This window comes from Phyllobates terribilis, unplaced genomic scaffold, assembly GCF_046119375.1.
Source record: "Phyllobates terribilis strain yellow unplaced genomic scaffold, ASM4611937v1 Scaffold_7__3_contigs__length_470593459, whole genome shotgun sequence".
NCBI classification, from domain to species: Eukaryota; Metazoa; Chordata; class Amphibia; order Anura; family Dendrobatidae; genus Phyllobates; species Phyllobates terribilis.
Window position 1 is genome coordinate 22,163,778 of NW_027362767.1, and position 72,089 is coordinate 22,235,866.

Below are 72,089 nucleotides of genomic sequence, written 5' to 3' on the forward strand. Positions count from 1 at the left end.
TGCACTCACTATTCTGCTGGTGCAGTCACTGTGTACATACATTACTGATCCTGAGTTACATCCTGTATTATACTCCAGAGCTGCACTCACTATTCTGCTGGTGCAGTCACTGTGTACATACATTACTGATCCTGAGTTACATCCTGTATTATACTCCAGAGCTGCACTCACTATTCTGCTGGTGCAGTCACTGTGTACATACATTACATTACTGATCCTGAGTTACATCCTGTATTATACTCCAGAGCTGCACTCACTATTCTGCTGGTGCAGTCACTGTGTACATACATTACATTACTGATCCTGAGTTACATCCTGTATTATACTCCAGAGCAGCACACACTATTCTGCTGGTGCAATCACTGTGTACATACATTACTGATCCTGTACTGATCCTGAGTTACATCCTGTATTACACTCCAGAGCTGCACTCACTATTCTGCTGGTGCAGTCACTGGGTACATTACATTACTGATCCTGAGTTACATCCTGTATTACACTCCGGAGCTGCACTCACTATTCTGCTGGTGCAGTCACTGTGTACATACATTACATTACTGATCCTGAGTTACATCCTGTATTATACTCCAGAGCTGCACTCACTATTCTGCTGGTGCAGTCACTGTGTACATACATTACTGATCCTGAGTTACATCATGTATTATACTGCAGAGCTGCAGTCACTATTCTGCTGGTGCAGTCACTGTGTACATACATTACTGATCCTGAGTTACATCCTGTATTATACTCCAGAGCTGCACTCACTATTCTGCTGGTGCAGTCACTGTGTACATACATTACTGATCCTGAGTTACATCCTGTATTATACTCCAGAGCTGTACTCACTATTCTGCTGGTGCAGTCACTGTGTACATACATTACATTACTGATCCTGAGTTACATCCTGTATTATACTCCAGAGCTGCATTCACTATTATGCTGGTGCAGTCACTGTGTACATACATTACATTACTGATCCTGAGTTACATCCTGTATTATACTCCAGAGCAGCACTCACTATTCTGCTGGTGCAGTCACTGTGTACATACATTACATCACTGATCCTGAGTTACATCCTGTATTATACTCCAGAGCAGCACTCACTATTCTGCTGGTGCAGTTGCTGTGTACATACATTACATTACTGATCCTGAGTTACATCCTGTATTATAGTCCAGAGCTGCACTCACTATTCTGCTGGTGCAGTCACTGTGTACATACATTACATTACTGATCCTGAGTTACATCCTGTATTATAGTCCAGAGCTGCACTCACTATTCTGCTGGTGCAGTCACTGTGTACATACATTACATTACTGATCCTGAGTTACATCCTGTATTATACTCCAGAGCTGCACTCACTATTCTGCTGGTGCAGTTGCTGTGTACATTCATTACATTACTGATCCTGAGTTACATCCTGTATTATACTCCAGAGCAGCACTCACTATTCTGCTGGTGCAGTCACTGTGTACATACATTACATCACTGAGTCTGAGTTACATCCTGTATTATACTCCAGAGCTGCACTCACTATTCTGCTGGTGCAGTCACTGTGTACATACATTACATTACTGATCCTGAGTTACATCCTGTATTATACCCCAGATCTGCACTCACTATTCTGCTGGTGCAGTCACTGTGTACATACATTACATCACTGATCCTGAGTGCTATCCTGTATTATACCCCAGAGCTGCACTCACTATTCTGCTGGTGCAGTCACTGTGTACATACATTACATTACTGATCCTGAGTTACATCCTGTATTATACTCCAGAGCTGCACTCACTATTCTGCTGGTGCAGTCACTGTGTACATACATTACATTACTGATCCTGAGTTACATCCTGTATTATACTCCAGAGCAGCACTCACTATTCTGCTGGTGCAGTCACTGTGTACATACATTACATCACTGATCCTGAGTTACATCCTGTATTATACTCCAGAGCTGCAGTCACTATTCTGCTGGTGCAGTCACTGTGTACATACATTACATTACTGATCCCGAGTTACATCCTGTATTATACTCCAGAGCTGCACTCACTATTCTGCTGGTGCAGTCACTGTGTACATACATTACATTACGGATCCTGAGTTACATCCTGTATTATACTCCAGAGCTGCAGTCACTATTCTGCTGGTGCAGTTGCTGTGTACATTCATTACATTACTGATCCTGAGTTACATCCTGTATTATACTCCAGAGCTGCACTCACTATTCTGCTTGTGCAGTCACTGTGTACATACAATACATGACTGATCCTGAGTTACATCCTGTATTATACTCCAGAGCTGCACTCACTATTCTGCTGGTGCAGTCACTGTGTACATACATTACATTACTGATCCTGAGTTACATCCTGTATTATAGTCCAGAGCTGCACTCACTATTCTGCTGGTGCAGTCACTGTGTACATACATTACATTACTGATCCTGAGTTACATCCTGTATTATACTCCAGAGCTGCACTCACTATTCTGCTGGTGCAGTCGCTGTGTACATACATTACTGATCCTGAGTTACATCCTGTATTATACTCCAGAGCTGCACTCACTATTCTGCTGGTGCAGTCACTGTGTACATACATTACTGATCCTGAGTTACATCCTGTATTATACTCCAAAGCTGCACTCACTATTCTGCTGGTGCAGTCACTGGGTACATTACATTACTGATCCTGAGTTACATCCTGTATTACACTCCAGAGCTGCACTCACTATTCTGCTGGTGCAGTCACTGGGTACATTACTGATCCTGTACTGATCCTGAGTTACATCCTGTATTACACTCCAGAGCTGCACTCACTATTCTACTGGTGCAGTCACTGTGTACATACATTACTGATCCTGAGTTACATCCTGTATTATACTCCAGAGCTGCACTCACTACTCTGCTGGTGCAGTCACTGTGTACATACATTACTGATCCTGAGTTACCTCCTGTATTACACTCCAGAGCTGCACTCACTATTCTGCTGGTGCAGTCACTGTGTAAATACATTACATTACTGATCCTGAGTTACATCCTGTATTATACTCCAGAGCTGCACTCACTATTCTGCTGGTGCAGTCAGTGTACATACATTACATTAATGATCCCGAGTTACATCCTGTATTATACTCCAGAGCTGCACTCACTATTCTGCTGGTGCAGTCAGTGTACATACATTACATTACTGATCCTGAGTTACCTCCTGTATTACACTCCAGAGCTGCACTCACTATTCTGCTGGTGCAGTCACTGTGTAAATACATTACATTACTGATCCTGAGTTACATCCTGTATTATACTCCAGAGCTGCACTCACTATTCTGCTGGTGCAGTCACTGTGTACATACATTACATTAATGATCCTGAGTTACATCCTGTATTATACTCCAGAGCTGCACTCACTATTCTGCTGGTGCAGTCACTGTGTACATACATTACATTACTCATCCTGAGTTACATCCTGTATTATACTCCAGAGCTGCACTCACTATTCTGCTGGTGCAGTCACTGTGTACATACATTACATTACTGATCCTGAGTTACCTCCTGTATTACACTCCAGAGCTGCAGTCACTATTCTGCTGGTGCAGTCACTGTGTACATACATTACATTACTGATCCTGAGTTAAATCCTGTATTATACTCCAGAGCTGCACTCACTATTCTGCTGGTGCAGTCACTGTGTACATACATTACATTACTGATCCTGAGTTACATCCTGTATTATAGTCCAGAGCTGCACTCACTATTCTGCTGGTGCAGTCACTGTGTACATACATTACATTACTGATCCTGAGTTACATCCTGCATTATACTCCAGAGCTGCGCTCACTATTCTGCTGGTGCAGTCACTGGGTACATACATTACATTACTGATCCTGAGTTACATCCTGTATTACACTCCAGAGCTGCACTCACTATTCTGCTGGTGCAGTCACTGTGTACATACATTACATTACTGATCCTGAGTTACATCCTGTATTACACTCCGGAGCTGCACTCACTATTCTGCTGGTGCAGTCACTGTGTACATACATTACATTACTGATCCTGAGTTACATCCTGTATTACACTCCAGAGCTGCACTCACTATTCTGCTGGTGCAGTCACTGTGTACATACATTACATTACTGATCCTGAGTTACATCCTGCATTATACTCCAAAGCTGCACTCACTATTCTGCTGGTGCAGTCACTGTGTACATACATTACATTACTGATCCTGAGTTACATCCTGTATTACACTCCGGAGCTGCACTCACTATTCTGCTGGTGCAGTCACTGGGTACATTACTGATCCTGTACTGATCCTGAGTTACATCCTGTATTACACTCCAGAGCTGCACTCACTATTCTGCTGGTGCAGTCACTGTGTACATACATTACATTACTGATCCTGAGTTACATCCTGTATTATACTCCAGAGCTGCACTCACTATTCTGCTGGTGCAGTCACTGTGTACATACATTACATTACTGATCCTTAGTTACATCCTGTATTATACTCCAGAGCTGCACTCACTATTCTGCTGGTGCAGTCACTGTGTACATACATTACATTACTGATCCTTAGTTACATCCTGTATTATACTCCAGAGCTGCACTCACTATTCTGCTGGTGCAGTCAATGTGTACATACATTACATTACTGATCCTGAGTTACCTCCTGTATTATACTCCAGAGCTGCACTCACTATTCTGCTGGTGGAGTCACTGTGTACATACATTACATTACTGATCCTGAGTTACCTCCTGTATTATACTCCAGAGCTGCACTCACTATTCTGCTGGTGCAGTCACTGTGTACATACATTACTGATCCCGAGTTACATCCTGTATTATACTCCAGAGCTGCACTCACTATTCTGCTGGTGCAGTCACTGTGTACATACATTACATTACTGATCCTGAGTTACCTCCTGTATTATACTCCAGAGCTGCACTCACTATTCTGCTGGTGCAGTCACTGTGTACATACATTACTGATCCCGAGTTACATCCTGTATTATACTCCAGAGCTGCACTCACTATTCTGCTGGTGCAGTCACTGGGTACATTACATTACTGATCCTGAGTTACATCCTGTATTACACTCCGGAGCTGCACTCACTATTCTGCTGGTGCAGTCACTGGGTACATTACTGTTCCTGAGTTACATCCTGTATTACACTCCAGAGCTGCACTCACTATTCTGCTGGTGCAGTCACTGTGTACATACATTACATTACTGATCCTGAGTTACCTCCTGTATTATACTCCAGAGCTGCGCTCACTATTCTGCTGGTGCAGTCACTGTGTACATACATTACTAATCCCGAGTTACATGCTGTATTTTACTCCAGAGCTGCGCTCACTATTCTGCTGGTGCAGTTACTATATCCCTCAATATGAAGCTGTCAGGAGGGAGACATCTGCACAGCACTCGTGGGGCACCGGCAGTATCAGGAATCCTCCGCCTGTTCCTCTGCCTCCGGTTCTTACGCACCTGCTCACAGTATACAGCAGGCACGCCTTTGTGGGAGGGGGCACAATAATAAGGGGCTCCGGGGAATTCCTCACATACCTGACGCTTATGACGTGAGCAGCTCGGGGTGGGCGGAGCTGCAGGGAGATTGACAGCTTTGCTCACAGCTGCCCTTGTAGCCATCATGATGACTTTCTGTGAAGGTTTTCAGTCACTTTAACCCTTGATGCGGCTTCCATCTTGATGGTGGAAAAAAAAAAAAGTACATTTAAATCATTAAACGTAGAAAACGGGTCTAAGGATGCGACTATGACATGATGGCGGCCGCTGTGGGAGGAGAGTCGCTGCGCACATCTCATGGGGAGACACCGCCGGCAGGACTCCGCTCCGATGTGCTCTTCCTCCGGGTCTTACGCGCCAGCTCACAGTGGTCTGCAGGCACGCCTTTGTGGGAGGATGGACCCTGAGACCACCCATAACACAATATGCAGGGGGTCCACAGTAAATCATCAGACAGGAGAACCCCCCCCCCATAACCACTACTCCCAGCAGTGCAGTTCCCCCCTCATGATAACTACTCCCGGCAGTGCAGGCCCCCCCCTCATAACTACTCCCGGCAGTGCAGGCCCCCCCCCTCATGATAACTACTCCCGGCAGTGCAGCCCCTCCCATACTGGACTACTAGACCCCCATGATGGCCATGATCCCCACTGTAATAGTAGACGCCATGTAGTTGCTGCGGCCACAAAATTTAATTTAAACGTTTTTAAGTAACGTCGACCCCCAAGGTGGAGAACACGAGCAGACAGGCTCTGGTACATTCACCATCTCCGGACTAATGCGGCATTACCACATTATTCCACCAGTTTTGGGTTCACACAGCCAGATACATTACAATGATGATCCAAACAAGAAGCTTTATGGGGCCAGGAGACGCTCGGGCGGGGAGCTGTGCCCATCGTCAGGAGAAGAGATGTTACCTGGATATCAGCTTTACTCCACTGTTATCTGTGCAGAGGTGACAACCCAGACAAGACCTTCACTTCTCAGCCGCTCAGAGACAGAATTCTGTAACCTGGGAGGAGCGGAAGGAATGAAGAGTCCAGGACTTCCATCACTGACACAATGTGACGACTGTCATCTGGACGTCATTTATAGAAGAACCTGAAAAGGAAATTAATCAGCATTTACTTCACAAGGAAAATAAGCTTCATAGTGGAGTCAGTCACTGATAAATCCTGCATTATACTCCAGAGCTGCACTCACTATTCTGCTGGTGGAGTCACTGTGTACATACATTACTGATCCTGAGTTACTTCCTGTATTATACTCCAGAGCTGCACTCACTATTCTGCTGGTGCAGTCACGGTGTACATGTATTACTAATCCTGAGTTACATGCTGTATTATACTCCAGAGCTGCGCTCACTATTCTGCTGGTGCAGTTACTATATCCCTCAATATGAAGCTGTCAGGAGGGAGACATCTGCACAGCACTCGTGGGGCACCGGCAGTATCAGGAATCCTCCGCCTGTTCCTCTGCCTCCGGTTCTTACGCACCTGCTCACAGTATACAGCAGGCACGCCTTTGTGGGAGGGGGCACAATACTAAGGGGCTCCGGGGAATTCCTCACATACCTGACGCTTATGACGTGAGCAGCTCGGGGTGGGCGGAGCTGCAGGGAGATTGACAGCTTCGCTCACAGCTGCCCTTGTAGCCATCATGATGACTTTCTGTGAAGGTTTTCAGTCACTTTAACCCTTGATGCGGCTTCCATCTTGATGGTGGAGACCTGCATGGAAAAAAATACATTTAAATCATTAAATGTAGAAAACGGGTCTAAGGATTCGACTATGACATGATGGCGGCCGCTGTGGGAGGAGAGTCGCTGCGCACATCTCATGGAGAGACACCGCCGGCAGGACTCCGCTCCGATGTGCTCTTCCTCCGGGTCTTAAGCGACGGATCACAGCGGTCTGCAGGCACGCCTTTGTGGGAGGATGGACCCTGAGACCCCCCATAACAATATGCAGGGGGTCCACAGTAAATCATCAGACAGGAGCACCCCCCCCCCCCCATAACCACTACTCCCGGCAGTGGAGGTCCAACACCACCCCCCCCTCACGACCACTACTCCCGGCAGTGGAGGTCCAACTCCGCCCCCCCCCTCACGACCACTACTCCCGGCAGTGGAGGTCCAACACCCCCCCCCCTCACGACCCCTACTCCCGGCAGTGCGGGTCCCCCATGACCCCTACTCCCGGCAATGCGGGTCCCCCATCACCCCCTCATGACCCCTACTCCCGGCAGTGCGGGTCCCCCATGACCCCTAGACCCGGCAGTGCGGGTCCCCCATGACCCCTAGACCCGGCAGTGCGGGTCCCCCATGACCCCCTCATGACCCCTACTCCCGGCAGTGCGGGTCCCCCATGACCCCTACTTCCGGCAGTGCAGGTCCCCCATGACCCCTACTCCCGGCAGTGCGGGTCCCCCATGACCTCTATTCTAGGCAGTTAAGCCCCCCCATGACCCCTACTCCCGGCAGTGCAGCCCCCCATCACCCCCTCATGAACCCTACTTCCGGCAGTGCAGTTCCCTCATCACCCCCTCATGACCCCTACTCCCGGCAGTGCGGGTCCCCCATGACCCACTCATGACCCCTACTCCCGGCAGTGCAGCCCCCCATCACCCCCTCATGACCCCTACTCCCGGCAGTGAAGCCCCCCCCCCCCCCATGACCCCTACTCCCGGCAGTGCAGCTCCCCTTCCCCCCCCCATGGCCCCTACTCTCGGCAGTGCAGCCCCCCATCCACTGCTCCCAGCAGTGTACCCACCATGACCGAGCAGATGGCGGAGGATTGCGCCACAGACCCATCAATGTCACGCGCTGCTGAGCCTGAGAGAGCAAAGAGAGAAATATTTGTCACTTCCTGTCTTATATTCAGTCACTTCCGGTAGACGCTTCAGCAGTAAAGTGTCTCCAGACCCCCAGTAATGCGCCTGCGCTGTACTTACAATCAGTCTTCTTCAATATGGCCGCCGCACTGCGGCCTCTAGTGACGGGCAGCAGACACCGCCTCCAGATGATCACGTGACTGTGTCAGCCTATGATTGACAGCTGCCCCATTCTAATAGGTGATTATTATTGGCGGAGTACTGAGCTTGTGAGGCGGCAGCCACGTGTGCTGGCTGATAACAGAGAGCAGCAGCTTGTCCTTAGATAACATTTTAACTAAATATCTAGTTCTAGCATTGAATGAACATTATACTCCTTCTTCCCTGTATAGGCAGCAATGGGAGAGGTAAAGAAAATGTGAGAGATTTGCAACTACAAGTCCCAGCATGTTGGTGCGTAGTGGATGCAGAGCACATGGTTAAAGGGACCTGTCAGGAGCATTAACATAACCCTGATCCCTGCCCTGTAGTGAGCGAGCATGCAAAGTGATCTGAAAGTGCACGGGGGCGTGTCATGCACTCCATCATTTGACCACACCCCAGTGCACTTCTAGGCTAATTTGCATGTCATTGTAATGCTGGATTTCTCAGCACTGGCCAATCCGATAACTGCACGGCCGCCAACAGCTGCAGCATTACACCCAATGAGGGCGGACTTGTTAATTAGACACAATATTTTTCAAGGTCAGTTTAGAATTAATAAGTTCTGGGAAGTCACCAACTCCGGGGCGAGCGCGTGGTCACACGGCCAGAATCTGGGCTCGTTCCCTGATCACGTGGTGCCACTGCCCTCATCCCGCAGGCCGTTCATTGGGCATTTTATTAAAAAAGGATTATGTGTAGAAGTGACTGATACATAAATCATAGAAGTCAACGGGAAAAATAGCAATAGGCAACTTAAACCGCGTCTGTCATGGCCCAAACGCGTATAACCCGACTGCAAAGTCCTGTAGGGGATGAGCCCCGTCCGTGCAGTGCGGCCCTTAGCTGCTCAGTCTTTCATTAAAAGGGTTTTATTTTTTTATGCAAATTAGAGTCCTCGGTGCATCCGTAACGTGACCAAGGGCGCAGTACAACGAGTGGTGTAAGGTGAATCCTGTGGGCCCCAATGCAAAAGCTCCAACGGGGCCCCTAATTATTACACATTTAATATTAACAGTCTTTTCAAAAGGGTTAAAGGGGCCTTGTGGGTCTCCCAGGCTCCAGGAGTGGTAGCAACCTCTGCACCTATTCTAGTTAGGCCCTTGAGTGCACCAGTCCGCCCCCTCGGTCACCAGGCTGTGCATATCTCATGCTGATTGACAGCGCTCGCTTGCCCATAGTGAGCACTGCCAGAAATTAATCCCAAGCTCCAAGTGCGCGCTCTCATTCTTGACTTTAGCAGTCACGGACCCTGCGTGCGCACCCTCGTGGACCCTGCGTGCGCACCCTCGCTGGGCTCCTGCAGTGTCAGGAATTTACTTTGGGCAAGTGACTGCTGTCAAAATCAACATAAGAGGTGCGCAGTATGACGACTGAGGGGGACCGGCGCACTGAGACCTTGGTCATGTCAAGGATCAACCGAACCTCCTGAATTTGCTAAAGCAATAAAACCCACAGAGGGGGGCAGGCGAGGAGCCTCACACAGAGGGGGGGGCAGGCGAGGAGCCTCACACAGAGGGGGGGGCAGGCGAGGAGCCTCACACAGAGGGGGGGGCAGGCGAGGAGCCTCACACAGAGGGGGGGGCAGGCGAGGAGCCTCACACAGAGGGGGGGGCAGGCGAGGAGCCTCACACAGAGGGGGGGGCAGGCGAGGAGCCTCACACAGAGGGGGGGGCAGGCGAGGAGCCTCACACAGAGGGGGGGGCAGGCGAGGAGCCTCACACAGAGGGGGGGGCAGGCGAGGAGCCTCACACAGAGGGGGGGGGCAGGCGAGGAGCCTCACACAGAGGGGGGGGGCAGGCGAGGAGCCTCACACAGAGGGGGGGGGCAGGCGAGGAGCCTCACACAGAGGGGGGGGCAGGCGAGGAGCCTCACACAGAGGGGGGGGCAGGCGAGGAGCCTCACACAGAGGGGGGGGGCAGGCGAGGAGCCTCACACAGAGGGGGGGGCAGGCGAGGAGCCTCACACAGAGGGGGGGGCAGGCGAGGAGCCTCACACAGAGGGGGGGGCAGGCGAGGAGCCTCACACAGAGGGGGGGGCAGGCGAGGAGCCTCACACAGAGGGGGGGCAGGCGAGGAGCCTCACACAGAGGGGGGGCAGGCGAGGAGCCTCACACAGAGGGGGGGCAGGCGAGGAGCCTCACACAGAGGGGGGGCAGGGGAGGAGCCTCACACAGAGGGGGGGCAGGGGAGGAGCCTCACACAGAGGGGGGGCAGGGGAGGAGCCTCACACAGAGGGGGGGGCAGGGGAGGAGCCTCACACAGAGGGGGGGCAGGGGAGGAGCCTCACACAGAGGGGGGGCAGGGGAGGATTCTGGTGCTGGTCTGGAATGAAGCACGGAGACAGTATTTTCTATACAAGCCATTTATTTCTGAAATGCCAATTATAATGTAGGATAAAGTCCGTCGTTACATGCTTGTCAGTAACTGTAGAAAAATAGAACAAGTGAGAAAACCTTTGTACAACAGCAATGAAAGAGAAGAGGCGTCATACTACTTATCATCGTCGTCACACGAGACACGGATTCAAGTCTGGAGGTACCTAAATAAAAATACTATTCGTTAAAAACCCCGCTATGTACAAGAGTCATAAACAAAGCGTACAAAGTTACGGGTTATGCAGGTCGTAGAAAACACTTGCATAGGACGTGGAGTCTGACGTTCGCTGCGCGGTAGATTGCAGTTTCTGAGCCTTTAGCGGTGAAGGCACTTAACTTTTAGTTTTTTTCTTCGTTAATGAGATTTACAAAAACTGCGGATCGTCACAGACATTCACAACGGAGACACGCAGCGACATCCCGCAGAGACAGGGAGTGGCAGATAACAGAGAATGTAGACAGATCCGTCCCCCGCCCGGGAGACTGCGCAGAGGCGGACGGACGCCGTACGCTGGTGTAACGCACCACATACTACGAAGAGGTGAAGAAAAAGCAGGAGCCGCACAATTAAAGGGACGGTGCCCAATCATAGCTGGGCCATCACAACTGTAAATGTGCCCAAAAAGGAGCAAAAATATCCCCCAACTGCTTAGATACAGGACTTGTATCATCTATAGAGATGCAGGTACGGTTATCATCTGATCGATTTTCAATCTCCTAAATGGCTGACAGTCACAGAAAGAAGAGGTAAAAAATGGGACAAATTAACTTCCAAGCTGCCGCCATGTGTAATATTGGCAGACCATGTAATCTATGACATGGGTATAGAGGTTGCCTTAAGCTAAATGCGTTGTTCCCCTTTAAAATGTGCTGCAACATCAGAACGATGACATCCAAAAATCTTCAGAACTGAACCATTCATTCATTTTAAATGTAGTTTGTTTAAAACCCTCCCGTTTTGTGTCTACAGCTGCGGTGCAGACCTATGTGTCACCATGGTAACAGACCGCAAACGCACCCTGTATAGTCTGACTTCCTTTTGTCCATTCCTTACTCCTTACCAATATATCCATGCATTTTAGGAATAAGTAGAGGTTAAAAAAATGGGAAGTTAAATGTTACTGCACCAGGCGTGCTTGTTGTCTGTTGCCATGGAGATGCATAAGTCTGCACAGCTGCTGTAGACAAAAAAAAAAAAGCTGGGAAATATTTCCCATTAAAACTACGTACACAGTAGATGTAGGGGCAAAAAGTTATTTCCTAAATCGTTTCCCATGGTTGCAAAGGTGTAAACTTTTACATGAAAGGCCCCTTTAAGAAACTGGACATGAAGGGTTAAAACGTGCAGTAATAGGAACAATTAAACTCCAAGATCTACATGATTTTATTTAAAAATAAATAAATACATTTTGCTTAGATGTTAAAAATTCTGCAACTTTATAGTAAACTTTTTAAAGATCTCTGATTGCTTTCAGAAGATTGAAACGTCCTTGTTCACATCCATTAAGGCCAAATCCTGCCCCACAGATGACGGTCCAGAAACCGGGTCCCCCAGTGTAGATCTAACACTTCAGGAGCAGAAATCTCTTTTTTTAACCCTCTGAAGTGAGACATGAATTTTCTAATTCACTGACAGCAATCAGAAGTACTGACGACAGGAAGAATTGATGCGCAAAGGACCCAATTCATCGTTGCATTTATTGGTCTCATTTTTGTGATTTTAAATCCATATTTTATTTTTATTTTTTATTTTTTTCAGCAAATTCTTTAATTTCCCCCTTTTTTTTTAATGTTCGTTGTGGTTTTAGTTTTGCAGCCAATTCATCGATTACATTTTTTTTTTTTTTGCACAAAAAAAAAAAAAAATGAAGGGATTTTTAAAGACTTTCCCGCGGTGATTTTTTTTCTATGCCAAAAATATTTGCACAAATGTTAAGAGTTGTGAGCGACTTTAGCGCCTATTTAGAGAAATGTTGTGAGGCCCGCTAAAGGTACAAAACAAAAGCATTTAGCATTTTTTGCAAAATTCGTGTATTTGGTACAAAAAAAAAAAAAAAAAAAAAAAAATCAAATCACATGATGAATCGGGGCCAGTGTTAATAATAAGTTGCAGAACTTTTTTTTTCTCTTAATTTACGAAGGACTGGACAATCACATTGATGAGATCTGAATTCTGCAGGGTAAAATAATCCAGGACGGGGCCCTTATACAGCCCCGAGACGTGTCCTACAGGGGCAAATCTTATGTCCACATTTGCAACCAAGTTTTTAAAATTGTTTCAATGCAAGGAAACTGAAAAAAAAGAAGAAATTTTACAAATAGTCTTAAAAAATTTGCTATCATTTTGTGCCTACGGGTTCCGTGCGGACTTGTGTTTCCATGGTAACAGACAACAAACCCGTTTGTAGTCAGATTCTGCAGCCAAGTTCCCGTCAATCAGTGTTCAACACAAATATGGTAAATTAATTTTATTTGTTGCCCGTTATCATAGTAACTGTATTCCTAAAAATAAAAAAACTTTAGGAATTTTTTTTTTTGGGGGGGGGGGGGGGGGGAGTCGTAGACTATCATCTTCTAGGACGCGTCCAGCTGCCCCCCCCCCCCCCCCAAAAACAAAAAAAAAATTGCGCAAATTCCCCATCCGTTCATTGGAATGTTTTTTTTTTTTATAGTGCACGAGTTTGCGCTGAAGTGCAAAAAAATGTAAAAAAAAAAACCGTAATAAACGGAGAATTAATGCGGCGGAATGAAAAGACGTCCTCGTGTCCATCGACAAGCATTAGTAAACTTCAAACACCATACCACGTGCATTACATCACAACCTAATACCGGGGGGAGGAGAAAATGTACAGAATAATTTAAGCTTTTTGTCCCTCCATGTTTCCGTAGGGAAATTTACATCATCACATCTCTAAACACGCACAATCCTATCAACGAGATCACCACAGTCCGAAACGGCCTACGATTGTCGGCGAGGACCTGATTGTCATGGGGAGAGTCCGTACTGCCCCCTCTTGGACGGAGGGGACATTGCAAAAGCAAAAAAAAAAAAAAAAGCCGCCGGGGTTTGTGTTTTTTTTTTTGTTTTTAAAGGGACAGGCACAAAAAAAATCCATATAAAATCACTGTTCACGTACAGCACCAGGTCACAAGACACACACACGACAAACGCCACAAATGGATCAATACTAGATAAAGCAGACATAAAAGCTAGAAAAAAAAAAAAAAGTTACGTAATTCATCATGTTACTGTACCGGAACTGAACAGGGACGGATGGAGAAGCCGCCATTTTGCTGGAGCCCAATAGAGATTAAGCTCTTTATGGGGGTCTCTCAGGGTGACAAATATACAATAAAAGGAGAGTCATCAAAATAGGTGAGCGGACAGACACTTTACATGGGGGGGGACGACGACGACACAGGAGCCCTATTAACCCCTCCAGCAGCAGGAATAGTGAAGGCAATGCAGGAATGTTAGCACCTCGGATGAAAATGCTCTGATCTGGTATGAAGCACAGCAGATTTGTCGTGACAGTGTCACAGAGAAGATCTACAGTTCTGCTGCAAGAGGAGACCCGCACGGCGCGGACACAGGACGGGCGTACATCCAGTTCTTGCGGCACGGACAGGAGCTAATGCAGCCGCCTGGCTCGGCAGGGTGGGTTGCATCCGCTCTGGATGCCGGATTTGGTCCATACAGGGGGGATAACGTACAGCAAGTGTGTGTGAACGAGGCCTAACTGATTATACAATACTTTGCTCGGATGCAACAAATCCTGGGACACTTCGAAACGTCGGTTATTCCTCGAATTAAAATCCTCATGAAATATGAATGCTGGAGCTGTTCCTCTGTTATTCCTCCTGGAAAAGTAGAAGCTGGGTGTTACCAGTTAGAGGCATCTCTCCATAGCCTGACGCAGTACAATCGGTGCAAAGACGCGCCCCTGTAACAAGGGCTGCCAATTCATTCACACATTTCCAGGAGGAATAACAAGGGGACGACACGATGCATAGTTCTAAGAAAACACAAATTGTGATTTCATGCGAGTATCCGCGGCCATGGCCTTCCTGGCAGAGCAGAGGCGAAGCAGCTGTCCCTTAAAACGGCATGCAAGGAAATAAGACGTCCATAGATCCTGCTCCATGACTCGATAACTCATAGAAGACCCCGTCAGGAGGCTGAATACATGCACTGGTGCTGACAGGCGGGCACAGTGGGAATATCAGCAGGCTGAATACACACACACGGTGGCCATCGCCCCAGGAATATGGTCACCGTATCCCCTGGACAGAGCCCCCTGATGTTATCAGGTCGCAGGAGCCGACATTGAGGTATATCTTGATGAGTACGCAGGCAGCGATGGGCACGTCGGAGCCGTGGGACAGGACTACACACAGACAGAGGCTGCTACCGTCCCGAAACGCATTGCTATGGGACCCGAGGCTAAAGAGGGGTCTCCCCTGCCCCCCCAGCTTGTACTTGGATAACACTGAATATACAGAAAACAGACTGTGCCCTTACAGCTCATTGGAGGTAGGAAATGCGGCTGCTGCCAGTATGGGGGATGCCATGTGATGTAGAGGTTTAACAGATGGCAGATCAGGAGGGGTACGGTGATGGCCACTGTGCTACTATAAGAGCCATCAGCCCCTGAGCCAGGAGCGATATCGCGGCACGGCCGCCCGGGTCCTGCACCGTTATCACGGACCACATGTATTCAGCACTTTACAACAAGGTTTTACTGCTTCACCAGTCTAAAAAAAAAAAAAAAGTGGACATGGATTATCGGGGAAGAGGAGCAGCCGGCAAAATGCAGATTGTAATTAAAAAAACTTTACGGCAAAAAATATTAAAACTTTTAGAAGGAAGAAGCGCAGATTGCATATTCTGACTTTATCAATACAATTACAAATTGTAGAAAACTCCAAGTTACGGTATTAAATCTGTCCCTGGTGTTTGGATTCGCTCCTCACCCAGATCTCCGCTCGCCGACAGTGACTGCAATTCTTATAGACGTAATTCTTTTCACAGCGGAAGTTTTTCCGCAATTGCGTCCAGTCTCAGTAGAAGGGAAAACAAAAGTCGGGGCTTGTACATTGCATCTGGAGTAAAACGAGGAGAGATTTGTGCTGCCGGTGGCTTCGGCTCGCAGAGGATTGTCTGGACCCAATACACACACACTGGATTTTCATTGCAGTTTTGGTGCCTCTGGACGAGACAAAAATACAAAATTTGCTGACAGCAAGCAAAGATCTTGAAAAAGGAGAGTAGGTGTCTTAGAAAGCTGCAGAAGACTGAACGATCCCTTTAAAGCATCTACAGCTGGGCCGATCCGGTACGTCTGCACCAATCCTGCCCAAGAAGAATCTTGTGGTCTCAGCCCACCTCTAAGGAACAGAATATCCCACGAGTACAGAGACCCCGGCATACGGCACAAATCGCTGCTGTAAGAAGTCACCAGAACTTCAGCTGTACCAGTGACGAGTACGATCCACCACGTTCTTCTGACCATTGGGTTAACAATATCTGACCATCATGGCTTGTTCGACCAATAAGCTGACAGCCCCTTCCAGTAGCCCCGCCCTCGAGGAGCCACATGACATAAGCCTGCAACAAAGAAATCAAACCGGTAAATCCTGGACGTCCATCCACGCTATCAAAGAGCCCGGCAGCACCTTGTATGACAGCAATCGACCACGATGGCACAGTGGCGCCATAAGCCTTGTAATACATTGATAATGCTTAAAATTTACAGTCAATACTGTTAAAAAAAAAAAATGCATCTTATATGCGGACACTAAACTCCTCTACAAACCCTATATCCTATCGGTTAGGACAAAGCGCAGTGCAGACGTAGCAGAGTCAACATTGTCATTGCACGCTGGGATTTTAGGACGCTGAATTGCTAATGCATCATAGCAAGTATCAAGAGTTTGGGGGATTATAATCTACAAAAAGGACAGTCCAACCGGCCAAGATAAAGCCTGTTTGTATCGTGAGGTCAAGAACTGTCCATCTCATACAGAAAACCCCAATATCAGAGAAGCGAATGACAACCTCAGCTCGGCTACTCCATGTGTGCCGGCAGGAATGGCCTCCTGCTCAGACATGACAAAAGATGAGGACGCGAGCGAAGGGACGAAACGCGATTCTAACGCCAAGAAGGAAGACATCAGAACGTGTCTCGCCCTCGGCATGAAGACACAGAACCCTACGTGTGCTTCTTTGGATCGTTTCATTATTACAAAATAAACGCTTTTCTGTCTCGTATTAAAATATTGTTAGTGAAATCCACTGAACCCAAGACAAGAAATAAAAAAAATTATACAAAACTCGTTGTTCCCATAAGTAACCGGCGCACTGAAAATCAGGGGAGGCGAAGAACGTATTCAGGTGCAAAAAGACTGCAAATAAAAGCAAGGTGCCAACGAAAGAGAAAGGTCCATTGTATATAAAGGAAGCCGCCATGGAGCATGCAGCCGCCGTGACGCAGCGCAGAAAACAGCGCGAGCCGGGTTACGTCCCCAGTAAAGCATAGATTCACACGGCTCAGAAAAGTGTTGTACTCCACTAGTTTTAGGCACAGAGATTATGTCGAGAGGTGATTTTCTTTCTTTCTTTGTGTTTCCTCAGAGAGCGGATTTCTTGTAGAGAAAGTCCGGCTTATTGGGGGACCGTCGCTCCCTGCCCACGGTGTCCTCTCGCTCCAGGTCGCCGCCCCTCTGGTCGCTGTCTGCGATCCTCCTGAACACGCGCTCGTCCTGGCGGTCGGAGCTGTAGGCAGAGTGCGAGGGTCTGCTAGAGGTCAGGCCGTAGGTCAGGTCCGCTTCCATTTTCGTACGCCCCCGGTTGTGGTGAGAACCGTGGTTGGCGCCCTCCTGGGCGGCGAGGGCAAGGTCAAGTCTTTGAGGAGGCTGTTCTAAGACATCGAGGTGTAAGGGTTCATTCTTTTGCCTGTGCGGGTGACTGTCCTGGGAGAACAGATAATCTCTCCTGGGGTCGTCTTGCTTTGTTGGAGACATCTGGTTGGAGAGATAGGAGGGTTTTAATCCACTTGGAGGTGGTTTGCTGTGACTGTACAAATCCGGGCCGAAATAAACGCCCTGCGTGGCCAAAGGGGAGTGTCTGCTGGGGACCGGCGTGGACGGCCGGCAGGCGGAGTTGGAGAAGTCGTAGAAGTCGGGGTACTCCGGCTGACTGTCGCGGGAATCTATTTTCTGTTCTGCAGTCTGTTTCTTGCGTGACGTGTGCATGTGTCGGCTGGGCATGCAGGCGTGGTGCTGCGGGTGCAGCGGCATCATGTCCGTCACTTGATGGGTGTCCATGGTGAGCTCCGGCAGCCTCCGCTCCTTCAGTGACATGGAGGAGACACCCATTGCTATATCTGGCATGAATTCGTTTAGGACCGGTTCACCACACTGCTAAAGAGAAGAAACAAGGCCGATTACAAGTAGAATTAATAAGACTGGGCGGTTTGCAAGACGACTTCAGTTGCAATCCCTCAAACGCACGCTGTGACTGATGCAACGTTGGGGTCAGCCTCAGGCTCTAGGGACTGCAAATTTAGGTCTACCAACATAGTAACGTAGTATGAATAGGTCCATCAAGTTCAACCTTTCTTGCAAAAAAGTAAAAGGTTACTATAAGATCCAGCCGGTCCACGGCACCGCTGCCCGGGTCTGCAATGATGGCAGCAGGAGTCATGGGTTATTCCCACACTAGAAGGAAAGCAGGACATTCGTGGGGGACACGGGCAGCGGTGCTGAGAGACAGCAGGGGTCCGAGAAGTATAAAAATATAATAAAATACACTCTTTATTAATAATTAAAAGAACAAAAAGAACTACCAACCAAAACAAAGGAAATAGTGGTAAATGGCCCCAGGGCCACAATCGATTCCCACTATTTTTGTATGGGGTAACAAAAGAAGGAGGAGAAGGGGAGGACATGATGCACCCTAAGCAATCACCCTACCTCACAACGGAGGTTGGCACCCTAGAAAGTACGCAAGATTGGCGCCCCCGCTCAACGTAGTCTTACCCTAGGAGACCCTATACCATAATATCTACCCCTAATAGTAAAGGTTCCCCTGAATTGGGGAAGACGGAGTTAATATCCATATGGGAATATCACATAAATCAAATAAAGCATACTATAGCTGCCTACCACATATAGTGATGGATAACAATAAAGTGCCACAGTGCTTAAAAGGAAAAATTGTCAAAAACCCTAATCTGGGAAGAAGTGTTAGAAATTAAGTCAAATCCCACATTTCTACAAAATCCACTCAAAAAAATGAACAAATGAAATAAGTGCAAAAAAACCCCACATAGCTATCATATCACCAGGTCCTAAAGGGGAACCCTTACTATTAGGGGTAGATATTATGGTATAGGGTCTCTGTAGGGTTCACAGGGTGAGATGATGTTGAGTGGGGACGCCAATCTTGTGTACTTTCTAGAGTGCCAACCTCTGCAGTATATAAAAGTATATTTTATTAGGGCGTTTGTTTATGTTTGATATTCTGAAATCCTCCAGTTGTATATATCTTAGTCAATCATTTTTGGACCATTTGTAAAAAAAAAAATCCAATAAAAGACTATGTATGAGGGGCTTTCTGATATATGACGGTGGGCATCCGTACACAGGACAGGTGTGGTCCTCGCCACGGGTACCGACTAATCACTAAAATTGGTGTTTTCAGTCCACCGTTCCCCCTCATCTGCACAACCTGCAGCGACTGCCTGTTTCCAAGACCCCCATAAGAGTGGTGGTGCTCACGCTCGACTGTCCTGTCACTCTATTAAAACTCCTCACTGCAATTGCATCGATGGGAGTCTCCAAAAAAAGTATTAAAATAAAAGTATATAGAGAAACAATAAAACACACCCAATGGCACACGAGGGAGGAAGCACTGGATATTGCCCATATGACACGGACTCACCGCTTGCTGTTCCGCTGCCATGGCGGCTGCTGCGGCCGCTGCTACCGTCTGTCTTCCAAAGCCGGTATTGTTAGTGCAATCAGGGGGAACAGTTTTGACGCCAGGTAGGTAGGAAGGTGGCGTGGCTTTAGGGATGGTCCTGGAGTGGAACACTGTGTGGTTGCAGGGGTAGGAGAAGGAGCGGGCGGGGTGTTGGCTAGGCACTCGGTGCTTCCAGCCCACCTTGAACTGATTGTGAATGGGTGTAGCTGGCGGATGATAAGGGGGCGGCGGAGGGGGCAACGGAGGATGGAAGGCCACATAAGAGTCTATGTCTGTAAACATGGTTTCCGTAGCGGGGGTGCTGTTAATCCTACATCTCCCAGACTGGCGCAGGGTCAGAAGTGGGCTTTCATCACCAAACCTGTCATCTGGAAAGAACTTGTGAGGATTCTGCAAAGGAAAATATGGACTGTAAATATACAGATGCCAAGGACAGAGGAAACGCTCGTACGGTGTAACACACAAATGCCATCCAAGGTCACTTACTTGTAACAGCTCGGCCGCAGAATCAGACAACCCGAACTCCCTCAAGACTCGAATCTGGATCTCGTAGCTGACAGTAGCACCTTCTCCGCAGTTTAAGGCGTACGCGCGCTGGACTTGCTCCGTGTGGCGAAGTTCCTGCAGCCGTCGGATCATCTCCTTCACCACCAGGAGAGGAGGAACTAGAGACAAATCAAGCAGAATCTGTCAGTCGTGAATATTGTGACTTTCTTCTATCTTAAAAGCCTATTTATGGGTTACTCTCTCATCCAAAAAACTAAAGTTTTTCACTATAAACAGGTCAGAGGATAACTGATCGCGGGGGGCCCGACAGCTGGGACCCCAGTCTGCATAAAGCCGGGGCACATGCGTGGCTCCACGCCATTCATAGTCTATGGGACTGATGGAAATAGCGGAGCGCTGTGCTCAGCAGCCCCATAGACAATGAAGGAATCGGAGGCCGCACATGTGCCCCGGCTCTATTCAGTATGGGGCTGCAGAGGACCCCGATCTGGAGATCGCTGTGTCCCAGGTGTTGGACCCTCAGCAATCTGTCCCCAATTCTATGGACAGGAGATAGTTTGATTTTTTATTTTAGAAGTAACCCTTTACATATATTTATACCACTAGTGCACACTAACTTCATTAGAAACCAATTAATCCACAACTTTGTTTATGGGAACAAGAAAACATAAGGAGAACATATAGACGTCCAAAAACCCAGAGATCACTGAGCCGCCACCGTACTTTATGCACTAGGCAGAATATTTTTATTGTCACGGGCCCATTATACGAGCATCAATCACCTGGAATCTCATTTGCTACGACGGTGGGAGGACTTGCTTGGCTGCTGCTTATCTGCTGGTGGTTGATTATGTGACAGCACTGCGGCACGGCGTTATTCACCATGTACAATGTGTCAGGAACGTTGGACATTCGCACCATCCTTAAACGAACCAGATCCGTCTGCTCTACCATCATTTCATCCAGCACGGACTGCAAAAGTAGAAAAAAAATTGAGTAAAGATTTTTTTTTTTTCTGCACCGATTAATTAAAGACATTTTCCCTATCAAAAGGGTTCTTCACAACGAATGGCTTATCCCTTGGGGGGGGCTGACGGGCAATAAATGAGGGTCAGGGCTGTGTGAGCCCAAGCGTTACCTTCGCTTCCTCCACGTACGGCGAGAACAGTCTGGGCCGGACGTAAATGCCGGCATTCTTTTGCCGTAACCAGGAGTTTGACTTGCCGCTCTCAGACGTTGGCAACATATCTGCGGGAGGAGTGCTGATCAGACCCCGCTTCATCTACAAAACAAAAGAAAAATAATAATGATGGTATATAAAAGTCACCAGACAAAGCCTCAAGTTACAAATTCACATATAATGTGACCCCTAAAATAAAGCCTCGAGCCGCCCTCAGTGGTGACAACAAATAAAGCTCTCACTAAGGTGGTCTCTAATGCAAGATGTAAGGGGTGTACTTATTTCTGCATATGACATGTCCTTTGGTGGGTAAGACACGCAGTTCTGAGTAATTTGCTTAGAAATGCTGCAAACAACAGAACTACTAAAACTAAGCTCAGGTAAGATACTTACAGGGTCGCTCAAGACGTCGCTGTTCATGGGCAAGATGTGCTCGATGCGGACGAAAGGCAGCAGAGGAGACAGGATCTCCCTCAGCTCCTCCACATCCAGGTCCCTGCGCTTCACTCCTCGCTTGTTCACACTGTGCGCCGTGCCGCTCAGCAGATTCGGCTCTGAAATACAAGGAACAACGTTTTTCTTACTGCAAGAAGTCAGGCTTTAAAATTCTAAAAATACCTGAAAAAAAATAAAAAATACATATAATCTGTATAAAAAGCGGAGTCGAAACTAAATGGTTAACCCCTTCGCTCCCGGAAAATTTGTCCTTTTTTGCACTTTCATCAGTCGGCATCTGTCATGTTTGGAGAGAACGCAGCTCCTGAGCCCCCTCCACACTTGCGGACCCCAGCATGGATGTACTGATATGTTTCGGGTTACCCGACATTGCAAGTTATCACCAATTCACAAGATGATTGAGGACTTGCTGATCGCTGTGGGGGTCCCACTGAACGCAGCTCCTGGGGTAGCCGATAACCCTATAAAATCAAATCTATCGCACTGTAAAATGTCTCCGCATAGCGAGGACTGAATGAAGCGCTTGTGTTTTCTTTGTGGGCTTCCCATGAAGGATCTTACCTCGGTCAGCTATCCTCTTCATTAGCTGGTATTCTCCCCACTTGATGAGATATTTCAGAATATCTTGCTCACTTGACTTCAAAAGGAAAGAAAAAAAAAAAATTAAACTGTGGCATGAGGGTCACAGTAATATGCGACTTTCAATGAACTCTGCGCAGCAATTTATTAGCAGAAACCCAGCAGAACATCCTGCAGGACTGGTGATGACGGGCCGACTGCTGGAGATCCTGTCCTCCGGGTCCAGCAGGTCATCATCTCCCTATAACCCAGTGCTCACTGGCATTTATGGTTCAACCCCTCTAAGAAGCTGATGAATTGTCAGCTTAATATCGGACGGTACCAGGGACGGCAGCGGTACCTGCAGATAGTCGGACTGGATGACGCTCAGCAGATGGTCCTTATTCAGCTCGTAGAAGACATCTGAGGTCATGACCTGGCAGAAGTCCTCGCACAGGAAGTGCAGCGCCTGGCGGTACACCCAGCGGGAGCCGTAGGGCTGCGAGCTCCACTTCAAGATGGCGATTAAGGTGTCTAGACAGACGCTCTCCGCTATGATATCCTCGCAGCCTGAAAGATAGGAGACAGTAAATACGCCGAGACGGACTGATGGGTCAATCAACAGAATGGTGTCACATAATACAGAAGACAAAAGGCCAAACCCCCCCCCGTCCAGGATACGACGTCTGGAACCACAATGGTGACACAAAGCTACCGCTCTCTACCGACTCCCCCATACCCAAGAACGTGCAATATGGCTGAGCATGCTTGTGTCCTGTAGGGGGGGTGGAATGCAACAACCGGCAGCAGACCAGAATGCCTCGTCACCCTACATTAACCTCAAAATACCTGCATCACCCTCCTCTGCCTGCCCACAGAAGTCCTCTGCTGCCACCCAGAAGCCCTCCCGACCTAAAATGCCTGCATCACCCTTCCCTGCCCCCCCCAGAAGCCCTCCTCTGGCTGCCCTCTCCTGCCCCCCCCCCCCCAGAAGCCCTCCTCTGGCTGCCCTCTCCTGCCCCCCCCCCCCCCCAGAAGCCCTCCTCTGGCCGCCCTCTCCTGCCCCCCCCCCCCCCCAGAAGCCCTCCTCTGGCCGCCCTCTCCTGCCCCCCCCCCCCCCAGAAGCCCTCTCCTGCCGCCCTCCCCTGCCCCCCCCCCCCCAGAAGCCCTCTCCTGCCACCCAGAAGCCCTCCCGACCTAAATGCCTACATCACCCTCCCCTGCCCCCAGAAGCCCTCCTCCGGTTTCCCTCCCCTGCCCAAGTTGCTCTCATTTGCTCCGGCACCCTCCCCTACCCTCAAAATGCCTGCATCGTTCTCCCCTGTCCCTAGAATCCCTCAGCAGCTCTCCTCTGTCCCCAGAATACACTTGTCACCCCCCGGGGCATGACATAATAAGGATAATCTTAATAGAGCCAAGTTTTGGCAGAAGTAGTGAACATTTTATGGAGAAGTTTCATTGACATTCATACAAGGAAATGAAAAAAATAGAATAGAAAAAGAAAAAGGAATCACTTCTCCATTCTTAAAGTAACGGAGCGGACGGAACAGAACTGAAAATTAATATTTTTCCCCAAATAACCAGTTATTTGATGCTTCACCCGGAGCTGCAGAGCAGGAGACTAGTGATGAGACAGCACTAAAATGCTCTGGTGTTCTTTGCTCGGGTCGAGCACATTGGAATACTCGGGTGCTCGACCCGAGCAACGAGCCCAATGTAAGTCTATGGGAAACTCGAGCATTTTTCTGGCGATCCCCCCCAGCAGTCTGCAGAAGGTCAAAAATTGCCCAAATGGGAACAGTGCTCAATTAAACGTCAGGCAGGCAGAATATATAGGCAGACAGGCAGGGTATATAGGAGGGTGCATGAAAAACATAGGGCACTTGGAACACACTAGTGCCCTCCGATTTTCATGCACCGTCTCTTTAAAAAAGCCGGCAATTCAGCAGCGGCATACACCGGTACCCGACAATTTATAACAGAAAGAATAGAGCTTCACACATAGATTAGATAGATAGAAACATGTCAGTCACATATATATGAAGTACAGTGACAGTGTTGGTTACTGTACTTGTCATTTAGTGTAAAGGATTTATTTAAAAAAAAAAAATTAGCGTGGGGGTTCCCCGTAATTTTAGTCTCTAGCGGAGGTTAAGCAGACGGCTGGGGCAGATGTTTGAAGCCTGGGAAGGGGGTAATACTCACGGAGCTTCCCAGGCTACTAATATCAGCCCCCAGCTGAATACCTAGCCTTTACTAGCTATTAAAATGGGGGACCCCCCCCAAAAAATGACGTGGGGTCCCCCCTATTTTAATAGCTAGCAAAGGCTAGGCAGACAGCTGGGGGCTGATATTAATAGCCCAGGAAGGGTGCCATGAATATTGGCCCCCTCCCAGGCTAGAAACACCAGCCGTCAGCCGCCCCAGAAATGGCGCATCCATAGGATGCGCCAATTCTGGCACTTAGCCTCGCTCTTCCCACTGCCCTATAGCGGTGGCAGTGTGGTTATAGGGCTGGGGTTGATGTCAGCTTATAATGCCAGCTGACATCAAGCCCAGGTTAGTAATGGAGAGGCGTCTATAAGACACCCCCATTACTAACCCCATAGTCAAAGGTAAAAAAAACACAAACACCCAGAATAAAGTACTTTAATTGAAATAAACACACAATTCTTTAATGTTCTAAATTAAACCATACTTACAGTATCGCCCATTCCAGCTGAAGCCAATGTCTTCTGCAATAAAAGTAAAATAATAAACCAACCTCATCCTTACCTTTCCATGGTTCCCAGGACGGCTCCAGCTCTGCTACATTGGCATGACAGGCTGGATCGCAGCCGAAAGCTGCCATCCAGCCTGTCATCCCGCAGATACGGAGAAGCACAGGCATGCTTGCGCTCCTCAGTGTCTCGCTGTGACGGCATCCAGATGAGCCGAGGTCATGTCCCAATGAACTCAGCTCACCTCATGCACGTCACTGACAGCGTGGTAGAATTCTCCTGCGCTCACCGTTGAGCAGGAGAATTCTCCCAAGCTGGGATGGCATTGAGATGACAGCCTGGATCGCAGCTGAGCGCTGCCATCCAGCTTGTCATCCTTCAGAGACACTGCAGAGCGCAAGCATGCCTATGGATGCGCCATTTCTGGGGAGGTTGACGGCTGGTGTTTCTAGCCTGGGAGGGGGCCAATATTCATGGCACCCTTCCTGGGCTATTAATATCAGCCCCCAGCTGTCTGCCTAGCCTTTGCTAGCTATTAAAATAGGGGGGACCCCACGTCATTTTTTTTGGGTCCCCCATTTTAAAAGCTAGTAAAGGCTAAGTATTCAGCTGGGGGCTGATATTAGTAGCCTGGGAAGCTCCGTGGATATTACCCCCTTCCCAGGCTTCAAACATCTGCCCCAGCCGTCTGCTTAACCTCCGCTAGAGACTAAAATTATGGGGAACCCCACGCCAATTTTTTTTTTTTTTAATAAATCCTTTATTTTAACACTAAATGACAAGTACAGTAATCAACACTGTCACTGTACTTCTTATATATGTGACTGACATGTTTCTATCTATCTAATCTATGTGTGATTCTCTATTCTTTCTGTTATAAATTGTCGGGTACCGGTGTAGGTCGCTGATGAATTGCCGGCTTTTCATGTTTCACTGTGAGCACTGTTCCCATCGATTTGGCCAATCACTGTAATGCCACAACCACCATGGCTGTGACATTACAGTGAGTGGCAGACAATCCCTGCATGATTGGTGCTCTAAATAGCGCCAGACATGCAGTGAGGGGACCCGAGCTCCCGCCCGAGCATCTCAAAAGTACTCAGCGAGTTCCGAGCATCTCGAAAGTACTCAGCGAGTTCCGAGCATCTCGAAAGTACTCAGCGAGTTCCGAGCATCTCGAAAGTACTCAGCGAGTTCCGAGCATCTCGAAAGTACTCAGCGAGTTCCGAGCATCTCGAAAGTACTCAGCGAGTTCCGAGCATCTCGATTACTGAGATGCTCGGGCGAGTACCGAGCAGTGGAGAGCATGCTCGCTCATCACTACAGGAGACTAATCACCTCCGGTCGGTACAAGAGAAGACACAATCCTAGTACCGACTGCAGCTGGGTCAGGACACAAGATCGAAACGTGGGCCGCAAACAGGAGCCCGGATCTCAGCTTCCTGCAGTTAACACTTAGGGAAAGGAGACGGCGGGATCAGGGTTACTGCACTAAACTCTGGCTGTTCAGACTGGATGTGAGCTGTGTGTGTTATGTCGCCTCCAGCAGAGATTCAGCCCTCGAATATGTGCAGAGAAAAAGCAAAAACCGGAAAAGATATGAAAGGACAAAGCTCATAAAAGGAGCACAGCCAGGGCTACACATAGCAAGGCTGGATGTTTATAGTGAACGGGCGACAGGAGGACACAGGAAACATCGACTGAGCGAAAAACACAAGAAGAGCCCAGACCCAACATGAAAGAATTCAGAAGCAGACGTCTGTTTATTTGTCCGTCTCCTTCCATCGTCTATTACAAGTCAATCAGTCCCATATGTGCTCACCGCCTATACAGACCCGGCAGAAAGAGCCAGCGCCCAGCGGCATCTGCACAACAAGGCCATATTATCACTGCAATACCAAGGATCCTTATTATATGGCACAGTCACTGTGCACTGATCCTGAGTTACATCCTGTATTATACCCCAGAGCTGCACTCACTATTCTGCTGGTGCAGTCACTGTGTACATACATTACTGATCCGGAGTTACCTCCTGTATTATACTCCAGAGTGGCACTCACTATTCTGCTGATGCAGTCACTGTGTACAGACATTACATTACTGATCCGGAGTTACACCCTGTATTATACTCCAGAGCTGCACTCACTATTCTGCTGGTGCAGTCACTGTGTACATACATTACATTACTGATCCGGAGTTACACCCTGTATTATACTCCAGAGCTGCACTCACTATTCTGCTGGTGCAGTCACTGTGTACATACATTACATTACTGATCCTGAGTTACATCCTGTATTATACTCCAGAGCTGCACTCACTATTCTGCTGGTGCAGTCACTGTGTACATACATTATATTACTGATCCTGAGTTACATCCTGTATTATACCCCAGAGCTGCACTCACTATTCTGCTGGTGCAGTCACTGTGTACATACATTACATTACTGATCCTGAGTTACCTCCTGTATTATACTCCAGAGCTGCACTCACTATTCTGCTGGTGCAGTCACTGTGTACATACATTACTGATCCTGAGTTACATCCTGTGTTACATCCTGTATTATACTCCAGAGCTGCACTCACTATTCTGCTGGTGCAGTCACTGTGTACATATATTACATTACTGATCCTGAGTTACCTCCTGTATTATACTCCAGAGCTGCACTCACTATTCTACTGGTGGAGTCACTGTGTACATACATTACATTACTGATCCTGAGTTACCTCCTGTATTATACTCCAGAGCTGCACTCACTATTAATCCATCACTAGTCAGACTATCAGTATAGCTGGGCATACTCAGTCTCTGGCACTTCTATGATTTGCACTGCAGTATTGATGCACTTTAGGTTACACATTAGCAACTTTCTGGGGTAGATTTGGCTTTCCGCATCTGTGCATTTCCATATATTCAGGTGCAATCCCCAGTGTATATACTTGGAAGGTGATCATTTGAGGTCGGCCGTTCTCGTGTACCCACCTTGTGCGAGCATATTGAACTCCAGGAACAGTGCTATGTGGTAGAGCTCCATCGCTTCCTCCGGCCGGGTCATGTTTGGCTTTCCTGCTACCAGAGCCTGCACTTCACTCAGGCTCCCAATGGATGGGCTACAGTGCAAGACGTAGGACAGATCAACCACGTCCGTGTACATGCAATGCAAAATGACTTTTGCATATTTTTTTGGTATTATGGATTCATCTAGAATGATTCTGGTTGGAGTCCTTAATGTCCGGTCAGTAATCTCCTCCCCAGTCCGTATTCGCCTTTGCAGCAGGTTGCGGAAGAACGGAGAACGCGCGGAGAGGATGGCTTTGTGCGCTTGCAGCTCCTCCTCCAAGCAGCTCTGAGCCCCGTACTGTTCCACCAGCTCGGAGTCGGAGGAGAAGCTGAGCACCGCGTCATAGTAGCACATGTAGTCAAAGAGCCCGCGCATGTCGAAGTCCAGCGAGTTTGGGGTACCGAATTCCTCGCTGAGTTGTACGAGAATATCCACATTCTGGAACCTGGAGTCCTCGATGCCAAACTCCCCCGTGTACAGATAGTGTAAGAGGGCAGAGAACATCAGCATGTCGATACCCGCGGTATTGATATCCATGATGATTTCCGCCCCATACTCCGGAGACGACGACAGCAGCTTCTTAAAAAAAGGACACCTGGCTGCCAATATGGCGCGATGCACGGGGAAGCAGGTCTCCTGGAATATCAGATCCACATCCGTACAGTACTTGTACTCATACAGGTCGGCCATATCCTTCTGTAAAGTCCGAGTCTCTGGACGTGACACGTTAGCCTGCAGAGAGAGCTCCTTTAAGGCCGCCGTCCCCTCATACTCCTCCACGAGAGCGTTGACATCTCGGACGTCCCAGCCGGACAGCAGTTCTCTCATCTGCTTGGCGTGATCCGCCGACCGGCTCGACTTCCTCCGCTTGATGAATTTCTTTTTGAGCGTGGCGAGGCCGGAGGTTTTCTTTTTCTTGTCTTGTGGTTTTTCGTGGCCATGTTCAAGGCTGTATAACTTGGAGTCGTAACCATAACCTTGGTGAGAGTAGGAGGAAGTTCCTACGAAAAAAAAAGAGGGAAAGGAGGAGACATTAGTAAGAGGTTCTGAAAGCTGCCTTATTTTACCCCTACTGTCCCCCGTATTGCTTCTAGAAATCCCACCGGTCTTTAAGGGTAAGAGCCGGCATCATTACTGGCAATCCCTGCCTTTGCGTAGATGATATATACGTGCTGCACTGTATGGACAGTCGCTTTGAGGGAGATCGCTGCACTTACCACGGCACGTCCCTATATAATTGGGGGTGCCGATGACTGTGCATCCTCGCGTATCGTCCGGGACGTATACACATGTAATAGGTTTCTGAATACGACAGCTGTGTCCCGGCCAGATATAAGTGGACGCATCGTCACTGGCACCACACACCTCCCGATATGGAAGTCAGCAGCCACAAACAACCCATTTACTAGGCGATTGTGGGGGTTACATTTATTGCTCCGTCAAGAAGCAGCATATAACTCCATAAACATAGTAAAGGCAGTCTATATTAACTGTGCAAGTTATCAGCTATGCACCGGACCCCCCTATATCCTGAGAAGAGGGCGCTGAGCATGTGCATCACCGCTCCGTTCATCCTCTACAGAACCGGCGGAGCAGACATAGCCCAGTTTTTGGAACTGGTCGGACCCCCAGTGATCATCACTTGCTAATTTGGGATAACCCTGGTGTTGTAAAAGCAGTAATGCAAGTGCAGATTCTCACACATTTATGTAAAAATGTCAGAAATGTCAAGCCCTGGCATCATACGGGGATTCACACACAGGATAGCAGTTGTATGTAATAGAATAGTCCGGCGATACTTTACCTATAAAGGTCTGCTGCGTCTGCGAGTTTCCCCCTACCCTCGGGGAACACGAGTGGGGGTAGCTTGAAGCATTCACACCCATGTCGTCAGTCACTCAGACATCTTGCCTGACCGCTGTCCAAAGTTTTATCCCACATCGCTGTGTAACTCTGAATCCCAGGTTCTCCTGAAAGATGACGATCCATGTCTGGAAAGAAAGAACAACTGTGAGAGCAAAATCACCTCTGAAAAGTCACAGGGGTCTTCTCATACTGATAAATGATAGCACATTGCTAGGACCTCAATGACCTCAATGACTGGTCCTGAGAAAAAGGGATTTAGCGCTATAATATCCCTGGGGTCCGGGCTGAATGTTCTGCAGGGAGAGGGGTCGGCTACAGATCTCTGCACAACAAGGAAGCTGTGGTGCCTCAACTTTAAAGATTAATGGGGACCCACAGGTAGGACCCGACGATCACGGGAAAGCTAATAATCACTAAAAGTTTGATCGATGGGACCCCAAAAGTCCTATGTGAATGGAGCAGTAGTATGACCGACTGCTGCTCCAGTCACCTCGTTTGCCCATAGAAGTGAATGCAACAGTGATACCACAAGGGGCTTTAGGACCTCAATTATTGGGAACAGGCTTGTCTGACAGCTCTCTCTCCTGACCCCCCACATAACAATACTCTGAGCCAAGAGTCAGCATGCCCCCATAACCATCAGATGGCTGGTCCCATTGAAATCGGAGTGCTTGGATGATACATACATCTAATATGTACAACTTCTATTTGACAGGGGGGGGGGGGGATGTGAAGACATTTGCAACTAAAATAAATGAAGAAAGTCCGAGTTGCTAAGAACATCTTTCCGTTCCGTTTTGTGCCAACAGCTCCTATGCAGAGCAATGACTGCACACATATCCTATAGGCAGTGACTTACACCTATGGGATCAGACTGCATATTCTGTATTGTTCTACATATCATCTGTGGATACGATACAGGAGGGGTTTGCAAAACAGATTTCCTTTTTTTTTTCTTTTTGGGCGAGGGGAGGCAGCCGAGCCGGGCGACGGGAGGCAGCCGAGCCGGGCGACGGGAGGCAGCCGAGCCGGGCGACGAGTGTCTAGTCAATCTTTTATAGATACTCATCACGGCTCTGCTCTGACTCGGTATGAATGCCGGCATTGTCTAGCTGCGGAGCAGGATGTGCCGGTTTGTTCCTTTCCTCCTCGCTGTTCATTTATTTGAAGCTTTGGATATTATAGGTATGTGCACATGGAGAGTATTCAGAGACAGACTCTGCAGAGTGTTACAGAGGAAGGATTAATCGTATCCATTGACGGCTGCAGGACAAATCAGCGGCATAAACCGATCTGGATGCAAAGGGTGAAGTGGGCCGTGTGCACTTAGTCTAGAGGTGAAAGGGCCCTTTAGGTAAAAGATACGAGTCTTATTACACCAACGAGTAAACTATTGCTGGCAGCGCCGGATCAGTGACCAGACCGACTCCACCGACTAGAATGGCACCTGACGACTTTCCATTATGAGATTCATCAGGTCGCTGCACAACATTGTCCGGCAGCTCAGGCAGATTCTGCAAAGGCTCCTCCAGCGCAGATGTGAACAGAGTCTAAAAAGACATCCTAAAACAATAATTAGCAGAAAAGTGTCTCAGTGCTGAAGAAACTTCCAGAACATCTGGAGAACATATGAGGAAACAGAAGGGACACAGCTCCCATCCTAACACGTCGGCTATAGGGGGATCTCCGACTGCGAGGAAATATTCAGCGTCTAGAAAAACATGCTGTGCTTTATTCCCTCCTAAGTATAAGAGCTCTGCTTGCAGACAGTGAATAGAACCTTATTTTTTGTCTAGATTGGATGCTAAATAAGCGGGCAGCACAAAAACCCTGCTGTAGTGCAGCTGAGAGACAAGTGGCTGCCGCTTTCCTGTGCACATTTTAGGCTCATTAATGGTGTCAGGGGGCGATCAGGTCGGTGAGACATTTGCTTAGATTAAACAAAATTCGTAGTAAAGTCTCACCTGTAGGAAGCAATAGATTAGAGCCGGCCTCAGAATATAATAAATGTCTCCATATTCACCAAGAGCAAGCAGAGATCTGAAGACTATAAAAGCAAAGCACAAAAAAATATTCTCCAAAAATAACCTTTATAGGCTCCGTTCACATCTGCACAACAATAATAACGGCAACGTGGGGACCGCTCTGTATTGTCATCTTGGTAAATGATGGCTCTGGACCATGACTAATTGATCGCTGGGGATCTGATATACAAGACCCCCATTGCTGCGTCCCCTGCACAGGAGTGCTCCTTGCCCCTACTGCAGCGCAGCACTATTCATGTCAGTGCGGTCAGCGGTAGTTCCCAGCACAGCCGGATGTCAGGGTTACAACTTGGCTGCGGCCCCTTCAGTCTCAGGAACGTTAGGGGTCTCAGAAGTTGAACCACCAGCGATTATGTGACGGCATATCCTAGCAGCATGCCGACACTTACTAAGATACAACAGCTCCTTTAAGTTGGACATTTCTTAAGATTTACACTTTTTTTTCACAAATCCCTTTAACAATCTGGGAAGACAAGCTGTGATCTCACATAAAGCAAATTACATACAACTCTCCGACCAATATCGTCTCCAGCTTCCAGACTACAAAATCAAGCAAATGTTTTCCAACCTGCAGTCTCTAGCTACATCCAGCGCTGCATTAAGAATTCTGCAGGTTGACCAAAGCCTGAGGTCTCAATAAAGGAGCACCCACAATGCACTGCTCTCTGGTAAACCAACATGTGCTTTAGATGTGAACAGAGAAGTGGGCGTCCTCTCCGGGCACCTGGATTATTCCGCGCTGCTCCCTCGTTGGCTGCACAATCATATTCCTACTAGGGAAGCGAGATGAGCAGCCGCCAGACTCATCTGTCGCCGCTTATCCACAGAGTCTGGTTTCTTACTACTGGAGACATCACAGACTCACCATCTTCTCACCATCAATGTGATAAATAATCAATGTACATCCAGCCGGCGACACGCGGATCAGCAGCAGATTCACCGCGCGTCTATAGATGGTGGATTCATCCCCCGCACACAGTGACCAGATATAAGCTGACAACGCAGCGTCCGGCACATCTCCTCATTACATCCCCGACTGCACATGCTCATCTACTATCTCACGTAAACAGGAAACCGAAGATACAAGCAGCCGCCAAGATGCAGATTACCGGGTCACAACCGCACCAATCCGGGAGGAAAAATTATTTAGGGACCAAATGGTGACCATGCTGCTATATTCACTATGCCTGATAACATGCAAAAGTGCAAAACCAAAACCCTGCACATAACCAGACCTCCACATACCTGAGCTGCAGAATAGTGAGTGCAGCTCTGGAGTATAATACAGGATGTAACTCAGGATCAGTAATGTAATGTATGTACACAGTGACTGCACCAGCAGAATAGTGAGCGCAGCTCCTGAGTATAATACAGGATGTAACTCAGGATCAGTAATGTAATGTATGTACACAGTGACTGCACCAGCAGAATAGTGAGCGCAGCTCTGGAGTATAATACAGGATGTAACTCAGGATCAGTAATGTTATGTATGTACACAGTGAGTGCAGCTCTGGAGTATAATACAGGAGGTAACTCAGGATCAGTAATGTAATGTATGTACACAGTGACTGCACCAGCAGAATAGTGAGTGCAGCTCTGGAGTATAATACAGGATATAACTCCGGATCAGTAATGTAATGTATGTACACAGTGACTGCACCAGCAGAATAGTGAGTGCAGCTCTGGAGTATAATACAGGATGTAACACAGGATCAGTAATGTAATGTATGTACACAGTGACTGCACCAGCAGAATAGTGAGTGCAGCTCTGGGGTATAATACAGGATATAACTCCGGATCAGTAATGTAATGTATGTACACAGTGACTGCACCAGCAGAATAGTGAGTGCAGCTCTGGGGTATAATACAGGAGGTAACTCCGGATCAGTAATGTAATGTATGTACACAGTGACTGCACCAGCAGAATAGTGAGTGCAGCTCTGGAGTATAATACAGGATGTAACACAGGATCAGTAATGTAATGTATGTACACAGTGACTGCACCAGCAGAATAGTGAGTGCAGCTCTGGAGTATAATACAGGATGTAACTCAGGATCAGTAATGTAATGTATGTACGCAGTGACTGCACCAGCAGAATAGTGAGTGCAGCTCTGGGGTATAATACAGGATATAACTCCGGATCAGTAATGTAATGTATGTACACAGTGACTGCACCAGCAGAATAGTGAGTGCAGCTCTGGGGTATAATACAGGAGGTAACTCCGGATCAGTAATGTAATGTATGTACGCAGTGACTGCACCAGCAGAATAGTGAGTGCAGCTCTGGGGTATAATACAGGATGTAACTCCGGATCAGTAATGTAATGTATGTACACAGTGACTGCACCAGCAGAATAGTGAGTGCAGCTCTGGGGTATAATACAGGATGTAACACAGGATCAGTAATGTAATGTATGTACACAGTGACTGCACCAGCAGAATAGTGAGAGCAGCTCTGGAGTATAATACAGGATATAACTCAGGATCAGTAATGTAATGTATGTACACAGTGACTTCACCAGCAGAATAGTGAGTGCAGCTCTGGAGTATAATACAGGATGTAACTCCGGATCAGTAATGTAATGTATGTACACAGTGACTGCACCAGCAGAATAGTGAGTGCAGCTCTGGGGTATAATACAGGATGTAACTCCGGATCAGTAATGTAATGTACACAGTGACTGCACCGGCAGAATAGTGAGTGCAGCTCTGGAGTATAATACAGGATGTAACTCAGGATCAGTAATGTAATGTGTGTACACAGTGACTGCACCAGCAGAATAGTGAGTGCAGCTCTGGAGTATAATACAGGAGGTAACTCAGGATCAGTAATGTAATGTATGTACACAGTGACTGTACCAGCAGAATAGTGAGTGCAGCTCTGGGGTATAATACAGGATGTAACTCAGGATCAGTAATGTAATGTATGTACACAGTGACTGCACCAGCAGAATAGTGAGTGCAGCTCTGGGGTATAATACAGGATGTAACTCAGGATCAGTAATGTAATGTATGTACACAGTGACTGCACCAGCAGAATAGTGAGTGCAGCTCTGGAGTATAATACAGGATGTAACTCAGGATCAGTAATGTAATGTATGTACACAGTGACTGCACCAGCAGAATAGTGAGCGCAGCTCTGGAGTATAATACAGGATATAACTCAGGATCAGTAATGTAATGTATGTACACAGTGACTTCACCAGCAGAATAGTGAGTGCAGCTCTGGAGTATAATACAGGATGTAACTCCGGATCAGTAATGTAATGTATGTACACAGTGACTGCACCAGCAGAATAGTGAGTGCAGCTCTGGAGTATAATACAGGATGTAACTCCGGATCAGTAATGTAATGTATGTACACAGTGACTGCACCAGCAGAATAGTGAGTGCAGCTCTGGAGTATAATACAGGATGTAACTCAGGATCAGTAATGTATGTACACAGTGACTGCACCAGCAGAATAGTGAGTGCAGCCCTGGAGTATAATACAGGATGTAACTCAGGATCAATAATGTAATGTATGTACACAGTGACTGCACCAGTAGAATAGTGAGTGCAGCTCCGGAGTATAATACAGGAGGTAAATCAGGATCAGTAATGTAATGTATGTGCACAGTGACTGCACCAGCAGAATAGTGAGTGCAGCTCTGGAGTATAATACAGGCTGTAACTCAGGATCAGTAATGTAATGTATGTACACAGTGACTGCACCAGTAGAATAGTGAGTGCAGCCCTGGAGTATAATACAGGAGGTAAATCAGGATCAGTAATGTAATGTATGTGCACAGTGACTGCACCAGCAGAATAGTGAGTGCAGCTCTGGAGTATAATACAGGATGTAACTCAGGATCAGTAATGTAATGTATGTACACAGTGACGGCACCAGCAAAATAGTGAGTGCAGCTCTGGGGTATAATACAGGAGGTAACTCAGGATCAGTAATTTATGTGACTGATGATGGGCATCTGCTCCTTTAATTTACAGATATAGGATATCAGATCATGAGGTCAACGTCCACTGTAATGGACAGAACTCTGGGTGCTGCAGATTTGGCGCTGGCACCTCTCTGGCACAGATTATGTACACTGATCATTACAAATGCAAATCCATAAGAAAATCATTACCCATGAACAATACGGCACAGTCTGTTGTGGTAAATGAAGCAATAATTCTGGATCATTTGTTTCCTATCAGTGAGAGGAAGTAACAATGGAAACAGAACGACACTGACGTCTGCGGCGCTCCGCATTTATGGAGAGATTACTCCTTATCCTAACACTATGAGCGGAGTCAGTATTGGAGTTAGTGAACACCAGAATGTGCATTTGGTCCAGAATTTCTTTATGGATTTCCATGTGTAAAATGGGCAGAGTGATACAGATCTGTGCAGAGAATGACCTGCGGTGCGGATTTTATCTCTTACAGTGTAAATTCTATGTGCCGAATGTAGGGCGAATTTTCCCCTTTGCTGTGAAAAGGGGTGAAATCTACAGAGAACCCACACAAAATATGCAGTAAAACAAGTAAGGCTATGTTCACACGTTTTTTTTGGCGTCAATTTTCAACAGCAAAACCTGATCTTCAAGGGCATTTTGTTTAGGATTTTTCTGGCAGTTTTGCTGTGTTTTTTTTCACTGTCCTTCTGTGTCTTTTTATGCATGTACATAAAGTGCTGTGGAAAAAAAAAAAAAAAAAAACCCCATTCTAGTTTGGCATCAAAAACGCTGATGCAAATTTTGATGCGCTTTTTTCACCATTACTTCCAATGGGTGAAAAAACGCTGAAAGAAGTGACATGCTCTATTTTCCAAAAAACATGCAAGGCACAAAATCCTGAACAAAAAACCATGATGTGTGAACAGAGAATTCTTTTTTCTCATAGACTTTGCTGGTACCGCAAAAGGCAGCTGAAAATTTGCATAAAAAACTGCACCCAAAAACGCTGAAAAAAAACATGATGTGTGAACATAACCGAAAGCAGAAAATTCTGCACCAGATACGCAACATGTGAACCTTCCTGTTATGAGCATAAAGGAATCTGCAGCAAAATCAACACTTCAAGTATGTCCCCACAATCAGGAGCCGCTGCGGGTTTGATGCTGCGTGTTATACGGCGTCAAAACAGCAGCGGCCAGTGGATGGATATGTAGAAATCCCATGTCCACTATGCGTCTCATGCACCTGCGGACAAGGACATGCGGCGCGTATTTACAGACCGCAGCATGTCAATTTTTCTTGTGTAGTCGCTAGAGAAATTAGATCAGTACAATGTATTGAACGCAGCGAATCCACATGGTTCAATGAACACATGCTTATTCACCTGCGTTCATATAACGCAGCATAAAGTATACTGCGTCCAAAGCGCTGCCCGGCGGGATCGTGTGCTCATACCCTTAAAACCAGCAGACTTGGCAGCAAACCTGCAAAAGATTATTACACCCCATGTGGATACAGCACAACCTGAGATTATTATACAGTCTCTTCCAGCACAGATCCCCAGAACCATGCAGAAGCATAAGGCTGTGCCCACGAAGCATTTTCCAAGCGTTTATGCTGCGGAATTTACGCAGCGGAAATGCTTAGGAAACGCTAGGTAATCCGTCCCCCATGGTCCCCAATGGCATTTATGCTGCACTCAAAAATCCGCAGCATGTCCATTAATTTTGCGGACAAGCAGCGTAATCGCCGCCATTGACTTGCATTGGACCGCGTGACATCTGCATCACTGCATCTGCACAAGGTGATATCACACGGTTCAATGTGCGGACGGTACCCAGGTCTGGAGGAGAGGAGACTGTCATCCAGACCTGAGTACCATAGAAACTGTAAAAAAAAGAATTTAAAATAAAAAAAAAAAAAGATTATTCTTACCTTACGATGTCCTCCCGGCGTTTTCTCCCCTCCGTCTGGTCTGCTGTATGGGTTGCGGTGTTGTGAAGGACCTGCCATGACATCATTGAGTCATGTGACCTGTCACATGGCTCAATGACGTCACTGCAGGTCCTTCACACCACCACGAGCAGTGCAAGAGACCGGACGCAGCAGAGAAAACACCAGGAGGACATCAGAAGGTAAGAATAATCTTTTTTTTTTTTTTTATCATTTTTTACCATTCTTATAATTTTTTTTTTTTTTTTTAACTAACTTGGTCACACTACTATAAATCCATGCCGGTTGCATGGATTTATATAGTGTGAACAAGTTGTCAAGCACTTAAGTGATGCTAAAATCGCTTGGAAAAGAACTTGATAACCCGCATGCGGAAATGCTTGACAAACGCTTGACAAATGCTTCCACCTGGCGGGAAAAACGTATGTAAAAACCGTATGCGTTTTTCCTGCCAGGGAGAAGCGGAAAAAATATGCAGCATTTCTGCATCGTGGGCACATAGCCTTAGGCAATGTGCACATGTTGAGTATTTGCAGCAGAATTTTCTTTCAGGTAAAACGACGCTGCATAAATGACAGAAATACAGGGAGGGGGCAGTATAATACAGCATACATACCCACGAGGGGAGAGGGGCCAGCATACGGTGTGTATACACACACAGGGAGGGGGAGGGGCCAGCATACGGTGTGTATATATACACACAGGGAGGGGGAGGGGCCAGCATACGGTGTGTATATATACACACAGGGAGGGGGAGGGGCCAGCATACGGTGTGTATATATACACACACGGAGGGGGAGGGGCCAGCATACGGTGTGTATATATACACACACGGAGGGGGAGGGGCCAGCATACGGTGTGTATATATACACACACGGAGGGGGAGGGGCCAGCATACGGTGTGTATATATACACACAGGGAGGGGGAGGGGCCAGCATACGGTGTGTATATACACACACGGAGGGGGAGGGGCCAGCATACGGTGTGTATATACACACACGGAGGGGGAGGGGCCAGCATACGGTGTGTATACACACACAGGGAGGGGGAGGGGCCAGCATACGGTGTGTATACACACACAGGGAGGGGGAGGGGCCAGCATACGGTGTGTATATATACACACAGGGAGGGGGAGGGGCCAGCATACGGTGTGTATATATACACACAGGGAGGGGGAGGGGCCAGCATACGGTGTGTATATATACACACACGGAGGGGGAGGGGCCAGCATACGGTGTGTATATATACACACACGGAGGGGGAGGGGCCAGCATACGGTGTGTATATATACACACACGGAGGGGGAGGGGCCAGCATACGGTGTGTATATATACACACAGGGAGGGGGAGGGGCCAGCATACGGTGTGTATATACACACACGGAGGGGGAGGGGCCAGCATACGGTGTGTATATACACACACGGAGGGGGAGGGGCCAGCATACGGTGTGTATACACACACAAGGAGGGGGAGGGGCCAGCATACGGTGTGTATACACACACAGGGAGGGGGAGGGGCCAGCATACGGTGTGTATATATACACACAGGGAGGGGGAGGGGCCAGCATACGGTGTGTATATATACACACAGGGAGGGGGAGGGGCCAGCATACGGTGTGTATATATACACACACGGAGGGGGAGGGGCCAGCATACGGTGTGTATATATACACACACGGAGGGGGAGGGGCCAGCATACGGTGTGTATATATACACACACGGAGGGGGAGGGGCCAGCATACGGTGTGTATATATACACACACGGAGGGGGAGGGGCCAGCATACGGTGTGTATATATACACACACGGAGGGGGAGGGGCCAGCATACGGTGTGTATATATACACACACGGAGGGGGAGGGGCCAGCATACGGTGTGTATATACACACACGGAGGGGGAGGGGCCAGCATACGGTGTGTATATACACACACGGAGGGGGAGGGGCCAGCATACGGTGTGTATATACACACACGGAGGGGAGGGGCCAGCATACGGTGTGTATATACACACACGGAGGGGAGGGGCCAGCATACGGTGTGTATATACACACACGGAGGGGGAGGGGCCAGCATACGGTGTGTATATATACACACAGGGAGGGGGAGGGGCCAGCATACGGTGTGTATATATACACACAGGGAGGGGGAGGGGCCAGCATACGGTGTGTATATATACACACAGGGAGGGGGAGGGGCCAGCATACGGTGTGTATATATACACACAGGGAGGGGGAGGGGCCAGCATACGGTGTGTATATATACACACAGGGAGGGGGAGGGGCCAGCATACGGTGTGTATATATACACACACGGAGGGGGAGGGGCCAGCATACGGTGTGTATATATACACACACGGAGGGGGAGGGGCCAGCATACGGTGTGTATATACACACACGGAGGGGGAGGGGCCAGCATACGGTGTGTATATACACACACGGAGGGGGAGGGGCCAGCATACGGTGTGTATATACACACACGGAGGGGAGGGGCCAGCATACGGTGTGTATATACACACACGGAGGGGGAGGGGCCAGCATACGGTGTGTATATACACACACGGAGGGGGAGGGGCCAGCATACGGTGTGTATATACACACACGGAGGGGGAGGGGCCAGCATACGGTGTGTATATACACACACGGAGGGGGAGGGGCCAGCATACGGTGTGTATATACACACACGGAGGGGGAGGGGCCAGCATACGGTGTGTATATACACACACGGAGGGGGAGGGGCCAGCATACGGTGTGTATATACACACACGGAGGGGGAGGGGCCAGCATACGGTGTGTATATACACACACGGAGGGGGAGGGGCCAGCATACGGTGTGTATATACACACACGGAGGGGGAGGGGCCAGCATACGGTGTGTATATACACACACGGAGGGGGAGGGGCCAGCATACGGTGTGTATATACACACACGGAGGGGGAGGGGCCAGCATACGGTGTGTATATACACACACGGAGGGGGAGGGGCCAGCATACGGTGTGTATATACACACACGGAGGGGGAGGGGCCAGCATACGGTGTGTATATACACACACGGAGGGGGAGGGGCCAGCATACGGTGTGTATATACACACACGGAGGGGGAGGGGCCAGCATACGGTGTGTATATACACACACGGAGGGGGAGGGGCCAGCATACGGTGTGTATATACACACACGGAGGGGGAGGGGCCAGCATACGGTGTGTATATACACACACGGAGGGGAGGGGCCAGCATACGGTGTGTATATACACACACGGAGGGGGAGGGGCCAGCATACGGTGTGTATATACACACACGGAGGGGGAGGGGCCAGCATACGGTGTGTATATACACACACGGAGGGGGAGGGGCCAGCATACGGTGTGTATATACACACACGGAGGGGGAGGGGCCAGCATACGGTGTGTATATACACACACGGAGGGGGAGGGGCCAGCATACGGTGTGTATATACACACACGGAGGGGGAGGGGCCAGCATACGGTGTGTATATACACACACGGAGGGGGAGGGGCCAGCATACGGTGTGTATATACACACACGGAGGGGGAGGGGCCAGCATACGGTGTGTATATACACACACGGAGGGGAGGGGCCAGCATACGGTGTGTATATACACACACGGAGGGGAGGGGCCAGCATACGGTGTGTATATACACACACGGAGGGGAGGGGCCAGCATACGGTGTGTATATACACACACGGAGGGGAGGGGCCAGCATACGGTGTGTATATACACACACGGAGGGGAGGGGCCAGCATACGGTGTGTATATACACACACGGAGGGGAGGGGCCAGCATACGGTGTGTATATACACACACGGAGGGGAGGGGCCAGCATACGGTGTGTATATACACACACGGAGGGGAGGGGCCAGCATACGGTGTGTATATACACACACGGAGGGGAGGGGCCAGCATACGGTGTGTATATACACACACGGGGGAGGGGCCAGTATACGGTGTGTATATACACACGGGGGAGGGGCCAGTATACGGTGTGTATATACACACGGGGGAGGGGCCAGTATACGGTGTGTATATACACACGGGGGAGGGGTCAGTATACGGTGTGTATATACACACGGGGGAGGGGCCAGTATACGGTGTATATATACACACATGTGGGAGGGGCCAGTATACGGTGTATATACACACACATGGGGGAGGGGCCAGTATACGGTGTATATACACACACATGGGGGAGGGGCCAGTATACGGTGTATATACACACACATGGGGGAGGGGCCAGTATACGGTGTATATACACACACATGGGGGAGGGGCCAGTATACGGTGTATATATACACATGGGGGAGGGGCCAGTATACGGTGTATATATACACATGGGGGAGGGGGCAGTATACGGTGTATATATACATGGGGGAGGGGGCAGTATACGGTGTATATATACATGGGGGAGGGGGCAGTATACGGTGTATATATACATGGGGGAGGGGGCAGTATACGGTGTATATATACATGGGGGAGGGGGCAGTATACGGTGTATATATACATGGGGAGGGGGCAGTATACGGTGTATATATACATGGGGGAGGGGGCAGTATACGGTGTATATATACATGGGGGAGGGGGCAGTATACGGTATGTTCACGGAGGGGCAGTATATGGTGTACACATGGGGGGAGGGGGAAGTATATAGATTACACACAGCAGTGCTCGGTGTCTCTTTGCCTCAGGACCGCAGTCAGTGACAGATCCCTCACACAGGCCTCCTCCTTCCTTCCCCCGCTCCTGCAGCCCCGGTCCCCGCTTGCTCCCCGCGGCAGACACTCACCTCCTGGCGGCTCAGCAGCTCCCGGCTCCTCTCGTTCTTTTCCTCAGCTCCGCCAGAGCCATTATCCCGGTGATAGCGGCCCGGAACTCCCCCTCCGCCTCAGATCCCCGCCGCCGCCATCTTGTCTCTTCCCCCTCCCTCTACTACGTCACCAGCCAAGGAAACACGTGACCCCGACGTGACGTCACCAGTGCGTCTCCGGCAGAGCTATGGAGCGCCGAGTATCACTGCTGTATCTAATCCTATCCTGTGTGATACTATCTGCTGAGCTGTGTATCTAATCCTATCCTGTGTGATACTGTCTGCTGAGCCGTGTATCTAATCCTATCCTGTGTGATACTGGCTGCTGAGCCGTGTATCTAATCCTATCCTGTGTGATACTGTCTGCTGAGCCGTGTATCTAATCCTATCCTGTGTGATACTGTCTGCTGAGCTGTGTATCTAATCCTATCCTGTGTGATACTGTCTGCTGAGCCGTGTATCTAATCCTATCCTGTGTGATACTGTCTGCTGAGCCATGTATCTAATCCTATCCTGTGTGATACTGTCTGCTGAGCTGTGTATCTAATCCTATCCTGTGTGATACTGTCTGCTGAGCCGTGTATCTAATCCTATCCTGTGTGATACTGTCTGCTGAGCCGTGTATCTAATCCTATCCTGTGTGATACTGTCTGCTGAGCCGTGTATCTAATCCTATCCTGTGTGATACTGTCTGCTGAGCTGTGTATCTAATCCTATCCTGTGTGATACTGTCTGCTGAGCCGTGTATCTAATCCTATCCTGTGTGATACTGTCTGCTGAGCCGTGTATCTAATCCTATCCTGTGTGATACTGTCTGCTAAGCTGTGTATCTAATCCTATCCTGTGTGATACTGTCTGCTGAGCCGTGTATCTAATCCTATCCTGTGTGATACTGTCTGCTAAGCTGTGTATCTAATCCTATTCTGTATGATACTGTCTGCTGAGCCGTGTATTTAATCCTATCCTGTGTGATACTGTCTGCTGAGCCGTGTATCTAATCCTCTCCTGTGTGATACTGTCTGCTGAGCCGTGTATCTAATCCTGTCCTGTGTGATACTATCTGCTGAGCCGTGTATCTAATCCTATCCTGTGTGATACTGTCTGCTGAGCCGTGTATCTAATCCTATCCTGTGTGATACTATCTGCTGAGCCGTGTATCTAATCCTCTCCTGTGTGATACTGTCTGCTGAGCCGTGTATCTAATCCTATCCTGTGTGATACTGTCTGCTGAGCCGTGTATCTAATCCTATCCTGTGTGATACTGTCTGCTGAGCCGTGTATCTAATCCTGTCCTGTGTGATACTATCTGCTGAGCCGTGTATCTAATCCTATCCTGTGTGATACTGTCTGCTGAGCCGTGTATCTAATCCTGTCCTGTGTGATACTGTCTGCTGAGCCGTGTATCTAATCCTCTCCTGTGTGATACTGTCTGCTGAGCCGTGTATCTAATCCTATCCTGTGTGATACTATCTGCTGAGCCGTGTATCTAATCCTATCCTGTGTGATACTGTCTGCTGAGCCGTGTATCTAATCCTATCCTGTGTGATACTGTCTGCTGAGCCGTGTATCTACTCCTATCCTGTGTGATACTGTCTGCTCAGCTGTGTATCTAATCCTATCCTGTGTGATACTGTCTGCTGAGCCGTGTATCTAATCCTATCCTGTGTGATACTGTCTGCTGAGCCGTGTATCTAATCTTATCCTGTGTGATACTGTCTGCTGAGCTGTGTATCTAATCCTCTCCTGTGTGATACTGTCTGCTGAGCCGTGTATCTAATCCTATCCTGTGTGATACTGTCTGCTGAGCCGTGTATCTAATCCTATCCTGTGTGATACTGTCTGCTCAGCTGTGTATCTAATCATATCCTGTGTGATACTGTCTGCTGAGCCGTGTATCTAATCCTATCCTGTGTGATACTGTCTGCTGAGCCGTGTATCTAATCCTATCCTGTGTGATACTGTCTGCTGAGCCGTGTATCTAATCCTATCCTGTGTGATACTGTCTGCTGAGCCATGTATCTAATCCTATCCTGTGTGATACTGTCTGCTGAGCCGTGTATCTAATCCTATCCTGTGTGATACTGTCTGCTGAGCCGTGTATCTAATCCTATCCTGTGTGATACTGTCTGCTGAGCCGTGTATCTAATCCTATCCTGTGTGATACTGTCTGCTGAGCCGTGTATCTAATCCTATCCTGTGTGATACTGTCTGCTGAGCCGTGTATCTAATCCTATCCTGTGTGATACTGTCTGCTGAGCCGTGTATCTAATCCTATCCTGTGTGATACTGTCTGCTGAGCCGTGTATCTAATCCTATCCTGTGTGATACTGTCTGCTGAGCCGTGTATCTAATCATATCCTGTGTGATACTGTCTGCTGAGACGTGTATCTAATCCTATCCTGTGTGATACTGTCTGCTGAGCCGTGTATCTAATCCTATCCTGTGTGATACTATCTGCTGAGCCGTGTATCTAATCCTATCCTGTGTGATACTATCTGCTGAGCCGTGTATCTAATCCTATCCTGTGTGATACTGTCTGCTGAGCCATGTATCTAATCATATCCTGTGTGATACTGTCTGCTGAGCCGTGTATCTAATCCTATCCTCTGTGATACTGTCTGCTGAGCCGTGTATCTAATCCTATCCTCTGTGATACTGTCTGCTGAGCCATGTATCTAATCCTCTCCTGTGTGATACTGTCTGCTGAGCTGTGTATCTAATCCTCTCCTGTGTGATACTGTCTGCTGAGCCGTGTATCTAATCCTATCCTGTGTGATACTGTCTGCTGAGCCGTGTATCTAATCCTATCCTCTGTGATACTGTCTGCTGAGCCGTGTATCTAATCCTTTCCTGTGTGATACTATCTGCTGAGCCGTGTATCTAATCCTATCATGTGTGATACTGTCTGCTGAGCCGTGTATCTCATCCTATCCTGTGTGATACTGTCTGCTGAGCCGTGTATCTAATCCTATCATGTGTGATACTGTCTGCTGAGCCGTGTATCTAATCCTATCCTGTGTGATACTGTCTGCTGAGCCGTGTATCTAATCCTATCCTCTGTGATACTGTCTGCTAAGTCGTGTACCTAATCCTATCCTCTGTGATACTGTCTGCTGAGATGTGTATCTAATCCTTAGTTACTGTGGTGTAGTTTTTGTCCACCAGGTGTCGCTCTCTTAATATTCCTCTGTGAGTTCACTTTGCGAATGGTTCACTTGTGAGACTATCACTCCCATCAGGGGCGGACATATCATTGGTTCAACCTGTGGTGTGGCACAGGGGCCCAATAGGTCAGGGGGCCCATTTCTACCTCCAAAGCAGGTGCTATTTTGCATTTTAGGAGCTCTTGGGCTGCAGAGGGCCCATATATTGTTCTCGCACAGGAGCCCTTTTCTGTCTTCGTATGCCAGTGACTCCCATCATATCCTAATGAGTGATGGGAGTAGTGATCGGACACCAGGCGATGGATAGATCTGCCTGGGCTCTTAACAGTCTATGATATACCGCGCTATGTCTGTTGCTCTCTGTTTTCAGCCATTTCAGGAGTAAAGCGGTGTTCCCCCTCCGGATGAATGAATCCCCCCATGATCATTGCTTGATTTCTCATATCTGCAGGGATGAGACATTTATGTCATATGTCACCGGATCATTTGCTGCCGGCTATAGGGTACGTGGCCCTTTAAGAGGTTGTGTGGGACTGCATGTAGCAGAGTCGGAGCAGCGCATCGCTCAGTCTGTTCTCATGCACAATGTGGTTACATGAAGGGGCCAGAAATGTGCAGAATGTTCCCCATCTCGGCTCCATCTGGTAACGCGTCCGAGGTCATGGAAAACGATCGCTGCCAAACAGCTGCTTCCATTTCTTGTAAATAATCGTATTTAGAGGGTGTGTCAGCCGCACACGCCGGAGCGGTGTCAGTGCACAGATCGTATCTACGAGATCTGTCACACTAATGGGGGTCCTATTAGCTGCCCCCTCTAGCCTGGCGTAGACTGGGCGGCTTCCTATTGGGGTGTTACATGCCCAGTCCAGTATAAAGTATCCACAGTGTAGGTGCTAAATATCTGATCGCTGGGGGTCCGACTTCTGGGGCCCCCACCCATCCCAAGAACGGGGATCCGACTTCTGGGGCCCCCACCCATCCCAAGAACGGGGGTCCGACTTCTGGGGCCCCCACCCATCCCAAGAACGGGGATCCGACTTCTGGGGCCCCCACCCATCCCAAGAACGGGGATCCGACTTCTGGGGCCCCCACCCATCCCAAGAACGGGGGTCCGACTTCTGGGGCCCCCACCCATCCCAAGAACGGGGATCCGACTTCTGGGGCCCCCACCCATCCCAAGAACGGGGGTCCGACTTCTGGGGCCCCCACCCATCCCAAGAACGGGGATCCGACTTCTGGGGCCCCCACCCATCCCAAGAACGGGGGTCCGACTTCTGGGGCCCCCACCAATCCCATGAACGGGGGTCCGACTTCTGGGGCCCCCACCAATCCCATGAACGGGGGTCCGACTTCTGGGGCCCCCACCAATCCCATGAACGGGGGTCCGACTTCTGGGGTCCCCACCAATCCCATGAACGGGGGTCCGACTTCTGGGGTCCCCACCAATCCCATGAACGGGGGTCCGACTTCTGGAGCCCCCACCAATCCCATGAACGGGGGTCCGACTTCTGGGGCCCCCACCAATCCCATGAACGGTGGTCCGACTTCTGGGGTCCCCACCAATCCCATGAACGGGGGTCCGACTTCTGGGGTCCCCACCAATCCCATGAACGGGGGTCCGACTTCTGGGGTCCCCACCAATCCCATGAACGGGGGTCCGACTTCTGGAGCCCCCACCAATCCCATGAACGGGGGTCCGACTTCTGGGGCCCCCACCAATCCCATGAACGGGGGTCCGACTTCTGGGGCCCCCACCAATCCCATGAACGGGGGTCCGACTTCTGGGGCCCCCACCAATCCCATGAACGGTGGTCCGACTTCTGGGGTCCCCACCAATCCCATGAACGGGGGTCCGACTTCTGGGGTCCCCACCAATCCCATGAACGGGGGTCCGACTTCTGGGGCCCCCACCAATCCCATGAACGGTGGTCCGACTTCTGGGGCCCCCACCAATCCCATGAACGGGGGTCCGACTTCTGGGGCCCCCACCAATCCCATGAACGGGGGTCCGACTTCTGGGGTCCCCACCAATCCCATGAACGGGGGTCCGACTTCTGGGGTCCCCACCAATCCCATGAACGGGGGTCCGACTTCTGGGGTCCCCACCAATCCCATGAACGGGGGTCCGACTTCTGGAGCCCCCACCAATCCCATGAACGGGGGTCCGACTTCTGGGGCCCCCACCAATCCCATGAACGGTGGTCCGACTTCTGGGGTCCCCACCAATCCCATGAACGGGGGTCCGACTTCTGGGGTCCCCACCAATCCCATGAACGGGGGTCCGACTTCTGGAGCCCCCACCAATCCCATGAACGGGGGTCCGACTTCTGGAGCCCCCACCAATCCCATGAACGGTGGTCCGACTTCTGGGGTCCCCACCAATCCCATGAACGGGGGTCCGACTTCTGGGGTCCCCACCAATCCCAAGAATGGGGGTCTAACTTCTGGGACCCCACTAATCCCAAGAACGGGGGTCCGATTTCTGGGAACCCCAGAATTTGTTTAATAATTTACAAAATCGTCTTTTCAGACGCCGCCGAGCATCTCCGGATAATTTACTGTACGTCGTCGTCTTGATAATCTCTCGCTTTTCTCGGTAACTGCACGATTTGTATTTGTTGGTAGAAGAATGTGCAGCTCCGTGAGACGGCTTCAGAAGTTACACAGAAATTTACATAGGACTGCACCAGCCGTTTATTAATATCCATGTTCGGGGCAGTTGGAGCCCCGGGGTACAGAGGCCATTATCTCCTCTGCAGCCTCCCACAGTGACACAATGAATTAGATTATTATTAGTGTCAATCACCGGATGATCAAACGTGTCCAGTCAGTGGGGTCTGGCGAGGAGGGGTCTCGGCTTCTCCTCCCTGCTCATCCATTCCCACATCTCCAGTCACATCACTCAGGACCTGACACCAGTGACAGAGTGACAGCGCCATGTCTGCCGGGGTCTACAGGGCCATTGTGAGGGGTCCATGGTGGACGTCCATCTCTCCGAAAACTCCTGGCAGGTACCACACCAAGCCCCCCAAGAAGGAGGTTGGACTGTTTGTGAGTATCTCTCCATATTCTTTTATAGTTGTAGCAGAGCTTGGTTTGCAGTTTACTGTTTGACACCAGGGATAAGTTTCTGCAGGTTTGCTTGCAGTCCTATGTAAAAGCACAGGTGACACATTGTGATATGAGACTGACCAACTCGACTCTGCTGCATAAAACTGGTGATTATTACACACGTGATATACACCGGCTCTGCTACATATAGTTATATACCCGCACACGTGTGATATACTCCGGCTCTGCTACATATAGTTATATACCCGCACACGTGTGATATACTCCGGCTCTGCTACATATAGTTATATACCCGCACACGTGTGATATACTCCGGCTCTGCTGCATATAGTTATATACCCGCACACGTGTGATATACTCCGGCTCTGCTCCATATAGTTATATACCCGCACACGTGTGATATACTCCGGCTCTGCTGCATATAGTTATATACCTGCACACGTGTGATATACTCCGGCTCTGCTGCATATAGTTATATACCCGCACACGTGTGATATACTCCGGCTCTGCTGCATATAGTTATATACCCGCACACGTGTGATATACTCCGGCTCTGCTCCATATAGTTATATACCCGCACACGTGTGATATACTCCGGCTCTGCTGCATATAGTTATATACCTGCACACGTGTGATATACACCGGCTCTGCTGCATATAGTTATATACCTGCACACGTGTGATATACTCCGGCTCTGCTGCATATAGTTATATACCTGCACACGTGTGATATACTCCGGCTCTGCTGCATATAGTTATATACCCGCACACGTGTGATATACTCCGGCTCTGCTCCATATAGTTATATACCCGCACACGTGTGATATACACCGGCTCTGCTGCATATAGTTATATACCCGCACACGTGTGATATACTCCGGCTCTGCTGCATATAGTTATATACCCGTACACGTGTGATATACTCCGGCTCTGCTGCATATAGTTATATACCCGCACACGTGTGATATACTCCGGCTCTGCTGCATATAGTTGTATACCCGCACACGTGTGATATACTCCGGCTCTGCTACATATAGTTATATACCCGCACACGTGTGATATACACCGGCTCTGCTCCATATAGTTATATACCAGTACACGTGTGATATACTCCGGCTCTGCTGCATATAGTTATATACCCGCACACGTGTGATATACACCGGCTCTGCTCCATATAGTTATATACCCGCACACGTGTGATATACTCCGGCTCTGCTGCATATAGTTATATACCCGCACACGTGTGATATACTCCGGCTCAGCTGCATATAGTTATATACCTGCACATGTGTGATATACACCGGCTCTGCTCCATATAGTTATATACCCGCACACGTGTGATATACTCCGGCTCTGCTACATATAGTTATATACCTGCACATGTGTGATATACACCGGCTCTGCTCCATATAGTTATATACCCGCACACGTGTGATATACTCCGGCTCTGCTGCATATAGTTATATACCCGCACACGTGTGATATACTCCGGCTCTGCTACATATAGTTATATACCTGCACACGTGTGATATACACCGGCTCTGCTCCATATAGTTATATACCCGCACACGTGTGATATACTCCGGCTCTGCTGCATATAGTTATATACCTGCACACGTGTGATATACTCCGGCTCTGCTGCATATAGTTATATACCCGCACACGTGTGATATACTCCGGCTCTGCTGCATATAGTTATATACCTGCACACGTGTGATATACACCGGCTCTGCTCCATATAGTTATATACCCGCACACGTGTGATATACTCCGGCTCTGCTGCATATAGTTATATACCTGCACACGTGTGATATACTCCGACTCTGCTGCATATAGTTATATACCCGCACACGTGTGATATACACCGGCTCTGCTGCATATAGTTATATACCCGCACACGTGTGATATACTCCGGCTCTGCTGCATATAGTTATATACCCGCACACGTGTGATATACTCCGGCTCTGCTGCATATAGTTATATACCCGCACACGTGTGATATACTTTGGCTCTGCTCCATATAGTTATATACCCGCACACGTGTGATATACTCCGGCTCTGCTGCATATAGTTATATACCCGCACACGTGTGATATACTCCGGCTCTGCTGCATATAGTTATACACCCGCACACGTGTGATATACTCCGGCTCTGCTGCATATAGTTATATACCTGCACACGTGTGATATACTCCGGCTCTGCTACATATAGTTATATACCCGCACACGTGTGATATACTCCGGCTCTGCTGCATATAGTTATATACCTGCACACGTGTGATATACTCCGGCTATGCTGCATATAGTTATATACCCGCACACGTGTGATATACACCGGCTCTGCTGCATATAGTTATATACCTGCACACGTGTGATATACTCCGGCTCTGCTGCATATAGTTATATACCCGCACACGTGTGATATACTCCGGCTCTGCTGCATATAGTTATATACCCGCACACGTGTGATATACTTTGGCTCTGCTCCATATAGTTATATACCCGCACACGTGTGATATACTCCGGCTCTGCTGCATATAGTTATATACCCGCACACGTGTGATATACTCCGGCTCTGCTGCATATAGTTATATACCCGCACACGTGTGATATACTCCGGCTCTGCTGCATATAGTTATATACCTGCACACGTGTGATATACTCCGGCTCTGCTGCATATAGTTATATACCCGCACACGTGTGATATACACCGGCTCTGCTGCATATAGTTATATACCTGCACACGTGTGATATACTCCGGCTCTGCTGCATATAGTTATATACCCGCACACGTGTGATATACACCGGCTCTGCTGCATATAGTTATATACCTGCACACGTGTGATATACTCCGGCTCTGCTGCATATAGTTATATACCCGCACACGTGTGATATACTCCGGCTCTGCTGCATATAGTTATATACCCGCACACGTGTGATATACTTTGGCTCTGCTCCATATAGTTATATACCCGCACACGTGTGATATACTCCGGCTCTGCTCCATATAGTTATATACCCGCACACGTGTGATATACACCGGCTCTGCTGCATATAGTTATATACCCGCACACGTGTGATATACACCGGCTCTGCTGCATATAGTTATATACCTGCACACGTGTGATATACTCCGGCTCTGCTCCATATAGTTATACACCCGCACACGTGTGATATACTCCGGCTCTGCTGCATATAGTTATATACCTGCACACGTGTGATATACACCGGCTCTGCTGCATATAGTTATATACCCGCACACGTGTGATATACTCCGGCTCTGCTCCATATAGTTATATACCTGCACACGTGTGATATACTCCGGCTCTGCTGCATATAGTTATATACCCGCACACGTGTGATATACTCCGGCTCTGCTGCATATAGTTATATACCTGCACATGTGTGATATACTCCGGCTCTGCTACATATAGTTATATACCCGTACACGTGTGATATACTCCGGCTCTGCTGCATATAGTTATATACCCGCACACGTGTGATATACTCCGGCTCTGCTGCATATAGTTATATACCTGCACATGTGTGATATACTCCGGCTCTGCTACATATAGTTATATACCCGTACACGTGTGATATACTCCGGCTCTGCTGCATATAGTTATATACCCGCACACGTGTGATATACACCGGCTCTGCTGCATATAGTTATATACCCGCACACGTGTGATATACTCCGGCTCTGCTGCATATAGTTATATACCCGCACACGTGTGATATACTCCGGCTCTGCTACATATAGTTATATACCCGCACACGTGTGATATACTCCGGCTCTGCTGCATATAGTTATATACCCGCACACGTGTGATATACTCCGGCTCTGCTACATATAGTTATATACCCGTACACGTGTGATATACTCCGGCTCTGCTGCATATAGTTATATACCTGCACACGTGTGATATACTCCGGCTCTGCTGCATATAGTTATATACCCGCACACGTGTGATATACTCCGGCTCTGCTGCATATAGTTATATACCCGTACACGTGTGATATACTCCGGCTCTGCTCCATATAGTGATATACTCCGGCTCTGCTACATCTAGTTGTATACCCGCACACGTGTGATATATAGTCCCTGTAGGGCGAGCAGCCACCGAAAATCTACAATAAGTCCCTTCTATATAGGTATATTCCAGCACATGCACCTATTGCGTGATGCTGTTTGTGGAGCCACAAATCGGGTGAACCCCAGCGCCAGCCATAGGATAAATGTGCCATCCAACAATTCTATCAACAAACCCAATTAAAATGACTTCACCATCACAAATAGTGCTGCTCACCCCCGGGAGACACCCTGGAACGCGCGTTTCGCGTTAGCTTTGTCATCGAGGAGGTGCTCAAATCATCATCTTGTCGCAGGATACAAGTGATATTTCTAGAGATTCCCCCGGACATTTTCTGTTTGTCTTCAGCTGTCACTGATCGATGGTTTAAAAAACTGCGGATCATCTCCAGAAATCTCTCCAAAGTATCAACCACTAGGTGTCGCCCTTCTGTGTAATTTACTGTAATCCGCCTGCAGCCGAGACACCAAGACCGATTACAGGAGGCGGGGCTTTTCCTTTGTATAAGGAGTAGGGGGCGGGGCTTTTCCTCTGTATAAGGAGTAGGGGCGGGGCTTTTCCTCTGTATAAGGAGTAGGGGGCAGGGCTTTTCCTCTGTATAAGGAGTAGGGGGCGGGGCTTTTCCTCTGTATAAGGAGTAGGGGCGGGACTTTTTATCTGTATAAGGAGTAGGGGGCGGGGCTTTTCCCTCTGTATAAGGAGTAGGGGGCGGGGCTTTTTCTCTGTATAAAGAGTAGGGGGTGGGGCTTTTCCTCTGTATAAGGAGTAGGGGGCGGGGCTTTTTCTCTGTATAAAGAGTAGGGGGCGGGGCTTTTTCCTCTGTATAAGGAGTAGGGGGCGGGGCTTCCTCTGTATAAGGAGTAGGGGGTGGGGCTTCCTCTGTATAAGGAGTAGGGGCGGGACTTCCTCTGTATAAGGAGTAGGGGGCGGGACTTCCTCTGTATAAGGAGTAGGGGGCGGGGCTTCCTCTGTATAAGGAGTAGGGGCGGGACTTCCTCTGTATAAGGAGTAGGGGCGGGGCTTCCTCTGTATAAGGAGTAGGGGGTGGGGCTTCCTCTGTATAAGGAGTAGGGGCGGGACTTCCTCTGTATAAGGAGTAGGGGCGGGACTTCCTCTGTATAAGGAGTAGGGGGTGGGGCTTCCTCTGTATAAGGAGTAGGGGCGGGACTTCCTCTGTATAAGGAGTAGGGGCGGGACTTCCTCTGTATAAGGAGTAGGGGCAGGACTTCCTCTGTATAAGGAGTAGGGGGTGGGGCTTCCTCTGTATAAGGAGTAGGGGCGGGGCTTCCTCTGTATAAGGAGTAGGGGCGGGACTTCCTCTGTATAAGGAGTAGGGGCGGGACTTCCTCTGTATAAGGAGTAGGGGCGGGACTTCCTCTGTATAAGGAGTAGGGGCGGGACTTCCTCTGTATAAGGAGTAGGGGGTGGGGCTTCCTCTGTATAAGGAGTAGGGGCGGGACTTCCTCTGTATAAGGAGTAGGGGCGGGACTTCCTCTGTATAAGGAGTAGGGGCGGGACTTCCTCTGTATAAGTAGGGGCGGGACTTCCTCTGTATAAGGAGTAGGGGGTGGGGCTTCCTCTGTATAAGGAGTAGGGGGTGGGGCTTCCTCTGTATAAGGAGTAGGGGCGGGACTTCCTCTGTATAAGGAGTAGGGGCGGGACTTCCTCTGTATAAGGAGTAGGGGCGGGACTTCCTCTGTATAAGGAGTAGGGGCGGGACTTCCTCTGTATAAGGAGTAGGGGCGGGACTTCCTCTGTATAAGGAGTAGGAGCGGGACTTCCTCTGTATAAGGAGTAGGGGGTGGGGCTTCCTCTGTATAAGGAGTAGGGGGTGGGGCTTCCTCTGTATAAGGAGTAGGGGTGGGGCTTCCTCTGTATAAGGAGTAGGGGTGGGGCTTCCTCTGTATAAGGAGTAGGGGCGGGGCTTCCTCTGTATAAGGAGTAGGGGCGGGACTTCCTCTGTATAAGGAGTAGGGGTGGGGCTTCCTCTGTATAAGGAGTAGGGGGCGGGACTTCCTCTGTATAAGGAGTAGGGGGCGGGACTTCCTCTGTATAAGAAGTAGGGCCGGGGCTTTTTCTTTAGTGTACAGTAAGTGGGGTCCGGGCTTTGTCCTGCTGCAGGACTTTATGGCCAGGAAATGGGCAGGTGTTGGTCTTCCTGCTCTTGCTCTCCTGTCTGTCGCACTGCATGCAGACATAGCAGGGAGGCCATTGGACAGTGGCAGGAGCAATGCATGCTGGAAGGTGAGTTAAAGTAAGTTTCAGCACCTATCGTGCTGGTAGAATGCTGATAAACCGCAATCTGTCCATGGATGCTGCCTTCATGTCTACGAGGCTGATGGAGATGCGCTGTATTCCACGTCCTCTGACCGTCCATAGACTCGTGAAAGGGTCTTAATTTTTTTTCTTAGAGTTTATGTATTAACCCTTTAGTGATGGGAAACATTCTGCTTGCTGTCAGTGAATAGAGAAAAAAAAACAAAGCTAAACTAGTGAGTTTACTATGGCTGTTTACAATGTGTGAGCGACACCTGGACCGCGGACCAGCGATTGCTCCGGCTGGACCGCGGACCAGCGATTGCTCCGGCTGGACCGCGGACCAGCGATTGCTTCGGCTGGACCGCGGACCAGCGATTGCTCCGGCTGGACCGCGGACCAGCGATTGCTGCGGCTGGACCGCGGACCAGCGATTGCTCCGGCTCATTACTGCATATGACAAACATCTGCTCTTCTTCTTGCAGGAAACCATTGTGGGGTTTTCAGTTTTGTCCCTCGGCCTCTTGTCCCCGGCAGCCTGGATCCTGTGCCACCTCCCGGAGCAGCCGAAACACTAGAGGGAGGAACGGCTGCGTTCACCAGTGACATCACGATGACATCATCATACAAGACGAGTGCAGAGACGGAAGGTGGAGGATCCAGTAGATCACAGTGGATCTAATGTGGAGGATCCAGCAGATCACCACAGGAAGAGATCTAATGTCAGAGAACTGTATACGCCATATTCACTATAGTGTATGTACCGCAGCCCCAATTATATGTGTCTCATCCACACACACGTGTCCTCTCTGTCTCCTCATTATTACTACGGAATCGTTTTCTAAGGCGGTATCACAAGTGATAGGATTAGATACACAGCTCAGCAGACAGTATCACACAGGATAGGATTAGATACACAGCTCAGCAGACAGTATCACACAGGATAGGATTAGATACACAGCTCAGCAGACAGTATCACACAGGATAGGATTAGATACAGCTCAGCAGACCGTATCACACAGGATAGGATTAGATACACGGCTCAGCAGACAGTATCACACAGGATAGGATTAGATACACGGCTCAGCAGACAGTATCACACAGGAGAGGATTAGATACACGGCTAAGCAGACAGTATCACACAGGATAGGATTAGATACACGGCTCAGCAGACAGTATCACACATGATAGGATTAGATACATGGCTCAGCAGATAGTATCACACAGGATAGGATTAGATACACGGCTAAGCAGACAGTATCACACGTGGTAGGATTAGATACACGGCTAAGCAGACAGTATCACACGTGGTAGGATTAGATACACAGCTCAGCAGATAGTATCACACAGGATAGGATTAGATACACGGCTCAGCAGACAGTATCACACAGGATAGGATTAGATACACGGCTCAGCAGACAGTATCACACAGGGTAGGATTAGATACACGGCTCAGCAGACAGTATCACACATGATAGGATTAGATACATGGCTCAGCAGTCAGTATCACACAGGATAGGATTAGATACACGGCTCAGCAGACAGTATCACACAGGGTAGGATTAGATACACGGCTCAGCAGACAGTATCACACATGATAGGATGAGATACATGGCTCAGCAGATAGTATCACACAGGATAGGATTAGATACATTGCTCAGCAGACAGTATCACAGGATAGGATTAGATACACGGCTCAGCAGACAGTATCACAGGATAGGATTAGATACACTGCTCAGCAGACAGTATCACAGGATAGGATTAGATACACGGCTCAGCAGACAGTATCACAGGATAGGATTAGATACACGGCTCAGCAGTCAGTATCACACAGGATAGGATTAGATACACGGCTCAGCAGACAGTATCACACAGGATAGGATTAGATACACGGCTCAGCAGACAGTATCACACAGGGTAGGATTAGATACACGGCTCAGCAGACAGTATCATACATGATAGGATGAGATACATGGTTCAGCAGACAGTATCACACAGGATAGGATTAGATACACGGCTCAGCAGACAGTATCACAGGATAGGATTAGATACACGGCTCAGAAGACAGCATCACACAGGATAGGATTAGATACACGGCTCAGCAGACAGTATCACACAGGACAGGATTAGATACACGGCTCAGCAGACAGTATCACACAGGATAGGATTAGATACACGGCTCAGCAGACAGTATCACACGGGATAGGATTAGATACACGGCTCAGCAGACAGTATCACACGGGAAAGGATTAGATACACGGCTCAGCAGACAGTATCACAGGATAGGATTAGATACACGGCTCAGCAGACAGTATCACACATGATAGGATTAGATACACAGCTCAGCATATAGTATCACACGTGATAGGATCAGATACATGGCTCAGCAGACAGTATCACACAGGATAGGATTAGATACACGGCTCTGCAGACAGCATCACACAGGATAGGATTAGATACACGGCTCAGCAGACAGTATCACACAGGATAGGATTAGATACACGGCTCAGCAGACAGTATCACACAGGATAGGATTAGATACACAGCTCAGCAGACAGTATCACACATGATAGGATTAGATACATGGCTCAGCAGACAGTATCACACAGGATAGGATTAGATACACGGCTCAGCAGACAGTATCATACATGATAGGATGAGATACATGGCTCAGTAGACAGTATCACAGGATAGGATTAGATACACGGCTCAGCAGACAGTATCATACATGATAGGATGAGATACATGGCTCAGTAGACAGTATCACACAGGAGAGGATTAGATACACGGCTCAGCAGACAGTATCATACAGGATAGGATTAGATACATGGCTCAGCAGACAGTATCACACAGGATAGGATTAGATACACGGCTCAGCAGACAGTATCACAGGATAGGATTAGATACACGGCTCAGAAGACAGCATCACACAGGATAGGATTAGATACACGGCTCAGCAGACAGTATCACACAGGACAGGATTAGATACACGGCTCAGCAGACAGTATCACACAGGATAGGATTAGATACACGGCTCAGCAGACAGTATCACACGGGATAGGATTAGATACACGGCTCAGCAGACAGTATCACACGGGAAATGATTAGATACACGGCTCAGCAGACAGTATCACAGGATAGGATTAGATACACGGCTCAGCAGACAGTATCACACATGATAGGATTAGATACACAGCTCAGCATATAGTATCACACGTGATAGGATCAGATACACGGCTCTGCAGACAGCATCACACAGGATAGGATTAGATACACGGCTCAGCAGACAGTATCACACAGGATAGGATTAGATACACGGCTCAGCAGACAGTATCACACAGGATAGGATTAGATACACGGCTCAGCAGGCAGTATCACACAGGACAGGATTAGATACACAGCTCAGCAGACAGTATCACACAGGATAGGATTAGATAGGCGGCTCAGCAGACAGTATCACACAGGATAGGATTAGATACACGGCTCAGCAGACAGTATCACACAGGATAGGATTAGATACACGGCTCAGCAGACAGTATCACACGGGATAGGATTAGATACACGGCTCAGCAGACAGTATCACACGGGAAAGGATTAGATACACGGCTCAGCAGACAGTATCACAGGATAGGATTAGATACACGGCTCAGCAGACAGTATCACACAGGAGATGATTAGATACACGGCTCAGCAGACAGTATCACACATGATAGGATTAGATACACAGCTCAGCAGGCAGTATCACACAGGATAGGATTAGATACACGGCTCAGCAGACAGTATCACACGGGATAGGATTAGATACACGGCTCAGCAGACAGTATCACACGGGAAAGGATTAGATACACGGCTCAGCAGACAGTATCACACATGATAGGATTAGATACACAGCTCAGCAGGCAGTATCACACAGGATAGGATTAGATACACGGCTCAGCAGACAGTATCACACATGATAGGATTAGATACACAGCTCAGCAGACAGTATCACACAGGATAGGATTAGATACACGGCTCAGCAGACAGTATCACACAGGATAGGATTAGATACACGGCTCAGCAGACAGTATCACACGGGATAGGATTAAATACACGGCTCAGCAGACAGTATCACACGGGAAAGGATTAGATACACGGCTCAGCAGACAGTATCACAGGATAGGATTAGATACACGGCTCAGCAGACAGTATCACACAGGAGATGATTAGATACACGGCTCAGCAGACAGTATCACACGTGATAGGATCAGATACATGGCTCAGCAGACAGTATCACACAGGATAGGATTAGATACACGGCTCTGCAGACAGCATCACACAGGATAGGATTAGATACACGGCTCAGCAGACAGTATCACACAGGATAGGATTAGATACACGGCTCAGCAGACAGTATCACACAGGATAGGATTAGATACACGGCTCAGCAGACAGCATCACACAGGATAGGATTAGATACACGGCTCAGCAGAAAGTATCACACAGGATAGGATTAGATACGCGGCTCAGCAGACAGTATCACACAGGATAGGATTAGATACATGGCTCAGCAGACAGTATCACACAGGATAGGATTAGATACATGGCTCAGCAGACAGTATCACACAGGATAGGATTAGATACACGGCTCAGCAGACAGCATCACACAGAATAGGATTAGATACACGGCTCAGCAGACAGTATCACACAGGATAGGATTAGATACACGCCTCAGCAGACAGTATCACACAGGATAGGATTAGATACATGGCTCAGCAGACAGTTTCACATAGGATAGGATTAGATACACGGCTCAGCAGACAGTATCACACAGGACAGGATTAGTATCACACAGGAAAGGATTAGATACACGGCTCAGCAGACAGTATCACAGGATAGGATTAGATACACGGCTCAGCAGACGGTATCACACAGGACAGGATTAGATACACGGCTCAGCAGACAGTATCACACAGGACAGGATTAGATACACAGCTCAGCAGACAGTATCACACAGGATAGGATTAGATACACGGCTCAGCAGACAGTATCACACAGGACAGGATTAGATACACGGCTCAGCAGATAGTATCACACAGGATAGGATTAGATACACGGCTCAGCAGACAGCATCACACAGGATAGGATTAGATACACGGCTCAGCAGACAGCATCACACAGAATAGGATTAGATACACGGCTCAGCAGACAATATCACACAGGATAGGATTAGATACACGCCTCAGCAGACAGTATCAAGTATTATAGGATTAGATACACGCCTCAGCTGACAGTATCACACAGGATAGGATTAGATACATGGCTCAGCAGACAGTTTCATACAGGATAGGATTAGATACACGGCTCAGCAGACAGTATCACACAGGACAGGATTAGTATCACACAAGAAAGGATTAGATACACGGCTCAGCAGACAGTATCACATGATAGGATTAGATACACGGCTCAGCAGACAATATCACACAGGACAGGATTAGATACACGGCTCAGCAGACAGTATCACAGGATAGGATTAGATACACTGCTCAGCAGACAGTATCATACATGATAGGATTAGATACACGGCTCAGCAGACAATATCACACAGGACAGGATTAGATACACACCTCAGCAGACAGTATCACACAGGATATGATTAGATACATGGCTCAGCAGATAGTATCACACAGGATAGGATTAGATACACGGCTCAGCAGACAGTATCACACAGGATAGGATTAGATACACGACTCAGCAGACAGTATCACACAGGATAGGATTAGATACACGGCTCAGCAGACAGTATCACAGGATAGGATTAGATACACGACTCAGCAGACAGTATCACACAGGATAGGATTAGATACACGGCTCAGCAGACAGTATCACACAGGATAGGATTAGATACACGGCTCAGCAGACGGTATCACACAGGATAGAATTAGATACACGGCTCAGCAGACAGTATCACACAGGACAGAATTAGATACACGACTCAGCAGACAGTATCACACAGGATAGGATTAGATACACGGCTCAGCAGACAGTATCACACAGGATAGGATTAGATACACGGCTCAGCAGACTGTATCACACAGGATAGGATTAGATACACGGCTCAGCAGACAGTATCACACAGGATAGGATTAGATACACGGCTCAGCAGACAGTATCACAGGATAGGATTAGATACACGGCTCAGCAGACAGTATCACACAGGATAGGATTAGATACATGGCTCAGCAGACGGCATCACACAGGATAGGATTAGATACACAGCTCAGCAGACAGTTTCACACAGGATAGGATTAGATACACGGCTCAGCAGACAGTATCACACAGGATAGGATTAGATACACGGCTAAGCAGACAGTATCACACAGGATAGGATTAGATACACAGCTCAGCAGACAGTATCACAGGATAGGATTAGATACACGGCTCAGCAGACAGTATCACACAGGACAGGATTAGATACACGGCTCAGCAGACAGTATCACAGGATAGGACTAGATACACGGCTCAGCAGACAGTATCAGACATGATAGGATGAGATACACAGCTCAGCAGACAGTATCACACAGGATAGGATTAGATACATTGCTCAGCAGACAGTATCACACAGGATAGGATTAGATACACGGCTCAGCAGACAGTATCACAGGATAGGATTAGATACACTGCTCAGCAGACAGTATCACACAGGATATGATTAGATACATGGCTCAGCAGATAGTATCACATAGGATAGGATTAGATACATTGCTCAGCAGACAGTATCACACAGGATAGGATTAGATACACGGCTCAGCAGACAGTATCACACAGGATAGGATTAGATACACGGCTCAGCAGACAGTATCACACAGGATAGGATTAGATACACGGCTCAGCAGACAGTATCACACAGGATAGGATTAGGTACACGGCTCAGCAGACAGTATCACACAGGATAGGATTAGATACACGGCTCAGCAGACAGTATCACAGGATAGGATTAGATACACGGCTCAGCAGACAGTATCACACAGGACAGGATTAGATACATGGCTCAGCAGACAGTATCACAGGATAGGATTAGATACACTGCTCAGCATACAGTATCACACATGATAGGATGAGATACATGGCTCAGCAGATAGTATCACACAGGATAGGATTAGATACATTGCTCAGCAGACAGTATCACACAGGATAGGATTAGATACACGGCTCAGCAGACAGTATCACAGGATAGGATTAGATACACTGCTCAGCAGACAGTATCACACATGATAGGATGAGATACATGGCTCAGCAGACAGTATCACACATGATAGGATGAGATACATGGCTCAGCAGATAGTATCACACAGGATAGGATTAGATACATTGCTCAGCAGACAGTATCACACAGGATAGGATTAGATACACGGCTCAGCAGACAGTATCACAGGATAGGATTAGATACACTGCTCAGCAGACAGTATCACACAGGATATGATTAGATACATGGCTCAGCAGACAGTATCACACAGGATAGGATTAGGTACACGGCTCAGCAGACAGTATCACACAGGATAGGATTAGATACACGGCTCAGCAGACAGTATCACACAGGATAGGATTAGGTACACGGCTCAGCAGACAGTATCACACAGGATAGGATTAGATACACGGCTCAGCAGACAGTATCACAGGATAGGATTAGATACACGGCTCAGCAGACAGTATCACACAGGACAGGATTAGATACATGGCTCAGCAGACAGTATCACAGGATAGGATTAGATACACTGCTCAGCATACAGTATCACACATGATAGGATGAGATACATGGCTCAGCAGATAGTATCACACAGGATAGGATTAGATACATTGCTCAGCAGACAGTATCACACAGGATAGGATTAGATACACGGCTCAGCAGACAGTATCACAGGATAGGATTAGATACACTGCTCAGCAGACAGTATCACACAGGATATGATTAGATACATGGCTCAGCAGATAGTATCACACAGGATAGGATTAGATACATTGCTCAGCAGACAGTATCACACAGGATAGGATTAGATACATGGCTCAGCAGATAGTATCACACAGGATAGGATTAGATACATGGCTCAGCAGATAGTATCACACAGGATAGGATTAGATACATTGCTCAGCACACAGTATCACACAGGATAGGATTAGATACACGGCTCAGCAGACAGTATCACACAGGATAGGATTAGATACACGGCTCAGCAGACAGTATCACACAGGATAGGATTAGATACACGGCTCAGCAGACAGTATCACAGGATAGGATTAGATACATGGCTCAGCAGACAGTATCACACAGGATAGGATTAGATACATGGCTCTGCAGAGAGTATCACACAGGATAGGATTAGATACAAGTCTCAGCAGACAGTATCACACAGGATAGGATTAGATACACGGCTCTGCAGACAGTATCACACCGGATAGGATTAGATACACGGCTCAGCAGACAGTATCACACAGGATAGGATTAGATACACGGCTCAGCAGACAGTATCACACAGGATAGGATTAGATACACGGCTCAGCAGACAGTATCACACAGGATAAGATTAGATACACGGTTCAGCAGACAGTATCACACAGGATAGGATTAGATACACGGCTCAGCAGACAGTATCACACAGGATAGAATTAGATACAAGGCTCAGCAGACTGTATCACACAGGATAGGATTAGATACACGGCTCAGCAGAGAGTATCACACAGGATAGGATTAGATACACGGCTCAGCAGACAGTATCACACAGGATAGGATTAGATACACGGCTCAGCAGACAGTATCACACAGGATAGGATTAGATACACGGCTCAACAGACAGTATCACACAGGATAGGATTAGATACACGGCTCAGCAGACAGTATCACACAGGATAGGATTAGATACACAGCTTAGCAGACAGTATCACACAGGATAGGATTAGATACACGGCTCAGCAGTCAATATCACACAGGATAGGATTAGATACACGGCTCAACAGACAGTATCACACAGGATAGGATTAGATACACGGCTCAGCAGACAGTATCACACAGGATAGGATTAGATACACAGCTTAGCAGACAGTATCACACAGGATAGGATTAGATACACACCTCAGCAGACAGTATCACACAGGATAGGATTAGATACACAGCTCAGCAGTCAGTATCACACAGGATAGGATTAGATACAACGCTCAGCAGTCAGTATCACACAGGATAGGATTAGATACACGGCTCAGCAGACAGTATTACACAGGATAGGATTAGATACACGGCTCAGCAGACAGTATCACACAGGATAGGATTAGATACACGGCTCAGCAGACAGTATTACACAGGATAGGATTAGATACACGGCTCAGCAGACAGTATCACACAGGATAGAATTAGATACAAGGCTCAGCAGACAGTATCACACAGGATAGGATTAGATACACAGCTCAGCAGTCAGTATCACACAGGATAGAATTAGATACAAGGCTCAGCAGACAGTATCACACATGATAGGATTAGATACACGGCTCAGCAGACAGTATCACACAGGATAGGATTAGATACACAGCTCAGCAGTCAGTATCACACAGGATAGGATTAGATACACGGCTCACCAGACAGTATCACACAGGATAGGATTAGATACACAACTCAGCAGTCAGTATCACACAGGATAGAATTAGATACAAGGCTCAGCAGACAGTATCACACATGATAGGATTAGATACACGGCTCAGCAGACAGTATCACACAAGATAGGATTAGATACACAGCTTAGCAGACAGTATCACACAGGATAGGATTAGATACAGGGCTCAGCAGTCAGTATCACACAGGATAGGATTAGATACACGGCTCAGCAGACAGTATCACACGGGATAGGATTAGATACACGGCTCAGCAGACAGTATCACACGGGAAAGGATTAGATACACGGCTCAGCAGACAGTATCACACATGATAGGATTAGATACACAGCTCAGCAGGCAGTATCACACAGGATAGGATTAGATACACGGCTCAGCAGACAGTATCACACATGATAGGATTAGATACACAGCTCAGCAGACAGTATCACACAGGATAGGATTAGATACACGGCTCAGCAGACAGTATCACACAGGATAGGATTAGATACACGGCTCAGCAGACAGTATCACACGGGATAGGATTAAATACACGGCTCAGCAGACAGTATCACACGGGAAAGGATTAGATACACGGCTCAGCAGACAGTATCACAGGATAGGATTAGATACACGGCTCAGCAGACAGTATCACACAGGAGATGATTAGATACACGGCTCAGCAGACAGTATCACACGTGATAGGATCAGATACATGGCTCAGCAGACAGTATCACACAGGATAGGATTAGATACACGGCTCTGCAGACAGCATCACACAGGATAGGATTAGATACACGGCTCAGCAGACAGTATCACACAGGATAGGATTAGATACACGGCTCAGCAGACAGTATCACACAGGATAGGATTAGATACACGGCTCAGCAGACAGCATCACACAGGATAGGATTAGATACACGGCTCAGCAGAAAGTATCACACAGGATAGGATTAGATACGCGGCTCAGCAGACAGTATCACACAGGATAGGATTAGATACATGGCTCAGCAGACAGTATCACACAGGATAGGATTAGATACATGGCTCAGCAGACAGTATCACACAGGATAGGATTAGATACACGGCTCAGCAGACAGCATCACACAGAATAGGATTAGATACACGGCTCAGCAGACAGTATCACACAGGATAGGATTAGATACACGCCTCAGCAGACAGTATCACACAGGATAGGATTAGATACATGGCTCAGCAGACAGTTTCACATAGGATAGGATTAGATACACGGCTCAGCAGACAGTATCACACAGGACAGGATTAGTATCACACAGGAAAGGATTAGATACACGGCTCAGCAGACAGTATCACAGGATAGGATTAGATACACGGCTCAGCAGACGGTATCACACAGGACAGGATTAGATACACGGCTCAGCAGACAGTATCACACAGGACAGGATTAGATACACAGCTCAGCAGACAGTATCACACAGGATAGGATTAGATACACGGCTCAGCAGACAGTATCACACAGGACAGGATTAGATACACGGCTCAGCAGATAGTATCACACAGGATAGGATTAGATACACGGCTCAGCAGACAGCATCACACAGGATAGGATTAGATACACGGCTCAGCAGACAGCATCACACAGAATAGGATTAGATACACGGCTCAGCAGACAATATCACACAGGATAGGATTAGATACACGCCTCAGCAGACAGTATCAAGTATTATAGGATTAGATACACGCCTCAGCTGACAGTATCACACAGGATAGGATTAGATACATGGCTCAGCAGACAGTTTCATACAGGATAGGATTAGATACACGGCTCAGCAGACAGTATCACACAGGACAGGATTAGTATCACACAAGAAAGGATTAGATACACGGCTCAGCAGACAGTATCACATGATAGGATTAGATACACGGCTCAGCAGACAATATCACACAGGACAGGATTAGATACACGGCTCAGCAGACAGTATCACAGGATAGGATTAGATACACTGCTCAGCAGACAGTATCATACATGATAGGATTAGATACACGGCTCAGCAGACAATATCACACAGGACAGGATTAGATACACACCTCAGCAGACAGTATCACACAGGATATGATTAGATACATGGCTCAGCAGATAGTATCACACAGGATAGGATTAGATACACGGCTCAGCAGACAGTATCACACAGGATAGGATTAGATACACGACTCAGCAGACAGTATCACACAGGATAGGATTAGATACACGGCTCAGCAGACAGTATCACAGGATAGGATTAGATACACGACTCAGCAGACAGTATCACACAGGATAGGATTAGATACACGGCTCAGCAGACAGTATCACACAGGATAGGATTAGATACACGGCTCAGCAGACGGTATCACACAGGATAGAATTAGATACACGGCTCAGCAGACAGTATCACACAGGACAGAATTAGATACACGACTCAGCAGACAGTATCACACAGGATAGGATTAGATACACGGCTCAGCAGACAGTATCACACAGGATAGGATTAGATACACGGCTCAGCAGACTGTATCACACAGGATAGGATTAGATACACGGCTCAGCAGACAGTATCACACAGGATAGGATTAGATACACGGCTCAGCAGACAGTATCACAGGATAGGATTAGATACACGGCTCAGCAGACAGTATCACACAGGATAGGATTAGATACATGGCTCAGCAGACGGCATCACACAGGATAGGATTAGATACACAGCTCAGCAGACAGTATCACACAGGATAGGATTAGATACACGGCTAAGCAGACAGTATCACACAGGATAGGATTAGATACACAGCTCAGCAGACAGTATCACAGGATAGGATTAGATACACGGCTCAGCAGACAGTATCACACAGGACAGGATTAGATACACGGCTCAGCAGACAGTATCACAGGATAGGACTAGATACACGGCTCAGCAGACAGTATCACACATGATAGGATGAGATACACAGCTCAGCAGACAGTATCACACAGGATAGGATTAGATACATTGCTCAGCAGACAGTATCACACAGGATAGGATTAGATACACGGCTCAGCAGACAGTATCACAGGATAGGATTAGATACACTGCTCAGCAGACAGTATCACACAGGATATGATTAGATACATGGCTCAGCAGATAGTATCACATAGGATAGGATTAGATACATTGCTCAGCAGACAGTATCACACAGGATAGGATTAGATACACGGCTCAGCAGACAGTATCACACAGGATAGGATTAGATACACGGCTCAGCAGACAGTATCACACAGGATAGGATTAGATACACGGCTCAGCAGACAGTATCACACAGGATAGGATTAGGTACACGGCTCAGCAGACAGTAACACACAGGATAGGATTAGATACACGGCTCAGCAGACAGTATCACAGGATAGGATTAGATACACGGCTCAGCAGACAGTATCACACAGGACAGGATTAGATACATGGCTCAGCAGACAGTATCACAGGATAGGATTAGATACACTGCTCAGCATACAGTATCACACATGATAGGATGAGATACATGGCTCAGCAGATAGTATCACACAGGATAGGATTAGATACATTGCTCAGCAGACAGTATCACACAGGATAGGATTAGATACACGGCTCAGCAGACAGTATCACAGGATAGGATTAGATACACTGCTCAGCAGACAGTATCACACATGATAGGATGAGATACATGGCTCAGCAGACAGTATCACACATGATAGGATGAGATACATGGCTCAGCAGATAGTATCACACAGGATAGGATTAGATACATTGCTCAGCAGACAGTATCACACAGGATAGGATTAGATACACGGCTCAGCAGACAGTATCACAGGATAGGATTAGATACACTGCTCAGCAGACAGTATCACACAGGATATGATTAGATACATGGCTCAGCAGACAGTATCACACAGGATAGGATTAGGTACACGGCTCAGCAGACAGTATCACACAGGATAGGATTAGATACACGGCTCAGCAGACAGTATCACACAGGATAGGATTAGGTACACGGCTCAGCAGACAGTATCACACAGGATAGGATTAGATACACGGCTCAGCAGACAGTATCACAGGATAGGATTAGATACACGGCTCAGCAGACAGTATCACACAGGACAGGATTAGATACATGGCTCAGCAGACAGTATCACAGGATAGGATTAGATACACTGCTCAGCATACAGTATCACACATGATAGGATGAGATACATGGCTCAGCAGATAGTATCACACAGGATAGGATTAGATACATTGCTCAGCAGACAGTATCACACAGGATAGGATTAGATACACGGCTCAGCAGACAGTATCACAGGATAGGATTAGATACACTGCTCAGCAGACAGTATCACACAGGATATGATTAGATACATGGCTCAGCAGATAGTATCACACAGGATAGGATTAGATACATTGCTCAGCAGACAGTATCACACAGGATAGGATTAGATACATGGCTCAGCAGATAGTATCACACAGGATAGGATTAGATACATGGCTCAGCAGATAGTATCACACAGGATAGGATTAGATACATTGCTCAGCACACAGTATCACACAGGATAGGATTAGATACACGGCTCAGCAGACAGTATCACACAGGATAGGATTAGATACACGGCTCAGCAGACAGTATCACACAGGATAGGATTAGATACACGGCTCAGCAGACAGTATCACAGGATAGGATTAGATACATGGCTCAGCAGACAGTATCACACAGGATAGGATTAGATACATGGCTCTGCAGAGAGTATCACACAGGATAGGATTAGATACAAGTCTCAGCAGACAGTATCACACAGGATAGGATTAGATACACGGCTCTGCAGACAGTATCACACCGGATAGGATTAGATACACGGCTCAGCAGACAGTATCACACAGGATAGGATTAGATACACGGCTCAGCAGACAGTATCACACAGGATAGGATTAGATACACGGCTCAGCAGACAGTATCACACAGGATAAGATTAGATACACGGTTCAGCAGACAGTATCACACAGGATAGGATTAGATACACGGCTCAGCAGACAGTATCACACAGGATAGAATTAGATACAAGGCTCAGCAGACTGTATCACACAGGATAGGATTAGATACACGGCTCAGCAGAGAGTATCACACAGGATAGGATTAGATACACGGCTCAGCAGACAGTATCACACAGGATAGGATTAGATACACGGCTCAGCAGACAGTATCACACAGGATAGGATTAGATACACGGCTCAACAGACAGTATCACACAGGATAGGATTAGATACACGGCTCAGCAGACAGTATCACACAGGATAGGATTAGATACACAGCTTAGCAGACAGTATCACACAGGATAGGATTAGATACACGGCTCAGCAGTCAATATCACACAGGATAGGATTAGATACACGGCTCAACAGACAGTATCACACAGGATAGGATTAGATACACGGCTCAGCAGACAGTATCACACAGGATAGGATTAGATACACAGCTTAGCAGACAGTATCACACAGGATAGGATTAGATACACACCTCAGCAGACAGTATCACACAGGATAGGATTAGATACACAGCTCAGCAGTCAGTATCACACAGGATAGGATTAGATACAACGCTCAGCAGTCAGTATCACACAGGATAGGATTAGATACACGGCTCAGCAGACAGTATTACACAGGATAGGATTAGATACACGGCTCAGCAGACAGTATCACACAGGATAGGATTAGATACACGGCTCAGCAGACAGTATTACACAGGATAGGATTAGATACACGGCTCAGCAGACAGTATCACACAGGATAGAATTAGATACAAGGCTCAGCAGACAGTATCACACAGGATAGGATTAGATACACAGCTCAGCAGTCAGTATCACACAGGATAGAATTAGATACAAGGCTCAGCAGACAGTATCACACATGATAGGATTAGATACACGGCTCAGCAGACAGTATCACACAGGATAGGATTAGATACACAGCTCAGCAGTCAGTATCACACAGGATAGGATTAGATACACGGCTCACCAGACAGTATCACACAGGATAGGATTAGATACACAACTCAGCAGTCAGTATCACACAGGATAGAATTAGATACAAGGCTCAGCAGACAGTATCACACATGATAGGATTAGATACACGGCTCAGCAGACAGTATCACACAAGATAGGATTAGATACACAGCTTAGCAGACAGTATCACACAGGATAGGATTAGATACAGGGCTCAGCAGTCAGTATCACACAGGATAGGATTAGATACACGGCTCAGCAGACAGTATCACACAGGATAGGATTAGATACATGGCTCAGCAGACAGTATCACACAGGATAGGATTAGATACAGGGCTCAGCAGTCAGTATCACACAGGATAGGATTAGATACAGGGCTCAGCAGTCAGTATCACACAGGATAGGATTAGATACACGGCTCAGCAGGCAGTATCACACATGATAGGATTAGATACAGGGCTCAGCAGTCAGTATCACACAGGATAGGATTAGATACAGGGCTCAGCAGTCAGTATCACACAGGATAGGATTAGATACACGGCTCAGCAGGCAGTATCACACAGGATAGGATTAGATACAGGGCTCAGCAGTCAGTATCACACAGGATAGGATTAAATACACGGCTCAGCAGACAGCATCACACAGGATAGTATTAGATACACGGCTCAGCAGGCAGTATAACACAGGATAGAATTAGATACACAGCTCAGCAGACAGTATCACACAGGATAGGAATAGATACACGGCTCAGCAGACAGTATCACACAGGATAGGATTAGATACACGGCTCAGCAGACAGTATCACACAGGATAGGATTAGATACATGGCTCAGCAGACAGTATCACACAGGATAGGA

At 48.0% G+C, this 72,089-nt stretch overlaps 1 protein-coding gene and 2 long non-coding RNA genes across 5 annotated transcripts in view; 1 reads left to right on the forward strand and 2 right to left on the reverse strand.

The window, feature by feature from the left end:
- LOC141152833 (uncharacterized) overlaps window positions 1-8,420 on the reverse strand; it is an 11,484-nt gene extending 3,064 nt beyond the window's left edge. Inside the window, exons 1-4 of the long non-coding RNA XR_012247162.1 lie at window positions 8,297-8,420; window positions 7,100-7,254; window positions 6,443-6,626; window positions 5,562-5,701 (exon numbers count right to left, since the gene is read on the reverse strand). This is a non-coding gene — a long non-coding RNA (uncharacterized lncRNA). The remainder of the gene's footprint in view (window positions 1-5,561; window positions 5,702-6,442; window positions 6,627-7,099; window positions 7,255-8,296) is intronic.
- Window positions 8,421-13,550: 5,130 nt separating this feature from the next.
- Window positions 13,551-43,160, reverse strand: BTBD7 (BTB domain containing 7). Of its 3 annotated transcripts, none has more exons than XM_073638289.1 (11): window positions 43,002-43,160; window positions 30,206-30,392; window positions 28,323-29,402; window positions 22,984-23,192; window positions 22,626-22,701; window positions 22,002-22,162; window positions 21,567-21,710; window positions 21,211-21,400; window positions 20,408-20,586; window positions 19,880-20,311; window positions 13,552-18,354 (listed from the first exon to the last, which is right to left on the reverse strand). In XM_073638289.1, the coding sequence occupies exons 2-11, from the start codon at window positions 30,285-30,287 to the stop codon at window positions 17,566-17,568; spliced, it is 3,342 nt and encodes a 1,113-aa protein (XP_073494390.1). In that variant the 5' UTR covers window positions 30,288-30,392; window positions 43,002-43,160; the 3' UTR covers window positions 13,552-17,565. The 3 variants fall into 3 exon arrangements, with proteins under 3 accessions (XP_073494391.1, XP_073494390.1, XP_073494389.1); XM_073638288.1 differs by having other exon boundaries at window positions 13,552-18,357; XM_073638290.1 differs by lacking the exon at window positions 43,002-43,160 and having other exon boundaries at window positions 13,551-18,354; window positions 30,206-30,308.
- A 5,647-nt stretch (window positions 43,161-48,807) lies between these two features.
- LOC141152834 (uncharacterized) lies at window positions 48,808-56,402 on the forward strand. The gene is made up of 2 exons (XR_012247163.1): window positions 48,808-49,237; window positions 56,093-56,402. It is a non-coding gene; the product is annotated as an uncharacterized lncRNA (long non-coding RNA).
- The last annotated feature ends 15,687 nt before the right edge of the window (window positions 56,403-72,089 follow it).

Bases quoted from the DNA above. Each gene is read 5' to 3' on its own strand.
- BTBD7 (XM_073638288.1), bottom strand. From the start codon at position 30,287: ATGGGTGTGAATGCTTCAAGCTACCCCCACTCGTGTTCCCCGAGGGTA. The intron at 29,403-30,205 runs GTAAAGTATCGC...TTTTTTTCGTAG, and splicing joins GACGCAGCAGACCTTTATAG to GAACTTCCTCCTACTCTCAC. The intron at 22,163-22,625 runs GTAAGATCCTTC...CTTGTATTTCAG, and splicing joins GAAGAGGATAGCTGACCGAG to AGCCGAATCTGCTGAGCGGC.